We start from the raw sequence: 72089 nt of genomic DNA, 5'->3' as shown, positions 1-72089 counted from the left end.
CTATTTTATTTATTTTTTCAAAAAACCAACTCCTTGTTTCATTAATTTTCTGAATGATTCTTTTGTTTTCAATTTCATTGATCTCTGATTTGATTTTGGAGATTTCTTTTCTTCTACTGAGTTTAGGCTTAGATTGTTCTTCTTTTTCCAATTCCATAAGGTCTCTTGTGAGATTGTTGATGTGCTCTCTGTCTGTTTTTCGAATGTAGGCATCTAAAGCGATGAATTTTCCTCTCAAAACTGCTTTTGCAGTATCCCACAGGTTTTGGTAGCTTGTGTCTTCATTGTTGTTATGCTTAAGGAAGTTAGTGATTTCCTGTTTGATTTCTTCCTGCACCCATCTGTTATTCAACAGAAGATTGTTTAATTTCCATGCCTTTGGATGGGGTCGAGCATTTTTTTTAGAGTTGAGTTCCACCTTTAGTGCCTTATGGTCTGAAAAGATACAAGGTAAAATTTCAATTCTTTTGATTCTGTTGATATTTGTTTTGTGTCCCAGGATATGATCAATTTTGGAGAATGTTCCATGGGGTGATGAGAAGAATGTATATTCTTTATCTTTGGGGTGGAGTGTTCTATATGCGTCTATCAAGCATAATTGTTCTAGGGTCTCATTTAAATCTCTTATATCTTTGTTTAATTTCTGTTTAGAGGATCTGTCCAGCTCTGTAAGAGGTGTGTTAAAGTCCCCTGTTATGATGGTATTATCAGATATCATATTGCTCAGACTGAGTAAGGTCTGTTTCAAGAATCTGGGAGCATTTAAATTTGGTGCATAGATATTTAGAATTGAAATGTCTTCTTGTTGTAGTTTTCCCTTGACCAATATAAAGTGACCATCTTTGTGTTTTTTGACTTTAGTTGCTTTAAATCCACATGTATCTGAAAATAAGATTGCAACTCCTCTTTTCTTCTGAATTCCATTTGCCTGAAAAATTGTCTTCCAACCCTTGACTCGGAGCTTTAATTTGTCTTTTGAAGCCAGGTGTGTTTCTTGCAGACAGCAAATGGATGGCTTGTGTTTTTTAATCCAGTCAGCCAATCTATGTCTCTTCAGTGGGGAATTCAAGCCATTAACATTTATGGAGATAATTGATAAGTGTGGTAGTATTCTATTCGTCTTATTTGGTGAGAGTCCATTGCTTAGTTTTATCTTTTGCATCAGTGTGGAGGTTAGGTTCTGTCCTTTGATTTCTGAGTTCTTACTTTGCTGCTGATCCATTGTGGTGGTCAGTGTGCAGAACAGGTTGAAGTATTCCCTGTAGAGCTGGTCTTGTTGTGGTGAATTTCCTCAATGTTTGTATATCCGTAAATGATTTGATTTCTCCATCAATTTTGAAGCTTAGCTTAGCAGGGTACAGAATTCTGGGCTGAAAATTGTTCTGTTTAAGTAGATTAAAGGTAGATGACCATTGTCTTCTTGCTTGGAAAGTTTCATTAGAGAAGTCTGAGGTCACTCTAATGGATTTGCCCCTGTAGGTCAACTGGCGCTTACTCCTGGCAGCTTGCAGAATCTTTTCTTTTGTCTTGACTTTGGACAGGTTCATCACAATGTGTCTTGGAGAAGCTCGGTTAGAGTTGAGGCGACCTGGGGTCCGATATCCCTCTGAAAGCAGTGTGTCAGAATCTTTGGTGATGTTTGGGAAATTTTCTTTTATAATATTCTCTAGTATGGCTTCCATTCCTCTGGGGCATTCTTCTTCTCCTTCTGGAATTCCTATAACTCGTATGTTGGAACGTTTCATAAAGTCCCATAATTCTGACAGTGAACGTTCTGCTTTCTCTCTCTTCTTTTCTGCCTCTTTTACTATCTGAGTTATCTCAAAAACTTTGTCTTCTACCTCTGAAATTCTTTCTTCTGCATGGTCTAACCTGTTGCTGATACTTTCCATTGCATCTTTAAGTTCCCTGATTGACTGTTTCATTTCCTTCAGCTCTGCTATATCCTTTTTATATTCTTCATATCGTTCATCTCTGATTTGATTCTGTTTTTGGATTTCCTTTTGGTTATTTTCCACTTTATTAGCAGTTTCCTTCATTGTTTCCATCATTTCTTTCATTGTTTTCAACATGTGTATTCTAAATTCCCTTTCTGTCATTCCTAACATTTCTGTATAGGTGGAATCCTCTGCAGTAGCTACCTCATGGTCCCTTGGCGGGGTTGTTCTGGACTGGTTCTTCATGTTGCCTGGAGTTTTCTGCTGATTCTTCCTCATGAGTGATTTCTTTTATCTGTTTCCTTGCCCTAATTTTCCTTTCACTTCCTCTTGCTCTTTAAGTTCTTGTGCCTGTGGACTAAGGGTTACAGGACCAGAAAGGTGAGAAGGTTTAAGAGCAAAAAAGGGATGAAAGAAAGGAGGACCGAGTGATAAGAAAAAAAAGAAAGATAGAGAAAGGAGAGGGGGTAGGGATAAGGAATATTGACAAAAAGAAGAGAGGCACAGAAAGAGGGAGACAGGGCAATATAGGTGTACAGTAGGGTACTTTGACACAACCTTTAAAAACCCCACCTTCTGGGGGTTGGGTGCCCAGTTGGGTGGTTCCCTTGAGGTCAGCAGCTCTTTGCTAACCTGGTCAGACACAGTACCCCACCTCCACCAAGTAGAGAGGAAAGACAAAAATGCTATAAATCAAACTAAAACAAGCAAACAGAAAACTTTATGGCGATAAAATTGGGTGAAAAACCAAGTGATAGCGGTAGAAACACTAGCAGAAATGAAGTTGTAGTTATTAAAAAAGGCAGCAATGGGAAATTATAATTAAACTAGAAAAATTGAGAAAGAAAAAGGGATCTGTATGGAAAAGATTGAAATTAAGAAACAAAAGAACATCAACAACGTCAAAATAAACAAACAAAAAAACCCAACCAAACAAAAAAAAAAGAAAAAAAAATACACAACCAAAAACAAAGCAGTTTGTATATGTTGTTGAATATTGTCTGGGCAACACGTGGTCTTTTGGGGTATGAGATGTTAGTCACAGTTCTGATACGACTGGAGGCTGCTGATTTCTCAAACCCCAGCAGGTAGACACCCTAAATCTCTCTTCAGCCCACTTAAAAGGCACTTTGAACTTGTAAACTTGCTGAGCAGAAGCTTTCCCAGCTTTCTCGCTGGAATCACTGCTGAAGTGGCTATCCACTTACTCAGTGTGCCAAAACCGGTCTCACTCTGCCCCTGAGGGTTAGGGCTGCAAGGCGGCTCAGACCCCACCCTTAGGCTACTTGGTTGCTGGGTTACCAGCTCCCACCCGTTTCTAGCTCTGCTACCCTGAGGGCGGAGCTTGCCGGGGCAGATCACTGACAATGGATCCGTGTGACCCACCGCCAAACACTATTAGCTCCGTCTGGCTCAGCGGCTCAGACTGGGGCCCTAGACAACGGCCAAAGTTCTCCGCACTCCCACTCAGGCCTTCCCCAAGGCAGTTCAACTCAGTGCCAAGTCCAAGGACATCAAAAGAGTTCACAGGTAAGGCCTTTCTGGTTTGCAGTCTCGCTGCTACTGAACTTACAGTTGTGGGCGGGTTTAGACGGGTTGAACACACGCGACCACTTGCCGGTTTTCCACTGTTTTAGTCCTCCTCTTGGGGTCCAGAAGTCTCTCGCTGACTCCCTGTATCCTCATAGGAGTGATGATAGGCAGTTCCCACCAGCCAGAGATGCCTGGAGTCCTATCTCCCCAGACTCACGGTGCCCAGATGCAAGGAAGCTGTTACTCAGCTGCCATCACAGGCGGTCAGGCCAAACAGAGCAGAAATTTAAGAAATAATAGATAAAATATTTTTTAAGGCCCATGAATAGGAAAACATTTTACAAAGGATCCATATTTATTAAGCATAATGGAAACTGCTAAACTGGGTTGTGTTAAAATTAAGAACTTCTAGGCATTCAAAGACATCAAAGACTCAATAAAAGCAAACTATGTAGTGAAAAAATGTATTTTTTTCAAAATATGAAAGGGGTACAAATCTTTTTGGTTATATGGATAGTTTTGTAATGTTTGAGTCTTGGCTACAGGTGTACCCATTACTCAAATAGTTTTCATATTACACATTAGGCTGGTTTGTTCCTTTCCCTTCCCCTGATAGTTTATTTTTACTGAGTTTTACTTACCTTAACAGCATTTGCTGTTCAGTTAGTTTCATTGTAATAGTGGGTACATGTGGTGTTTGTTTTTCTCTTCATATTTACTTAATCCACTTATGAAATGATGGGGACTTGGATCAATTCCACATCTTTGCAACTATTAGTTGTGCTCAAATAAACACTAGTGCAGGTGTCTTTTGATGATAAATCTTCTTTTCCTTTGGGTAGATACCCAGTAGCGGTATTGCTGGGTTGAATGGTAGGTCTGATTTTAGTTCCCCTGAATCTTGACTCAAACAATTCCTTATTGGATATTTAATTTTAGGAGACTTGTTAGAAAAACATCAAGATGATGGAGGGGATGGTCTTATAGCTTTAATGACATAATAAATTGTTATAATTTTTGGTCAAACTTGGACTGTTGGAAAGCTGAAAAAGAAGAAAATAAACCTTGTTAAAGGAGGCCTTTTCAGTCAACAGGAGGCAACCTGAGATAGTTGAAATTCAAAAATATATAACCTGAAATTCTAATTTTTCTGGCCCTAGCCAATCAACAAAAATGAAGGCAGAAATACGAGAAACACAGTTATTAATTTCCTATTACTGCTATTATGAATTACCACAAATTAAGTGGTTTAAAAACTGCACAAATTGGCTCGGCACCCTTAGCTCGATGATTAGGGTGCCAGCCATTATATACAGGTGCTGGCAGGTTCGAACGCGGCCTGGGCCTGCTACACAACAATGACAACTACAACAAAAAATAGCCAGGCATTGTGCCAGGTGCCTGTAGTCCCAGCTACCTGGGAGGCTGAGGCAGAGAATTGCTTAAGCCCAAGAGTTTGAGGTGGCTGTGAGCTGTGACGCCATGATACTATATTGAGGGTGACATAGTGAGACTTTGTCTAAAAAAAAAAAAAAAGAAAGAAAAGAAAAAAAGAAACTGCACAAATGGGCTCTCATTCATTTATGGAGGTTAGAAGTCTAAATCAAGGTGTTGGCAGGGTCAGGTTCCACTTGGAGGCTCCAGAGGAGAATCTGTTTGCCTGCCTCTTTCACCGTCTAGTACAGAGGCGGCTCACAATTGAGCCCTCAGGCTCCCTTCCTTGAATCACTACATCTGGGTTCCCTGTCACATTTCCAACTACTTTCTTTGACCTTTTTTGCTTTCCTCTTGTCAGAATCCTTGCGATCATCGTGGATCAAATCCAATATTCCAAAATAATCACCACATCTCAAGATCCTTAATTTAATTACATCTGCAAAATTTCTTTCAGCAAATAAGGTAATAATTCACAAGTCCTTGGAATTAGAATGTGGACATTTTGGGGAGTGCTTTATACACTGCTGGTGTGGGCTGCAAATTATTACAACTTCTATAGAGAAGAGTATGGAGATTCCTCAAAGAAATAAATGCAGACTTACATTCAACTCAGCAATCCTAGTCCTGGATATCTACCCCAAGGAAAAGAAGTCATTTTGTCAAAAAGACACCTGAACTTGAACATTTATTGCAGGACAACTCACATTCTCAAAGATGTGAAATCAACCTAAGTGCCCATCAACTCTTGAACAGATTAATAAAATGTGGTACATTTTGTATATACTATGGACTAATACTCACTCATAAAAAGGAATGAAATACCATCTTTTGCAGCAACCTGAATGGACCATTTTTCAGGATGGAAGAGCAAACACCACATGTGTTCTCTAATAATTAGAAACTAATCAATGAACAAATACAGGCACAAAGAGATGCAAAGGTCATTGGAAGTCAAGAACTAAGGAAGGAGGAGGAACAAAGGGGCTAAAAAGTAGGTACAATAAACAGTACACCGGTGATGGGCACACTACAAAACCCTACTCGTACCTTCTTTCTAAAATTTATTCATGTAATAAAAACATTTGCACCTCTTTATATTTTGAAATTTTAAAAAAGAGGACAATACAAAAATAAAGAAATAATATCCCATAAAAACTAAGCTGTAGATATGTATCAGGTGTAGGAGGTTGCTGTAAAGTAATAGAAACCTGGGAGCTGTAAAGACAATGACCCTGAACTCCTTCAACTTTTCTGTGTCCCTGAATTGAGGTTTGGGGACCTTGAAGATGATGTGAGCATTTCTTTATTTCTGTTTGTGTATTGCTTGGCGTAAGTTCCACTTTCCGCCCTTAAAGATCTTACAATATTGTATGGTCGCACTTGTGCCCAAGCTTTGGTCTTAGTTTCTACATTCTCTCATCTGACTTCATTCAATATTTTCTCATCAGTAAGCTTATCGGTTGAACTTCTTGGGAGGGCCTCCTCCCAACTCTGGGCTCAGCAGCTGTAGTGTCTCAGGGGGAAGGCCTTGAAGCTGCCTCAGGCCCTCTGCTGCCCTCTTATGGCCACAATAATCTTTATTGCCAAAGTGATTAATTCCTGATCCCTGTGGGATCTCTGGCTCAAGGAAACAATCTGTACACAGGCCAGGGAAGCCACTTAGCTTCATCTATAAAGCCAACTTTTATCTGTAAGCTTACTAGGTGCGTGACCTTGACCAAATTCCTTAATCTCTCTGTGTTTATTTTTTCTAGTCTATAAAATGGGGATAATAATAGCACCTACCTCACAGGGCTGTTACCAAGATTAAATGTGTTACTATTTGTGATGTAATTACAAGAATACCTTCATGTAATAAGTGCTATATGAGTATTTGTTAAAGAAATTAAAAACAAACAAACAAACAAATAATTAGTGTACTAGATAGAGAAGAGCTGAGGATATTGAGGGAGGGAGTTCTGGGATATGTTAGAAATATCTTCCAAGGTCATGGAAAAGGGGTTATACCAAAGGGCCATGAATGTTCTGTACCTGATGAAGACTCTAATGGGCTTAACCCTAGACACAGTTTTCAAGGTAATTTTATAATTACTCTCAGCCCTTTTTCCCTTAGAAAAGAACCAAAATGCATTGTCCTGGGGATAAAATTTATTCAAATACATACACACACATTTATTTATTTATTTATTTATTATTTACTTACTTAGGTACTACCTAGTTTAATGCAGATGCTACATCCTGGGGCCACTGGTAAGCAATTTGAAATGGCCCCTGCCCAGATGAAGCTTAGATTCTAGTGGGTGAAACAGGTATTACACTTATAATTGTGCAATTACTTGTTTAATTCCACTGTGAAGAGTACTCTAAGAGGCAAATATATTGTGTAACAGTCTCGTCCTAATCCTGTGGGTGTAGGAAATTGTCATTAAAGAAATATTTTGGTGTAGAAACTGAGATGTTAGAGGAGCTGGGTAAGGCCAGGGCTTGGTCTTGAGGAAGAGAAGAGCATTCCAAACAGAAAGAGCAGGCAGGCAGGGCAAAGGCTCTGGGACCAACCTATACCATGTGGGATCTAAAGAAGCAAAAGAATTAGTGTCTTTATTTAAAAAGGAAAAGGTGATTAGTATCAAGTGTGTTTCATCACTGCCCGTTTCCCCCTAGGCTGGCTGAGCTGGTGTTCGGTAATTTACCTGCATTATGCAATATCAATATGGAACATAGAGAATAATTCTATTGGGATAAGAGAAAATTGCATAGAGAAAAGAATATTAGGGTTTTAAAGGATCTGCTGGGCTTTAGTAGACACCAATAATCTAGAGTATAAGAAGCTATAGACTAAATAAATTACCCTAAACTTGGAAAATCTTTGGTCTTAGTCCATAGAATTTGTGTTTTATGTTCCTTTGCTTGCCTCCTGAAACACACCATGAAATCTGCTGTCAGAACCATTTAGAATAAACTTGTCCTGTTTATAGGTTTTTGATAAGCTGTTTTTATTCTTTAATAAATAAGAAACGATGTCATTGTCCCCTACAAAATAGCTGAGGTTTTTACTTGAACAAAATCTGTTTGGAAATGTTAAGCTGGTTACACAGAACTAATATGCCTCAAGGTGGTCATTCTCTCTGGATTAAAGCTGTGGAACAATTGTGGCTCCTGTTACAAGGAAAATTACAATGGGCCATTATGAAAAGGGACAAAAATCTCTATTCCCAGAGGGGGACTGACAAGCTGAAAGTCCCCCTCTACAGGCCAACACAAAAGCCTGATTGCCTCAGATTGTTTGTTTATGTAAATCAAAAGGGTGCCTTTAATTCTGCAGTGGGACTGCTAAGCAACAAAGAAGGCAGTGATTGGTTGGACTCTTGCTCTTGGACTACTGTCAAATCTGACAAATCCTATTGCCTTTGCTCTAAGCTCTGTCTGGACACCTTTAGCAAGGGAATCTTATTATTATGTTCCAAAGTGAATAATTTGGACTCAGAGGAGGAGTTAGAACTATAGGACTTGAACCCAAGAGAAGTTGCCTCATCAGGATCTGCTCACTTGGTTTCCCTAAAGCTCCCTCTAGATCGGACTCAACTGTTCATCATGACAGATGTTCCAGCGACTTTTAGTCAGGCTGAGTGTAATGGGGACAAACCACCTGAAAATGGTCAACAACCAATCACTAAAATCAATGAGGAATTGACTGATGGGAGTGGAGTACCACCACAATCCAGGATAGAATCCAATCCTGAAGATGTACCCACAGAAGGAAATCAGAAGGAAGCTGGAAAGTTACAAGGGAACATGCTGTTCAACTGGTCCAGGGATGACAAGAGTCTAAAAGGTAACATATTTTACATTTCTTGAATTTGCTTGTTTTGACTTATAAACTCACTCAGGGATTTTTTTTGAGGGGTGGGGCAATAAATTGTTATTTTAGGAACAAGCTAGGCACATAGAAAATGTACAAGGCCCTTTATTCTAATGGGGCTGCATAGCATATGGGCCAAATCTCTGCCCTGGTCAAAGCCAGGCTTGTCTGTTTGATACATCTGTGACCCTGGGCAGCCTTTTTTTGTCTCCTTACACTTGAGTTTTTTCACTAGAAGAAGGCAGAATACCAGTACCTACGTTTCTTGGGTTGTCAGAATGATTGCTAAGTGTTGGCTACATGTTAATTACTGTTACTTACTATTCTTATGAACAGCCCCACCATTGTTTGAACAAAAGAATTAAGAATTTTAAGATTTCCTTCTAAATATACCTGAAGATGTCTGAAGTTATAGTTCTATAAAAGAGAGATTATCAATCAATAAATTAAGTTAATCCTTATATAAATAAATAGAATCAGTAAGGAATGAATCTAAAGAATCAAAGCGTAATTTTTAGTGATCATATTTAAAATTAAGGAAATCTACTGGGAGTCTAAATTGATAATATATTAACCCTTGAACTATCTTGTATATTTCAAATGTTAAAATACTAATCTTGTGTTTTTCTCCTCAGAAAATACAGAAGAGAAGCTCTTTATTGTTCATAAGGCTGTCACAGATCTTTCTGTCCAAGAAACAAGTGCTGATGAAATGGCATTCAGAGAAGGTAACAGAAGCTACAGTTTTGTACATAAAATGCTTTGATTGAATACAGATGACAGTTTTTGCATGAGATGTTGTGTGAGTGTGGTGTTGAAAAGCAATCCAGGGAATGGCTTCAAATTTCAGAGCTGCTGCAGGCAGATAAGAGAGTCTTGACTTATCTGTGGGTTCCACCTTATAAAGCCTTCCCAACAATTCAGGACTGAGACTACTCGGATTGCTGTAGCTGATTGGCATCCCAATGTGGTACCTGCCGCTAAGTAAGTTAGTCCACTGAAACAACCTTTCGTTTTGATTTGGTGTCTCCAAATCTGTATGAGGCACCTTGTGAGATGGTCAATGTTTCAAACGTAGATTTATCCTAAAAGTCCACAATTGGCATACAGTTTAAAGTGATCTCATAAATCGATTTACTCTATAGGAAAATTCTAGGCCTCTGATGTAAGTGCGAAATTGTTAATTATTTCTTGTCAAAGAAAGCTCTCTGGGTGATAAAGTTAATTTTGATTGTGTCCTTTAAGAAAATTGGAGAATAAAAAGAACATTGAAATGACTATATTAAGTAATTTCAAGTAAACTCAGACTTAAGAGAAACTAAACCCCTTAGGGTTTTTTTCTAAGAACACATGTACATTTAAGCAGTTTCCAAATAAAGTGCAGAATTAAAAATCTATTAATTAATAATTCATTTCCTTGTCTTTCACAGCCTTAAACATCCTATCTAAATTGAAGTCAGCTTGTTAGACCCAACCAATGTAGCCTTCTAAGGACTTTAATAGGGAAAATATTTAGGATATTATTTGTTGAAATATTAGAACATCACATAAAATAGATACCAAGGAGGACATGGATATGATTGGCCATTTCCTATGTTTGCTATCTTTGCATGGATACCTCTAAGACTGTGTCTGCTAACCAGTGTAAAGGAGCTTAAAGAAATGTGTAGCAAGCACCTTTTTTTGTTAAGCTATTGCATTATTAGAAATAATTATAAGACTTAACATCCCACAATATGAACTAAATAACCTCTTTCCCCTCATCTTTCTGCTTACAGTATAATAAGCTCTTAGAGACAGGGATCTTCATTTTTCACTCAGAGTCTCTTTCAGATTTCTGATCAGGCGATCCATGGCAGACAACAGTTTTCTAGTGTCTGTCATTTTGATCAAATGCAGAATGAAAGCAGTCAATGTTTGTAAACTAGGTGGTCTCACTGGTTAAATTTTCCCTGAGTGAATCCGTTCATGTTTGATGGAGAGTAAGTGCTTCCTCCATTGTAGACAGGCACAGCTGTTGGTGTCTTTTATTTTCACAATGGCTAATAGCTGTAAGGTATTCAAAGAGAAGGCTCCTGGATTGAAAAATTCAAAGATGCTAAAAATAGCAAGGGAAAACTATAATTTAAATTCAAGGAGTCATTTCATGTAGGGCAATCTGTTGCCTGAGTCATAAATATGGACAAAATTATTAGTTTCCTTTGTTTTTGTGGAAAACAAAACACAGCTTAAGATTATAAAATGTACATTATAATGTATATTTTTATGTGTAATTTAAAGAACATTGGCTACTAACCAGTTGGATGGCAGTTGTGCAAACACCTATAACTAGTTAGGGGTGATAATCCATCTTTACTTCTATCCCTCCCTGTCAGTTGCAATCTATTCCCTAGAGTGAGAAAACAAAATAAAATAAACAAAAAACAAAAAAAAAGAAAGAAGGAAAAGAGAAATCCCTGGAAGAAAATGGACTTGTGAACATCTTCCAGAGAGAGTAGAACATTGTGGAGAGGAAGAACAAACAGGAACATTGCCTCTCATCTTATTTATAGATTCTTATGGTGTCAAAAGAAAATGATGAACTGAGGCCTGCCAAGGGACATATCCCAGACAACATTTCTGAGTCATGCACTTTACAGACTGAGACATCCACAGAAGCCCTTAAGGGGAGAAAGCTCAGAGAAGAACCTCTTATCTCTTATGATTAGTTCTTAGCATGCTCAGTAAGTCCTGGCTGTTTGAAAAGTGATGCTTGTAGTGAATTAAGCCTTTTAAAAGTCGCTCCATGGTACCAAATAAGATGGGTCGATTAGTTGTTATCAGGAACATATCTGGTAAATAAAAGGCAAATTGAGCATTATGTAGATAGAACCATAACATGATTTTCAAACCTTGGCTTTCTAGAAATCAGTGCCAGATATGTGAGCCCATTGTGTGTGTTTTGGTGGGCTCGGTGCATTAGTTAGGCCAGCACATGAGTTCTGACCATCTGTGGGCCCCTGTGCTTCCTACCATACCTGGTTATAGGTATAGGACTTTAGGATGACTCTGAGAAACGTGGCATCAGATATCGAGTGTGTGACTGTGTGACCAGACATGGGCAGTCATCATTTTTACTCTTAGAAGAAAGCTTTCTTTCTCTTGAAGTGTTTTTCTAATTTTCCTTAAGGTGTGTGTGTGTGTCTGTGGGTCTGTGTGTCTATATATATATGAGAAAAGTTCAAACATTTTATTTTACATATTCACATATCCAGTTGTGACAGAATTTTAGAAGGTGTGTCACAGGGAATGCCAGTCTCACTAAATACAGTACTCCGGAACAACAGCATTCCGTAGTCACATGAGGCTGGGTTGCTTACTTTTCTGGAGCTGTCCAGGATCATTAGCATTATAAAGTTTTGGATAAATTCTGAAGAAGCTTATTTAACTGCATGTAACGCAGTGTTTTCCAAACTTATTTGACTGTGTGGTCCTTTTGGTTGTGTAACCCACAAAATCGTATTCCATTAAAGACATATTAGGAAGTATTGTCAAGAAAAATAATTTGGAGACTAACAGCTGGGTATTTTTGAACCTCCATCTCAAACCAATTGGTTTTGCTACAGGGCGTCAGTGGGAGAAGATTCCTGTGAGCAGTAGCCACCAGGAGACAAGTAGACGGAGGGAAAGGATTGGCAAACAACCCATAGAAGAGAGAGAAGACGAAGGTCAGAAGAATGAAGCTTACCGGGCAACTGAAATAGAATGGTTGGGATTTCGGAAACCTGGCCAAGTTGGAATGTTGCGCTCCAAACATGATGAGGAGCAAAAGGTGAGGGATAAAGGAATGGATGATGATGATGAAGATGATGATGATGATGAAGAAGATGAAGTTCGAGTGACAGAATTTAAGAAAATACATGAAGAGGGTTCTTCATTTCAAGAGGAAGACGAGGCAAGTGAGGACTCCCCGCTGAGCAGCGCCAGTCCCCAGCTGACACCCGATGAGCAGCCAAGCCTAGGAAAGAAGAGTGATATCTCCAGGAATGCTTATTCACGATACAACACAATTTCCTACCGGAAAATCCGGAAGGGGAACACCAAGCAAAGAATTGATGAATTTGAGTCGATGATGCATTTATAAACTAACTGGAACTGAGAAGGTCTCACTCGCACTAAAGCAAAAGCTAATTCTGTCGTCCTGATACGCATGTTCTTATGCTTTATTGGAGTTACTCCCTTGAAAGGTGTGGAAGCTTAGTTCTTTTTTTACTATAGAATAAGGTGGAAATAACCCTAGACAAAATTCTGGCTGATAACCTCACATCAAAAAGCATTAGATTCATTCTTGGGCATTTGCTTTTAAAAACTCCACTAATATAGCAGGTGTGATAAGCAGCAGCCAGCCAGCCTCCTGGGTAATCTGGCACGGTTTGGCTGGGAGGGGTGTCATGGAGTAAAGTGACCATGAGAAATGACTCTGTTTCTTTTGGTGCATTTCTTCTTATGTCTTGGGGTGATAAAAAAATTTGAATTAAACTTCTCTTACTTTTAAACATGGTCGTACAGGCTCTGGCTGTAAAATTCCAAAATTCTTTACCTTTCTTATTATTACCAAAAAATATTTTAAGTGCTTTCCTTGGCATCTACAGAGTGAAAATTCATTAGGTCTCCTTCCTAGGTCCTACCACTCACTGAATCTCCTCCCCAGAGGGACTGAGTAATTGTCAGTCAGGAGAATTCTGTTTGCTTTATGCTTTCAAACTGAATTAAACCCATTGTGAGGTTGATACAAGGAGGGGCTAGAAGATGGGTGGGCGATAGACTAAAGAGTTACATTGGATAGTTTTATTTCTGTGACTGAAAATAAAATCGTGTCTAGCACAGTAAAAGTCATTAAAAATAAAAATGACAGCGTTAGCACAATTTTAAGAAAATGCCCCTCTTTATTACCACATTTTCTCTTATTAACAGTATCTCAGAATAATTTTCTTTCCTTGGAAACCTGAGACAACGCTAGTCATAACTGTACTAGTTACTATGAAAATGGAAATAATTATCTTAGAATATTTTCAAAGTAGAGCGTGAGCATGTATTTTTAGTGAGAAGCTCTGATAGTTGTTGGGAATATATAATTTACTGGACCTCAGCCCAAATCAAGATGCTTAAAATTGTACTTGTGGAGTTTCACTCAAACCAATGTGTCAAATAATGTATTGAATATTTATGAAAAGAGAATCTATATATATATTCTTAGATAGTTTGTTCCACAATTTTTCATTTCATGCTTCCGTATATATTACCCTAAACTTTCTGAAAGATTTTTTTGGCATTGCAAATAAAAAGACAATTCCTTATTGTCTGAATGTAAAACAGTCTTCATTGTACCATTCAACCCTTTGTTTATTTCTTTTTCATTTTGCGAAAAACCCTGGCTTAGTCCTTCTTACATTATTGCTTATTTATGTGTAACAAATCCCACAAATTCTAATAACAGCTTCTTTAATTCTTCCTGGTCATATAATATATTTCCATAGTATCACATACTATTCTTTAGTGTTTACAAGACTTAATTTTGAATTCAGGATTGAAGTATTCCTTTCATTCTTTCAAAAAAAAAATACTTTATATCCTGACCATATAAGACTTCAGTTACCCTGAATTCTTAGAACCTGTAGATTTCATTCGTGACAGTGTGAGTTTTCAGAAGAAAGTGAGGGAAATCAGGTCTTTATTGATAAAGTGAGGTAAAAGATTGAGGAGCCAGGAAAGTTTCCTGTTTAATTTAGATTTTCTGAATCTCCCTAGCTGGACAACATATTTGGTTTTCTGGATTACTGATGACTGCTGTAATTTTCTACTTAACTTCAAAGCACAGTATTGTGTTATCTGTCATGTAATAGGAGCATATTGTTAACCCGCCTTCAAAAGAGTTATTCCAACAAAGGAGATGAATTTCTGTAGGACCTGAGTGAGGTGAGTGGCCTGCAACTATCTAACATGGTAAAGCAACTGGCTCTTATAGGGCTCTAACCATATGTAGTAACTCTGGTCTGTTTAATTTTGTGCCTTCACCAGACAACTAACTATGGAAGTTTTTGTGAACAGAAACTATTTCAGGGTATGTTCAATTGGTAAATGCTTCATGTTCATGGATGAAGGAATGCAGTTCCAAAACAGCATGGGAGCTATCCTTTGGCTTTGGTGTCTACTGTCCTATACAGCCGTCTTTCACCAAGGCCACGGAGCTAAGTGACCTTAAGTACCGTGATGGTGATGGTTGATCATTTGAGTCTTTGTAACCTAGGAAAGATATCTGATTCAGATTGCATGGCGGATAGTTAACATATTTGAAACTTGTATGGAACATGATTAAGAACAAAAACTGGTAACTACATATAAAGGTTGATCTAAGGTTTTGTGATTTGGGGTTCAGGAGTGGTGAGGATTCTGGTACCTGATAGGAAGGAGAAATAATTTATTACATAAATGCTGATATTTGTCACATGACATTTTGTTTTCCTTTGTTGCTGGTTGAACAGGAATTAATAATAGCTTTACTTTCTGCCAATATAAAATTTACCTTTCATATAAACCTTCATTTGCAAACACAGATTTTGCCAATTTTTTCTTTTTCTACCTATTTATCTATATCTATATCTATCTATCTATCTACTTATCTGCAATTTAAATAAAGAACTGCTGTGTCTGACTTGCTCTCAACAAAAGTTTGAGTCTTTATTTCTAGTTTCTAGACTTCATTTTTTCACCTGCCTTTTAAAATTTGGAAAGAACTCTTACATATCAGCAGCTTTTAAGATTATCAAAAAATGCTTCTTCAGAAATCAAGAGAACATCTTATTTTAATTCATTTGCATTATTTATTTCAAAAAGATCTTAAAATGATTACATATGAAATAACAAAAAATTTCTAGTAAGGAAGTAAATAATTCACATGGAAAATTTCTTTTTTCGAATTCATTTTTTATTAAATCATAAACATAGATCATGTATACATTAATGCATTTGGGGGTACAGTGCACTGATTTTATATTAGATGTATCTTGAAAGGAATTGAGAGATTGTTTTAGATGCATCTTAACACACAAAAAAAATCTTTGTAGTCATTAAGTAATTTAAAATATACCGACAATTTATAATAATTACTTCCCATATTTACAGAGGGTAGTACTTTTGGTGTATTTACAAGTGGAGACTGGACTGGACATTTTCAGCTTTTCAAAGTGACAGGGAAGATATTTCAAATAAGTAATAACAGAGAATTATGGAAAAGGATGCAACACCAGAGCCTCGTAAAGAAGAACTGTCTTTGACCACATAACAAAGGCAACTACTTCCCTTAAAGCTTGATCTTCCATTGCTCTATAAAAACAAGGGGATTATAAAAAGACAATGTCCAAAATTATATTTGCCAATATTAAAATATCAGACACTAATATAAAGCAATAAATACAAAGATCAAAATGTGTATACAGCTCAGGAGGAACACCAGAGAAGACTGAGATGTACAATCAATACAAAAACAATGGCGTGGGGAGCTGCACTCACCCAGACACATGGCAAACTGCAAAAACAAACAATGACATCTAGGAACTGTCAGCTCGGGAGAATTTTGTAGAAGAATTTCCAAAGAAATTTGGATTTTTATCTAGAAATTTAGAGTTGCACATTTGATTCCTATTTATAATAACTTCAGTTGGTCAGAGCAGAAAAAAAAATACAAGCACTTAAAAATGTTTAACTCCAAAGTCCTTTATACACCATACTTTTAATTTTTTCTCCAACCCCCCCCAAAATGTTTTTGAGTAGTCAATAATAAAGTCCATTAACTTGATTTTTTCTATCTCTTGTTTTTGAGCTGATGTGTATAAAAGTGGCAAATTTGGGCAGATGTTTGAAGATTAAGTTGTCCATAATCCTAAAGTGAATAACATGTACCCTGGTAATTTCGAGAGTGATTACTCCCTTAAGTCTGGAAAACAGTATCCAGAGTGAAAATCCACTTGAGATACTTTTGTGTAGACACTAGATGCAAACAAAGCCATGCACTTAAAGAGTATTAAAAATATCCAAAAGTATTTCAAATTTTCTTTATGTTGCAAGTAGAAACTTCTGGTATTTCTTTCTCCTAATCCAAAGGATCAAATGTATATACAGCATATATAAAACAACACACATACACAGTACATTTACAAAAATTAATGTGATTGAATGGCTAGGGAAAGAATTACCTAAAATTTTAATTTCAACACCAAATATAAAGGCTTTATTTATACAGATATTTATGACCAATATCTGTAATCTGGCAAGTATCTATCAATTGTTAATAAAATAGAAGACTCCTGCTTTCAAATAAATGATTTGTTACTTATTGGATGGCAAAATGTCATCACTAGGAAGACAGCATATTAGAGGCTGCTCTATCTGCTGGAAAATGAGAATTTTCACGTGTTTTCTTTGTGTTTTTACAAAGCAAAGATTCACATAAATTCACAAAGGGATCCTAATTGAAATGGTGACTATTACTTGGCCCATTAGATTAAAAATGGAGGTATCAAATCCTCTTAGCACGATGGTACTTGTTCTTTCCTTTAGACACAGGCATTGCCAACACCTGAAATATCATCCTTTAGGCCTCATCAAGGGTATACAATACTTTACCTGGCTTATTTAAACCTGTCCATGGAATGGTTATTTGTTTAAAGAAACAAGTATTTTGTACGCTAGCTTTGCTTGGTGTTTCTTCTCTAATTTCGAGGCATTTTGGCTTGCAGCAGCAGTTGAGTGACCCATGCAAAAGCATGGTAGAGACAATTCACATGAGTGAAAGTTAAAAGTCATGGTTTATGTTTAAAAAAATTGAGCAATTTGTCAGCATTGTTTAAAGGTTGGGAGAGAAAAAGTTTGTAATATTATTCACAGAGAAACAACTGTCTTCAGGTCCATTTCTCCTTCTCTTATTTGGTCAAGAAGGTGGAAAAGAACAGGTCTTGCCTCAAGTTAGGAGACCGATCACAGCAGAACACATGAGGATAGCTTTACTGACACCTACACTTGGTTATTTAACACACAGAGAGGCCCAGCTTCTATTTCTGTGCATAGGACATCAAGAGAGACCAGAGAGGTGTGACTCCCTCTCATTCTGCTACAGTGGCATCTATGCAACCAAGAGATTTTCAATGAACTCACCTGACTTGACTGCCCTATTTAAAAAAGAAAATGATACCACTTTATCAGCTAAAATGATTACATAAGATTCTTTAGTTCATTAGATCAAATGTAAAAAATTGCATGGAATCAGTGTTTTGTAGCTGATTTATAAATAACTGCTGAACTTCAAGGCTTAAGATTTAATCTGGGGCTCCGTGACCATAGCACGATGGTTATGGTCTGAGCCACATACACCAAAGGTAGTGGGTTCGAACCTGGCCTGGGCTAGGTTGCTAAAAAACAATGACATCTGCAACAAAAAAATAGCTGGGCGTTGTGGTGGGTGCCTGTAGTCCCAGCTATTTGGGAGGCTGAGGCAAGAGAATCACTTAAGCCCAAGAGTTTGAGGTTGTTGTGAGTTGTGATGCTATAGCACTCTACCAAGGGTGACATAATGAGACTCTGTCTCAAAAAAAAAAAAAAAAAAAAGATTTAATTTGGTTTTAACAGGGTAATTTTATGTGACACCATAAGTAACAACTTAGAGAGATGTTTAATAAAGATGGTTAATAAACAAAAAAAAAGAAAGAAAGAAAGAAAATGAGAATGGTGTAGGGAAAGAAACTTGTTTTTGAGCCATATAGACTGTAAACTCGGTTCTCTCTTGCAAGTGCAACTATCTTGGACAAGGCTTTTGTGAGGAGAGTAGGGAGTCATTCTCCTCGCTGGCGACTCAGAGCCACCTCAGTGAGATGGGCACATCAGCCAGAGGGCAGCCCACACATAGTGAGGACTGAATGAGAATAAGTTTTTCTTTCTTTTCCTGTGACATTTTGTGATTTCTTTCTTTTTATACAAGATGATTGGACTTTCTTCTGAGTTATAATTGTTTTCCTGTGGTTTAAATACACAAGTTAAATTAGAGATATTAAATAAATAAAGATGGTGGTAATTGGTGTACTTCAAGCTCATTCTCTTACATAAGAGCCCCTTCAAAATCATTCTAAGGCATTTGTGAAATCAAGGTTGATTGGGAATACCAAATTTCCACACACCATACATGGCATCTTTGCCTGTCTACAGTTCCAAAGGTGATGCTGGGAGCAAAGTGTTTTAATGTCTTATAGGATATTTCCATATTCGTGTGGCCAAGCTAACATTGTGTTCTGATCCTGGCACGTGGTGTTTTGTAGCCTTGGGAATGATAGCCAATTAAATGTCAGCAAGTAGAATTGAGCAAATCTGATACTGATAAAACAAGGCTGGTCCAACAACAGGCATGCCATCCTACAGGAGAGCAGGGGCGAAGCCCTGGGTAACTGTGGAAAAGAGGAAGGGGGTGTGAAAACTGAACTCAGAAGCTCTTAGATGGCTTGATGAGTTCATTTCTTGGTCAAATAAGTCATGCCAAATATTATCAAGCCTACTTCATGTTCAAGGAAATAAAATACATGAACATTTTTCTCAGAAAAGGCAGTATCTGAAGTTAATTCAGGGAAGAATTTAAAGCCCCCAAGAATACAGCTCCCTATTAACAAATTCAGGGCTTATTAAAACCTTAGTGTGTCTCATCCAAAGGTTTACCCTCAGAAGTATCAGAAGATCTAGCAACATTTAGACCTTTATTCTAGTCTTCTAAAAAAATAAAATTTATACGATAATGCAAAAAACATTGGTAGTGGATTTTGCAATATGCTCAAGGTTAGGCCCCATACAAATTCCCAACAATGATTATTTCCTTGCTTCTTAGAGTAATTGAGCAAATACATGCTAAAGCAGTTTTTAAAAAATTCCACTGAAGAGCAAATATGTTACATTCAAAAACAATCTTTTGTTATACAGATAATATATATTTAAAGATAGCTTCGCATAGTAAGTGTGTCAAGGTAAAGTCAGGAAGAATGTATGCTGAACAGACTGGGGAAGGTTCTGTTGAAAGAAGTATTCAGCTGGTGGACCCAAAGGTGACTGTATCCAAAACACAACTCATCTGTTCTCTGAATAGAGTTGACTTCCTTGTGGAAACTGTTTTTTTTTTTTTTTTTTTTTTGAGAAATAAAAGAAAGTTCATAGACAGGAGGAGTAATCTTTCCACGTTTTTCAACTACAGAGGAATTACATGAGGCACTTAGCATATTCAGTGTGGTCAGTAACTCAATTAGTTTTCCGGCAACCTCCTTGTGGTTTTCCCTCCTATGGCTGTTTTGAAAATAATTACAGTCATGCTTCCTTTAATCATGGGGATACATTCTGAGAAATGTGTCAATAGGTGAATCCATGGTTGCATGAACTTCAGAATGTACTTAAACAAACCTAGCTGGTACAGCCCACTGTACCCCAAGGTTAAAAGTTATGTTACTGAACTGAATATTGTAGGCAATTGTAATAATGGTATTTATATCTAGACATATAAACGGAGAAAAGGCACAGTGAAAAAATACTGTATCATAATCTTATGGGCCCCCCGTCCTGTATGTGGTTGATCGTCGACCAAAACATCCTTCCGCAGAGCATCTCATCATTATGAAAGTCCCTATCTTACCTTCTAGTCATTCTCCCATCTCAGCTGCAGTTGTCAGATTATTTGAATAACACATATTAAATATGTCACAAATGTGTAGAAATGTTTCCCTTTGCCATTTTTAGTTAGACCTTTGATTTTGTGGACTTAGTTGGGAATTAAAATTAAATGTTAAACAGGAAGTCAGAACTAAACATACCCAGTTTCATCATCATCTCAACTGAATGGAGATTTTTAAAAAATATTTAAAGATTATTTAAGTATTTTTAAATAATTATTTAAAAATAATTAGAATAGAAAAATAATTAGAAAAATAACAAGATTATTTCATAGCTATCCTCCAGGGACCCAACCCTCGCAAAAATATCTGTGTACCTCTTTCTAAGGACACTCTGGAGCAGATCTGTTTAGGCCAGTGGCCTGAGGCAGTAGAATGAGCCCTGTCTCTGGTGATCCAAATTCTAACCTTGATTCTTTGACTAACCAGCTTGGAATTTTTAGGCAGGTAATTTGTGTTCTGGGCATCAATTTTCCTATTTGAATGAATGGAAAGGATATCCTGATTTCTAGGCTCTTTTCTGGCAGGCCTAAGTATTAGTATACTTAAAAGTTGAGGCTGCATTTGGATCAAAGCAATATTTAACTTTTCTTCAAATTTGTCAGTATTACCCCTGGGTCCGCACTGAAGGCTTTATTTTTTATTTAACTCCATAAAATGACCAGGCTCCCTTTCTTCTCTGGGCAAATTTAGGGCAATTTTTTTCTTGCCTGTCTCCCTAAGAGTTGTTTACCTTTCTTCCCCTTTCACTATGTTTTCTTTATTTTTACTTTGAAATCTCATTTTTAGTGCACTTCATTCCTGTGAATGCTGCTAATTCTAAAGTAGTATGTTATTATTTTCATATAAAAGAAGCTTTCAGCAGCTCCATTTCTGCTTTACTTGTTTTAACTCCTCTCACCTGGCCTTGCATTAGAGTGAGTTCAATGTTTAAATGTATTTTTGGTTTCTACAGGGTGTTGTGAGCCACCTGCGTTTTTGCTGCCCCCCCTTTTTTATTATTATTATTTTGTAATATTCTTCTAAGTCTTGGCAGTTGTTGGTATGATCAACTTTCCAAAGTGTAGTTTAAAGGCATAAAATGGGCTGAAATAATGTCCATACCTAGAAGTGAATAAGCACTTGGAGGCCTTTTCTTCATCATTTAAAAGTTTCTCGATGGACTCAGACTGGGAAAACACACTGTGTAGCAATCTGGATTGAAATGTGCTGGCAAGTAAGGCCATCAATTGTAGGTCAATACTATTTCAAACTGTTAGGTAAACACACACGGCATCTGGAGGGGTTTCACTAAGGTAATATCTGTGGGCATCGGAACTCGTCTAGTGATAAGCAGTCAAGAAGTGTTTGTTTAATTAAAAAAACCCCAGCAAATAAAGTACCAGGTTCTCAATGATCATACCTACTTCTGGGCCAAAAGATCTGGTCATTACCAAGTCCAGGCACCATAAGTATCATTGTATTTCCCCGAGTACTTTTGTCTTCATTTGTGGTTACCAGTTAGCTTGTGTGGGGAAACTTGCAGAATGAGTTCCAGCACTGAGGGGGAAGCAGGCAAGTCCAAAGGCCACACTGTGCTGAACAAGGACCCCAGTTCCATGTTGGACTGTTTCCCTGAGTTATCTTTTGGTGTTTCAAATATTGTGATTTATACAAAAATATTCCATTCAAATCCTATTAAAATCGAAAATTTAAACTACCACTGAGAAATACAGTCACCAAGTTCACTGGTGTTTTCACAGTATTTAATGGATTTACTTGGGGAAAAAATTAGTTCCACTTCAGGTTTCATAATAGTTTTCAAATTTCCACTTCTGGTATGGTTTCACTGGGTCACAAGCAGCGACTTTCAGGGTCTTCTCAGAAAAACTGCCTTCCAAGCAGGACAACTGATGATGGTTTTCAAAAACAATGTGATTCACCTGGAGAGAAAGGATCTGGGAATGAGCTACAGATTGTATAGGACAACTGAGACATAAAGAAATGAAAACCAACAAAAAATTAAAGGAAATTATATTTTTGATATTTGAAAGAATGCTTCTGGATTAAATTAATAACATAAACCCAGACTTTGGAAAAGATAGAAATTTGTCTCTGTTTCAAACTAAGTTATCACACTTCTCCAAGTTATAAGCCTTATAATTTTTCAGGAGGCAGAAAAAGAATGATCTGATCATATGGCTGATAACTATATTATCTAAAGGGAAATAATTCCAGATAACGTTTATTATACCTGATGAATAACGGCTACCTCATTGATGGTAAAGTAAAAAACACCATGAGAAAAAGGGAGGGACCATATTGTGCTATGTAAAATGCACACCTTTGTTTTTGGCACAAACTTTCAGGAAAATGTCCCTTGAGAAAGTGGCTGCCTCCCAGCTGGAAGAGACACATCTGGTAGGGCTAGTGTTTCCCTGGCAAATATAAAGGTCACATGGCCCTCCCACGGCAGCCATCTGCTCTATGGAGTCTGCCCCTTCGCTCTCCCAGGAGCCCTTCTCTCCCCACCACTTCTGGGGCCATAGCTGAGATGGCCGCAGGTGTGGCCAGGAGAATACGAGCTTCTAGGGCCACTTGAGCTAGAAGAAAAGGCCTCCAAGTGCTTATTCACTTCTAGTTATGGACATTATTTCAGGCCATTTTATGCCAAAAGCACTGCTACGAAGATATTATCACCCTTGTAGGACTTTGGAAATGTGATGCTTGAGTATGCTCAAGCTTTTGTAAAGGAGCTTGCCTTACAGAAAAACCATTCCGGATTTTCTACACTATTCTGCCAGCAGATTGTAAGGAGGTAACCAAATAACTTGGTTCCAACCTAAAGACATTTGATGTGGGAACCAGTTGGTGGAGAAGCATTCCATGCCCCTAATTCTAGAAGCCACCTCTCAGACTATTTCCTTTAAGCTTGACAAAAATCCAGAATATCTGGGGAGGGCTGACCTAGATAAGTGTATAGAATTTTAACAATTCATTGGTATCCAGGGCTCTAACTCACTATTACACTCCCCCCCTCCATAAAGCTTATACCCCCTAATTCTTTCTAAAAGGAGAGACTTGCTCCTGTTATTCATAGTTTCATTCTCTGCTTCTGTTGTTCTTTATAACTTATATACCTTTGTGGACCTAAGAGGTTTGGTGTGAAGACCCAACTGGAAGAAGAAGAAAACTGGTCACTAAGCCATTCATCTGCACGACACCGGGCAGCCTCCAAATGGGAGCCCCGCACAGGAGAAGCTGCGTAGCATGTCACACCTCATAGATGCAAATGAGGTAGGGAAAGGCTTTCTAGTTTTTGCCATCTAATTTAATTATTTTCTTTACCAAACCAGCTTACTGTTTAGGGGAATCTGCTCCTAGATACTGTCTCATCAGTCTGAAATCTCTTCCATAATCCCCTTCTGGAACTAACGGATGTGCTTTAGTTGTCATCCTCTCTCTCTGTCTCTTTCTATCTTTCTCTGCTTCTTTCTCTCCCTCTTTCCTCCTTCCACACAGGGTTAAGGAAGGAGAAGGTAATGTGTAATGTGCAATTTTTTAATAGAGTTTTACAGATCTCATCAACACTATGTCAAATAAACTTAGCAGTTTATATGCTCGTAATTCCTAATTTTTCTGGATAATTCAAGAATAACTATTGTAATTAAAGAGAAAAAGAACTATCCAGAAGGAATTGAAAAGTAGGAGAATATCTAATGGGAGGAAAATTGGAGAATGAATTGTTTAGGGCCTGATTTTAGCTCTGAGTAGGAAGAAACCATGTTGGGAAGAGAATTGTCACTGGCTGTGACATCGAAAAGAACAGATGCACCCTAAAGAAAAGAATGTGCTGTCTTTGGGGCCAGCCCTGAGCTAAATGATGGGCTCTGTGTACCCAATACAGACAGTGGGTTTGGTGGCTGCCTGCTGCTCAGATGATAATAAACTTAAGGTAGCAATTCTGAGATTTTCCTGCCACACCAAGATTCTAAACCAAGATCTTACTCCAACACTTATGAGTTGGTATCCTTTTAAAGTACAATTGCAAAAACCCAAGAGGACTTTGGGAACAAATCTAGTAGAACAGGGGGTCTTCTAGTAAATGTTAACAACTGGACTTCTGCAAAACTATCCCGTGATCCAATAGCATCTGCCGATTTCTTGGGCGAAATTTTCCATCATGGCTGATTTTGAGCTCCCAAGTATTTCTGAACTCAAATTTAGCAAGAAATGCACTCCATCAGCCCCTACAAACTGGTAAGAGTTGGCTCCAGGAGAACCTCTGAGGGTACAGGGCTCTGGGAACCATCGGGGATGAGAAAAAGTTTCCTCATTGAGAAAAAGTTTCCTTGTCGAGAAAAAGTTTCCTTTTCTGAAAAAAAGGCAGAATGGGGAATCAGTGTATTATAAACTGCGAGCTTGCTGGAAGCATGCTGCCTCTTGTTTTCTCCATGTACTCTCCTTATACACTTTTCTGATCACCAGTGAGAACCGGTTCTCGCCTGCAAGCCGTATTCTTTGGCATTGTTGATGGAAGCAAATGATAGCAGTGTCGCCATAAGAATCTGGTGACTTCTATTTGAAGTAACTCACTTGAAATACATTTTGAAAAAGCAAGAAAGGACTTGACAATTGGTGAAAATAATCTGTTTATCTGTCTGGGTGAACTTTTACATCGCCCCCACTGCGACAAACACATTTAAAACTTCCAACTGGCCAAGCTGGCAATAAGGGCGGCATGCCCCATTTGAATTCAAAGTTAAATTTATGGTAAAGAAGACATATAAATGAAGACTATAAATATTTTGCTTACCAGTTCTGGATGAAAGACTGATGTTGATTTATGCAGCCACTTTAGCCCTTTGTTTCTGTTATCGCAAGGATGCAGCTTTAGGACTCCTTTCTCAGGCGTGGGGGCCAAGCACCAGTCTCCCTGCTTAATAAGTCTTAACCAGGTGTAATTAAATTGTTGAAGCTATGAGGGGATTGAATAAAGAGAAGGTCATTTCAGGCAACAAACACGTAGGCAAGGCTTTATCAAACATTTTTGTTAGTGATGATTAATACAGGCTTTCTATGTGACATTTTATATTCAAGTCCTGGTATTACCACTTTTCATTCTGATAGGATAGGCATTTTTCTCATTTTAAGGTGGATAGCAGTTGTACCTATCTCAGCGTTTTGGGGCAATGACTGTCAAGTTCTTAGTACACTGTAAGCCCTTGAGAAATGTTAGTTGTAATAATAAAATTATAATATTTAGTACAATTAATACATATCTGTAATGGATATCATTTCAGGTGTCCTAAATTATAGAAAACCCTGGTGATTAAAGTACTGGAATGTTCAAATGACTTCATTGATTAAGGTTCTAAGTCATGGGTGACTACAGGGAGATCCCAACCACAGCCTTGGATTTCTTTGGTGGAAATTATTATCTGTCCTTATTTAAAACTATCTAGACAATTATATTCCTTTTGTACTTCTATTGTAGGAAAGGTTAATATCATTCTTTGCTAATAACACATTGAATCATCATGTGGCCTCCAAGTTTGCAGGAAGTGCTGTTGAAGACGTCCAATTTTATAAAGTTACCAGTATCTCAAACAAATACCAAATAAGGTACTGAACCCATGTTTGCAATACTTAAAACTATTTTCTTTGGTGGTTTACAACCTAGTATTATCTGCCTGGTCAATTTAAGGTTCTGGATCTGTGAGAAACTACACATGTATTAACGTGTAGAAATGTATTTGGAAGAAAAACTCTGAATGCCTTTGCGTAAGAAATTTTTGGTTATATAATGGAAGTTGAACTCTGATGTGTAGGTTAAATTACAGTAATTGTGTTGGACCTCGACACTTGCAAGGTAGTCCCTGAATCAACATGACCGTCACTTGAGTTCTAGTTAGCCATGCTGACTCTCAGCCACATCACAGAACTCCTGACTCAGAATCTTCATTGCACAAACTCCCCACGTAATTCATTTGCATATGAAAATGTGAGAAGCATGGACGAATAGCATATTATAAGGAACTTATGTGCTGCTAAGGTAAGGTAGATATTACCTTGAAAAAGGACATCTCAACTGGCTTTAAAGTTGAAAACTAAGGATACTTTTTAGGTAAGGTGAAGGATAGGGCTTGATGTTTCAATCTAAGATTTTATTCCTTTTGAGCTTTTGGGGGATGAATGCTATAGTCACTGGCTTAGTATTAAGAGTCATTTATTCTGCCAAAAGCAAACCACAAGAGGCAGAAGCTAAAAATGAGGATTGAGATAAAAAAAGGAGATGGAGCTTTGTGGAAGGCAGAGGCTGTCTAATTCATACATTCGCCTCTCCCCTGGAAAGACTCAATGGTTATCAAAAGCAGAACTTTGGCTTTCAGTGAAATGCTTGTTACTTAGACACAAAAAGTCCCTACAATGATGAGTCCTGAAAGATTGAATCATTTAATATTTTCCTTTCATATAATTTGGACTAATTGTGATTTTGCTTCACAATTTGTGACTTTATTTCCTCTATGAATTGTTAATAAGTGAAAGTTATTTCTGGCAATTGATTTTTTGACACTTTTCATTTCCATCTGTCTTCTCTCTTTCCTAATTAAGAATGAGTTCCCTTAGCTTCAGGTTTACAATCTATAGCTGAAATACAGCAACAGAAATACATTTTTTTTCTAGTAGCAGCTCTTACTTAAGAGGTAGAGATGGTATGTGTTAAAAAATATAATCAATATCGCTAAGTCAAAACAAAGACTTGTCAAACCTACATTATCACTGCAAAAGCATGTCTCTACCAAAGAGGGTTCTGCACCTTTGGAGAGCTGCTTTCTACTCACTAACCAATGTTCCTGTGAGTTCTATCTGGCACTCGAACCAGATGACTGTTTCCAAAGAACATAGAACTGTTAGGAAACATATGTTGGAGAGGGAAGTGTGATCACTCAGAGCTTCCCTCCAGCATGGTGGAAGGAATCCCTGTTCTGGGCTCCCTGGCCTTTCTCCCTCTCCTAACCACAGCACTTGGAGGTGGAAGGAGTTTTGACATGGAGATTCTAACCATGGATCACGGATTATGTGATTTTCTTTACCCTTTCAGACATCAGAGAATGGGGAGAAAAGGTAGTGAAATCAAGAGTAAAATTGCTCCCCCAAAAGGATTATTTACAAATATGTTCTCTCTTTATTTTCTTTATATATTACATTTTCCTCATTTTGTACTTATTATTATTGCAGCCAACATGTAAGGAGCACTACATTTTGGGTATTGTTCTACCTGCTTACCTAATCCCAGCCTCATATCCGTTTTAGAGGTAGGCACTATCATTATCATTTACCCAAAGGTTAGAAAATTTGCAAAATTAACACTTTTACAAATGCTAGAGACAGGATGAATCCAATGGGTTGGTTTCAAGATCCATCCCTTACCTTTACTCTTTCAGTCACTGTCTTTGCTTTAGGATATATAGAAATCGAGAGATTAAGTCGGTATTTCTCTTGGGCACAGATGACTTTCTCAACAGGACAATGAATGTGTCATATCCTGTACCTGTCAACTACCAAGAGATAAAACCCAATTTCAGCATACCTTACTGCTCCCATCACAGTCTTCTAGAATGACCGTAGAGTTTTCAATGGCAATACATTTACCCAAGGCCACATTAATAAGCTAGGAAGCAAAATAGAAAATAGAAATCACAAAGACATATCTTAAAGGAGAACAAGACATGAAGACACATTTATAAAACACAGAATATAAAACCATAATAAGGTTAAGAGACAGTTAATAGCTTAGCCTTACTTCACACTGTATGATTTTATTGGTTGCCATCTCTAACAGAAACATAATGTAATCTTGCTAAAGTACAGCTTCAATCTGTCAATTAGGCCTGTGATTCAGTCACAGCTCCCACAAACAGAAGCTATTAATTAACCCTTGCCTGGAATGCTGAATAAGGAACGAGCAAAAAGTGGCATGAAAAGTAGTTATTTTCTTGTCCTAAGTTTATCTGATGCATATATTCAAAGTCTGAACAAATACTTGTAATTTAATCAAAATAAAAGCCCTGGGCTACGTTCCCTAGCTGACCCCTTCATGCTTTTTGACTGCTTGGTCACAGAATCATAGATAAATTGAGCCCTCCAAAGAATAGCAGATTCCCTGTCAGAATCTTCCTAATGTCTCCAGCAAGCTACAATTCATTATAGGAAAGTCATGAAAGCTAATACAGCACCGAGCATAAAGAAACTTTCTGGCAGGCCCCCAGGTTTTTAATGGATTTGCAGGGTCAAATATGGAGGTAGCTTTCTATAGGTCACCATTTAATATAGAAAAACGTTGATTTCTTTGTTCCCTTTGACACTGTGTATGGGGCTAATGAGACGGTGGGTTCATAGTGCAATTTAGGCCTTTCAGATTTCTAGATCAGTTATGCAAAGAGGAATCTGTATTACGTATCCCAGGAAAGCTTCCTGAGGTGGGAGGTGTCGAGGGCCTTTGTAGCCAGGGACACTATCTCTGTCTCTTCATGTCCTGTGGTGTCTAACAACGCGTTCTCACTCTGCTGACTCTGGGGTGCAGCCTTGATGTAGACAGTCGCCAGACTCCATCACCAGGTGCTTGGTGGGTTGGTGCTCACTTTTACCTCTAGAGCTTAGCTTGCAAGAAACTAAGGGCCATCTTGTGGATCACAAAATATATAAAAAATGAAGGTGACCAGGAAAACTGTAAATGTTGGTAAGAAAAGGACTTGCCTCCTCATAAAGATGGGAGAAAAATGAGGGCCTGGATGAGCCAGAGAGTTGGAATTGAGCTCTTCCACACAAAAGTGGGAAACTAAAGAGCTGGACCTTCAGCCAAACAGTGTACTAAGGAAACAGTTTACACATTAGCACAGAGAGAAAACAGGGAAGTTACATCCTGTCTGGGAATTTGAAACCTTACACCAACCTTCATTTGGGTTGAAGTGAAAATTTGTACTACTAGATTGGATAGGAACCCTCAAAGACCTTCAGTCGAAACAAACATGGAAAATAGTACCAGGCTGGTAACTCCTGATGCTCCTGGCATAGAAAACCACAAATTCTAGAAGTATGGATTCTCCACCAAAAATCCCCTAAGAAAGCTCTCTTTCTGATTAAAAATGACAAATGTGGAAGGGGACAATTCATCCTAGGTAAATGTGAAGTTAAATATATGAAACTAATGAAGAAAGACCTCACCAAAAATGCATTTTACATTGGATTAAACAGTTAGTGAATAGTCTGTAGTGAACAGTCTATAGTGTATCATGAGGCATGGAAGAATTCAACCACCATGAGCTTCAGGAAAGTGAGTAACCAGAAATGCATGAAGGTAGAATAATTCTGGAGTTTAAAGAAAGAAATTACCCCAATTGTTCTCCCCCTTCTTAGCAGAGGGAAATATAAGCTCCTGTACATACATCTGTGGATTATGCAGAAATAGTCTATCTTCAAACAAGTTTGGAACACTCCGGTTTTCAGTACAGCTGAACGGGATGGTCCTGCCCTCCAAGTTCTCAGAAACTTCAGAGTGTTAATGTTCAGCTTGCTGCTCACAATGTAATATGATTGTTTCCCAAATTTACCACACCAGGGAACATTATGGAAGCACAACTAACACTGTTCAGAACAGTGGAAAACCCCAGTGTAACTGATTTCTTTGTGTTTATTTTGTACAATCCTTTCTTCCAAGAACTAAAAAGCACTGGAAAGAAAAAGGAAACTTTTCTGTCTGTCCTTCTCCAATTTCATTTGAGGATGTTTTCCTTCTTTCTTACCAGAAATTATGGGGGAAACTACTTTTTAAAAAATAGAAATAATATATGGAGTGCTAAGGAATTGTTCTTTATTTTATTATGAATGGTTTTTAAATTTTTTCATTTTTATTAAAAAATTATACCCATGCTTTAACTGTCAACCATTTAATTCTTTAAAAAAATCAGATAGTATATACATTTTAAATTAGCCATACTAAATTATTTCATTTTCCAATTCAGAAAGTGGATATAGTCCAATTTACCATGGAATTCTTAAACATAAACTATAGACTGTTCACTAACAGTGCAATCCAATGTAAAATACATTTTTGGTGAGGTCTTTCTTCATTAGTTTCATATATTTTGACTCATTAAGAAATAATTTATTCTCATTAAAAAATACCCACAAAATTTCCACTGACTAAATGACTAAATAAATTTCAAAGGTTGAAAGAAGGGAAATGAAGGAACTAACCCAAAGAAATTGCAGAGTTTACTTTAATGGAGCTTTTCAAGACGATCTATCCAAAATAATGGTCTGTTAATCTTATTCTGCACTACTTGGTAAAAGGTCCTAATTTTTTAAAAAATGGTTATAATGCTCTCTACTGGTAGCTCCAGAAGGGAGCAAATATATCTTTATTCAAGTTTGTCTAAAGAAAGCAAAACATAGTGAGGAAAATAGAAGAAATTAATTTTTTAAAAGTACTTAAAATGTTTGCTAGATTTTTGTATATTATAGTTCAAGCATCAGCAGAAGGCTGTTTCATAAGGAGAGTGTTTCAAAAATTCGTGGGAGCTCTTTTATCCGAGTTAGCGTCATGATCGAACCAAAAGGTAGTTTTTTAGTGTCCTCTGGTGGTTAATGTTCAGTAGTGCTCTTGCTGAGATTCTGCCTTGTCAAGACAGGAAAAAATTACTAATGGTGAGAATTACTTCTTTCTTTTTTTCTTGCTCAGGGACTTGACTTAATAATTATAAATTTATTTTACAGATATATTTAATTTTTTTATTTGAATAGTATATATAAATCCAAGGTGTTTGATAAAGTATCAGGTTGGGCCACCTCAAGTAGCTGCTATTCTATTTGGGCTTATAAAAATGACAATTTTATAATATATTATGTTACATAATAAACAGGTCACATAAACTTATTTATCAGTTGAGTTTTATGAAAACAAAGCAAATTTTAGACTGATTTCCTCTCTGTCAAATCCTTCCTAGACTTCCCTAATACTGTCAAAGGGAATGGCTTTTCTAAGTCTTTGTTTTCAGGCGATTTGCCAGACAGAGGGAGTGGTTGGTTTTGTATAATCCACATCCTTGGGAGAACTAAGAAAACCTGAGCTAACAGGGTAGTCTTACTAAGGGCCAAGTTTGGGAATGTCTTGAATAAAGAAAAAGGAAACTCTGAAAGAAAACAAAATTAGGAATATTTTATATTTATATATTAGGAAACAAAGAATATTTATATCTTAGGAATCAAAGAATATTTATAAGTAAAAATTAAGTCAGAAATGAACAAGATTAGAAATAAACATGACTGTGGAGGAGCCCTAGGCAAAAAATTGACTAATCATCCTTAAACATGTTCTATGGTAAATGCTTCAAGTCTTACCGCCCTCTTCACCTGAAGCTTCATCCCCACAGTGGATTTGAACTGGCCTTCCTCCAGCATCTCCTCTTTCTATATTTTTCCTTAGACTTGTACTCAATCTAACCTATCCAGTTTAGTTTCTTCCCTTTAATACCTTCTCTCATGTCCTGGAATTTTATTTTCTGTTTTGTAAAAATTTATGTTGTTTTTAATCCCTCTTTGACATCTTTACAAACCCTAATTTAATCTTGTCATCCCCTTGCTTAACCTTCCAATTACTTCTCATTACATTTAGAGGAAGGAAGGAAGGAAGGAAGGTTGGAAGGTCCTTACTTTGCTTACTAGAACCTGTGCGATCTGACTCCTGCCCTCCTCTCCCACTCTTCCCCTTCATACCCTGACATCAACATTCATCTTCTTTCCAGTTCCTGAATGCCTTAAACTTTCACCTGTCTCGGAGTTTTGCTCCACCTGGAGCCTCTGCCTAGCACTGTCTTCCTTAGAGCTTGGCAGACACTTGGTGTTTCAGGCCTCAGTTGCAAAGTCCCCTCCTCAGAGGGGATTTCTTGACAACTCTGAGGAGTCACCATTGTGACAGTTTCCTAAATGAGAGCTTTAATATTTCGTGTTTACCCTTTACTTGATTATTTGTTTATTTTCTTTCTTCTCTACTTAACCTTAAGCTACATAAAGAAGGAATCAAATGTACTATCTTCATCACCCTGTGATCCAAATCTGAAATACTGCCTGGTGTATTGATACTCAATAGGTGTTTGTTGAATTAATCAATAAACATGACCTCAAGTTTATCTATATTTGTCAACCATGCTTTGTCCCACTGGCATATGTTGTTGGCCTTTATACATATTTATAATGTGATAATTCATCCTTTTCTACATGTTTTGGAAAGAGTTTTGTGTTTTGTGTTTATGGAGTGAGATTTTAAGTTGCCACTTAACTTACCACACCGCTGGCTCTCACAATGGGAGCCTTTAAGTCTGGGAAGACATTCTCTAAGTACCACTTGAAACTTTTGCATTTCAGTTTCTTTCGCAGTTCCCTTTGCTGAGTGAGGTTGCCGACATCTAAGCCTTGGTCTATGAGGTGGTCCCCGTGGCCGTAGAACAGCTCCTTGTACTCATCCAGCCAGACCTCAGCGACGCGCACCAAGTTCCGCTCCACTGTCTTCATCCGGTCTTTGGGGAAGGAATAGGGGTTGTCATTTCTGAATATGTGGCCCACTCGGGAACATGGGACGATCTCAATCTCACCACCACACATCCACACCTGCAACAATTTGGTGGTAAGCATCAGTTATCAAATGATTGTCCACCAGTCACGGGCAGTTAACAATGACAACACACTACCTGGTGACTTTGTTCCTCTGCCTGAAGTAGTGATCTCAACTTTGAACACACTTTTGCCTTAGAAAATCAGACTTAACAGCTTTACACCCTTTTGAGTATTTCCGTGGACCATTGTAAGATCGGTAAAATACTCGTATAATGTTTTCCTTTGCTAACCTTCAGTAGAAACATTTTTCTTTCCTAAAAAAATCATCACAGAATCTCAGTGTACAAAATACATGAGTTCTCTGTTGGTTGAATCAGTGAAAAATGATCAATGTCCATTTGTTTACTTTCCCCTTCTCTCATCTTGGGGAGATCCAGAAAGTGTATGGAGCATAACTTAAAAATCATTCTTCTTGATCAGAAACTCCAAAGTTATACCCCTTTTAATATAGACTGCCCAATCTTATAGGAAAGCATTTGCTTTTTGGATATTTTCTACTATTGCTGTTGCTAAGCTTTTCTTAAGTGTTAATTAAACATTCTATAAATGATCGTATAATGTTTCCAAAGGAGCTAGGGGATACAAGTGGCCCTTGGTGGCCTGTTCTAGAAGTACTAATTTGTATTTCTGTCATTTATGTTCTCCAAAATGATCCACTGTGGAATGATTCCATCCCTTACAGTATAGTGGAGAGATGTTCCAGGAGAGTTATTTTGTATCAATATGAATTCCACAACATTTATGCTGAATGGTAGATGTCATTACCCCCATATTTAAAAGCAGAAATGGTGTGAAATATTAGGGCACTCTAATAATACAAATCATGACAGGAATTGATTTTTTTTATATTCAATCTGGGATATGAAAAAATTAATCCAGAGACTCTAAAATTTCTGTAAAATTTTCTCAGTGGTAGTCACATTTGTGATTATATTAGTAAAAATGAAACAATTTAGAAAATATAAACTCTTAATTGTAAAGAAAACTCAAGAAACACTTGATAATACCTTGAAAGAGAGCTCCATATTTTCTCCACCCCAAACATCAAGACCAGGGTCATATGTTCCAAGTTCAAAAAAGTAATTTTTATCAATAGAAAATAACCCACCAGCCATGACAGGACACCTACAAACAGAAAAATTTGTTTTTAAAACTTGCACATCATGAAAATTTATCTTTCGGTTATTTTATCTTTAATCTTTTCAGAAAGTTTATCTTACTCATTTGTATTGAAGGTAGAGGCACTTCAAAAATGCTACCATGTGTAGGGAAGTCTTGAGATAGAGTCACAAATAGTATGTAAGTGACAAGTTCCCTGGTTTATGGTGGCAGAGCTTGATTCAGGCCAGCAAAAAATGCAACACAGAATCAGGATTCTTTTTTAAGTCAAAGTCTCACTTCTGTGGTGTCATTACAGCTCATTGCAACCTCAAACTCTTGGGCTCAAACAATCCTCCTGTCTCAGCTTCTCAAGTAAGTGGGACTACAGGTATGTGCCACCATGCCTTGCTAATTTTTTGGGGGGGCAATGGTCTCATTTTTGCTCAGGCTTGTCTCAAACCTCAAAAGATCCCTTCTTGGCCTGCCAGGGTACTAGGATTACAGGTGTGAGCTACTGTGCCCAGCCTAGGATTCTTATTTGTCCTTAACACTATAACGCAAATTCTTCAAGTTTGCTAGTTTTAACAACACTTATGTAGGCATTGCTGTAAGTATGATATGTGTATTATGCTAGACTTCACAAAAATCTCGTGGGTTTGTCCTGTTAGTAAGAATCTGCAACATGGAGAAGGTAAGAAATTTTCTCAGGGCCTAAGATGAGAATGGTTTACACCTTGGGTTCACACTGGGCAATTGGACTTGACTCTATCTTAACTCATTTGCTATTGCCTCTCAACCATGGACAAACTTGCTGACAATATTTTATGTGGTAAGCACTTTTAAAGTGCATTATGTATATTATCTGATTAAATTCTGAAAACAATCTAAGTAACAGCTACTTCTGTTATTCTTCATGTAAAAATAAGGAAACAAACACTTAGTGGTTAAGCAAACTTTTCAAGTTCCCACCGTTGGTAAGTAGCAGAGTTGAGATTCAAATCCAAACAGTCTGGCTCCAAAGCCTTCATTACCTTTGTTTCTCATAGGCGATAGAAACTGTTTTAGTTGGCAGATGGACAAGGCAGTAATCACTTCCCATGGTGGTCACCATTGGGCCAGCTGAAAGTGTTGTCTATGGAGAGCCTGCTTTGTGCTCAGCAATCTCAAGGGCAAGGTCATTCCTGCTCCACACCGCTGTGCCTCTTCCATCATTTATGGAGTACATGTCTTTTCTGTAGCCCAGCTTTCCTTCCCAGACTACTCAAAATGCATTTTCTTCCTAAATTATGTTCAATAGAGTCTGAACTCAACCACTATATTAACCCTCAAAGTGGGAGTCTGAAAAATGCAAAGAAGTTCTTTAGGTGTAGGATTGGGACAAGAGTGTTCAGTTCAGGCAGATCTGGGTTTGAATCTCAAATTCAAATTCTCCCTGGCAAAATTACTTAACTCTTTTAAATCTCCATTTCTTCATCTCCATAAAGTAAATACTACCATCTCCCTCTCAGGGTCACGGAGGGAGGTAAATGCCTGGCACACAGAGCTTAGTAAGTGACAGAACCCCCCACTTTACTACCTGGAGGTATCAATTCTGAAGGCAGCAGATCTGGCAAGGGAGGAGGTGTGATTTACCAAGGGGGAAGTCCAGGGAAAACATGCTGCAGTGCGCAGTCTGGGCGTGGCTTCCTCTTGGGGCCTGCTTGCCTGTGTCTGCTCAAGTTTTCTCCCCAGCAAGGAGCATTCAGGACACCTGCTGCTCTAACTGTGGCTGGTTGAGTACCTGTCCAGGAGCCCCTGATGCTGGGGAAGAAATAGGAAGCTCCTAGTTTGGTTTCCCATTTTGGGTTCAGGTCTAAGACATATTCTTCAACCCAGTTTATCCAGTAGTGAAGTCCAAATTTTAATTCACTTACACTTTCTGTGTCTGCTTCTTAATACACAGAATTTGGCATCTTTCCCATGGAGTGGGTAGGATTAGACTGTAAAAGAAAATCCTAACCCCAGCTATTACGATGATATTTCTATTACTGTTAGGACGATATTTCTATTACTATTACTTACTTTTAATTTTTAACTTGTGTTTACTTTCATATTGGGTGTATTTATACCACATTTATGCAGCATGTTCAACTAGTTTGTGTTTCTTACATATAAATACTAGGAAACAAGATAGTATTAGTCAATTTTTCTGGGTTCAGGGATGAATAAGGTGCCATTGACTATTTAAAAATAAGTTTTGGAAGCGGGAAACTAAGTTCTCAAGAAAACTATTTGCTTTGGTAATATTTTGACTAGAATTATAATTCTTGATGTGTATAGAGTGATAGGATATAGCTCTTTTGTAGAATTGATTTTTTGGTACTTTTACAAAAGATAAATGACTGCTTTCTAGTCTTAACTTTCACACACTTACCTTATTATATCAGTTTCTTTAATTTTGTTTTTTGCAACGACATCTGGAGGAATTGTTTTCCAACCAAAGTTCATGGGCCACACAAAGATGCCTCTTTGAAAGTTGTCCACTGTCATGTAACTAATTCAGGAATAAAAACAAAAGTGCTACCTGAGAGTAGGTACATCTTTATATATTTCATCAGCTTGGCTCCATGATGTACTTAAATGAATGAAACAAGTGCTTAAGCAGATAGTTTTAGGTCATCACCTTTTAATGATAGTTAAGAAAAGTTTCTGAATGTAATTTGCATTAGTAAATAATTGGTCGGATTGCTAACATTTAGCTTATTCACTTCTTTTAATAAGGTCCTGGCCATTTTTTGAGGAAAAATATAACTTAGAAGCACATATGTTCCCCACACACATACAAAAAAACTGAATGATGAAAATAAACATTTTGGAAAGTCACCTAAACATTGAGGAGGAAAAACTAGATAATATTAGGATTTATTGATATTTAGAGTTAAGAATTTGTAATAAGCAAATAGACTACTGGGTTAACAGGCTCTCGTCCCAAGATATTTACCGTATATAGTAGAACCTCTGTGGTCGACCACCTCCTTAAGTTGACCTAATTTTCATAGACCAGACATGTACCAAATGTAGGCATCAGTACAAAAGACCTCGTTCCTTACATTGACACTCCTGTATTTTGACCAGTTTGTTACTGTCCCTGGAGTGATCATCTTCAGAGGTTCTACTTTATTTACATTTATTTACGTGAAAAAAAAAATTTTAAATATACATATTTGGGGTATAACAGAACTTTGTGCTACTTATGGCTAAAGGCATGCTTAGAAGTATTTTGTGGAATGTGGAGATATTACCTCATATCTTTATCATTGATGACTTCAATTACTGGACAGGCCACCTTCTGTCTGCTTAAATAAACTCTTTCCAGAAGAGGTTCCAACCAACCGACATTACATTCCACATGAGAATCCAAAAATGTCAACACATCACCTAGAGAGCCAAAAAGAAAGAAAAAAAATGAAAAAATACAACATATTGGTAGTTCATCTTCAGAGGTATTAAAGGATTGGCCCCAAAATGTGGTTGTAAAGTCAATTTTCTCACTGAATTCTTGGTCCTTATAATTTTACTACCATAATGAAATGCAACTAAAATAGATGGAATATTTATTCCTAGGAGTCTTGTGGGGCAAGCATAATTCATATTTGAAAGAATTTGACATGCCACTTAGCATGAGTAACAAGAATCCAAAGAGAACAGTTTGTACCAAAGACAGTTGTAGAAGTCCTTTTTAAGAGTGTAGGTTCCACTAAGTCTGGGGGTGCAGGATCTGGGATTCTGTGTTTCAGAACACCAGAGAGACTTTGAGATCATAAATATGACCTTCGGAATGATGAAGAGGAAAAATCACCTAATAGAACTAAAATGAAATTAAAGAGGAGAAACCAGCAAGACCAGAGGAGACGGGGAATGGGGAGTTGTTGTTTCATGGGTCCAGAGTTTTTTGCAAGACTAAGAGAATTCTGAAGAATGCAGAGAAATACAAATGTACTTACTACTGAACTGCACACTTAAAAAATGGTTAAGATAATAAATTGTATATATTTACCACAACTCAAAAAAAAAGTTACAGGAGAGGAAAAAACAAAAACAAAAGGAAACTTTGAGGACAGAAGTATTTATTAAGACTTCTTTTTATTCCTGTTAGTTGTGAAGTTGTGAGAAGTAACATGCTCTCTCTCTCCAGGGACACCTCAGTAGTATTTACGTTGCCCCAGGTGATCTTTCATAAGTGATGTGTGTGTGTGCGCGCATCTCTGTGTGTGTGTGTGTGTGTGTGTGAGATAATAACATGAGGAATCAGCTCTGGACCCAATCCTGTGTGCAAACCTCCAGGCTAACCATAGATAACTATAAAGGCATTACTTGGCAGGCCTCCTGTCCTCCCACCCAGACATGCTGCCCAGCCATCTCCCTCCAGTCTCTGAAGGGAGTACAGTCAAGGACTCAGGTGCTCTCTCTCCTCCACCTGCCCGTCCTGCAGTTATGTGCACCTGCAATCCTAGCCCAGGTTCCTCCATTCAAAGCCTCTCTCGGGCCAAAGCCTCTGCTAAGACCACCTTGTTGGAGGTGGACCCTGCCTTGAAGACTTTTTCCTTCACTCTGACTCAGTGTCTCATGCTTTTCTACTCCTAGCCTTCTCTTCCCCCCACTCTGGGTCCTGTGGCAACAAAAATAGAGAATCGTTTTGTGCTGGGCTCCTTGGGCAGTCAAGAAGATGATCCTCCTGTCTGCTCTGCTCTGCTCCACTACCCAGTAACAATCCATGGGGAAAAATATGGAACACTGAAGGATCCAGCACTTTCTACTCTTCAGCCTCTTATGGCTACTGCTGCAGTAAATGATCAAGACTTGACTACAACTTTCATTTTTGTTTATTGTTATAATTGACTGCTCTAATTCCCAGCTGCTCAGTTCAGCTCTTCACAAACCTATGACATCAGTTATTACCTATTAAATGCTCATTCTATGCTAGACTCTTTTCTAACCACTAAGTATTATGCTTTAGTTAGTCCTTACAACAAATCTGCAGTCCAGGACTCATTTTTTAATCTCATTTCAGAGGCAAGGAAACTGAAAGAACAAAAATTTATAACTTATGTAATGTTTCACAGCTATTAAGTGGCATCATGATATTAGAAAGCAGATTACTTATTTCATAGATTATTTTCTTAAAAAAATGCCAGAAAGAAGCAGAGCTTTGAGTATGGGAAAGAACAAGATCAGAATAATTAATCTGGATGATAGATTGTAATCACTGAAATCTGTAAGCTACTTCTTAATTAATATAATTTAGGATTGTAGTAATTGGTCAACAATGTAGGTCTTGTAGTAGAGTATAGGTCTTGGTTGGGACTGGTCTTGAAAAGTCTTTATAACAGAACCATCTGTGCTAAGCAGAAGCCCCGTCTAGTCTCCTGTTCTATCAGGAAATAGCAGATACATCTCCTGATCATGTTAGGGGTCCTATTTTTAGGGCATTATGGATTGTTTGATAATGAAAGTTTATTGTTCTCTGCTATTGTCTGCATGTATGTGTCAACCCCAAATTTGCATGTGGAACCCTAATTACCATGGTTAGTATTAAGAGGTAGAGTCTTTGGGACATGGTTAGACCATGAGGGCAGAGTGCTCATAAATGGGATTATTTCCCTTATAAAAGAGGCTGGAGGGAGATTGTGAGCCCCTTTTGCCCTTCTAACATGTGAAGACCAAAGTACCATCTTTGCAGTGGAGAGCAAGCCCTCATTAGACACACTGTATCTGCTGGTGTCTTGATCTTGAACTTCACGGCCTCCAAAGTTGTGAGCAATACATGATTGCTGTTTATAAGCTACCCAGTCTGAGGTATTTTATTACAGTATCCCAGTGGACTGAGATATCCCATAAGGGTGTCCTCTTGCACAGCCCTCTCTTGACATGAGGTATATGGGGGCATTTGTGAATGGCTTGCTAAGGTCTTCTTGGATAGTGCCAAAGACAGTTTCCTTTCTCTTACCTCTCCTACCTGTGTTTCATTCAGATTCAGAGTTTAAAGAGTAGTCTTTACTACACCATCTACCCCTGTCCCCATGTCAGGCTTATAGGGTAAAAGGACCCTAGATTAACTTCCTAAGTCCCCAGTGGCAGCAGGATGACATTCCCAGCCTACATTCACTTCCCACCTGGCCCAGATCCTTACAAAAATTCTCATTCATTTGTTGCCAGGACCTGAGGGAAGCAGCATCTGCTCAAAACGTAGTCTGGAATTTTACATTGTTTTATTTTGGGGAAGAAGAGAATCTTTGTATGTGTACATGCCATTGCTCTACTTTCAGATGTCTGATTTTAAAATAAAAGCTGAGAACTGTGTTAGGTAAGAAAATAAGGAGCTGTCTGTGTAACTGACTCTTGGTGGAATTTCTAATTGTGGTGCTATTGTCTATGGACATTGTACACATAGTTCCTGATCCTGAGAGGCTGAGGGGCATGGTGAGAGGAGCAGAAGTTACATACAACTGCTTTTAACCCAGCTCTGCTTTTCCTAGCCACCTGGGGTAACTTCTTACTTAACTTCCTCAACTTTACATTACAGGGACATTTCTAAGATCTACATAATACCTGAATTATTTTTAAAATGGCTGATATTTACTGTTTTCTGATAAATATTAAATCTCAGTCAGAATAATCAGCTAAACCTTTTAAAAAGTTAATTGATGCATCATTATTATACTATTTATGGGATACACAGTGATACATGCAATGTGTAGTGATCAAATCAGGGTAATTAGCATGTTCGTCAACTCCAACATTTATCATTTTTCTGTGCTGGGAACATTCAAAATCCTCTTTTCTTTCTATTTGAAAATATAGGATAAATCACTGTTAACTTTAGTGCTATGGAACACTAGTGCTAGGAAGAGGCTGGAGGAGGGGTTTCAGGAGAGATTTGTCAAAAGATACAAAATTTCGGCCCAGTCTTGATTGCTACCTGATAATATTTTCTGTTTCTTAAAAGTAGGTCCCAGTAATACTGGATCATTTACAGATGAGTTTCATTGGACTTCAAGAAAAAAAATATTGGAGCCAACAGAAAGGTACTCAATGTACCAAACAGCTTTGGCTCCTGGTTGAGCATGGACTCCCCAACTTATATTAGTCATTAGATGTAGAATATTGCTGCCAGTACCAATTAGTGTTGGAGTGTTATGTTCAAGTTTCCTTGAGGGACATGGGCCTGGTTTGCCATTTAATTTCACATAATGACTTATAAGGAACGCTACAAAACCTACCTGTTTTACTTGCAACAGCCGTAGTTGCAGAAGTGTACAGAAGGATGTCCAGTGCTGCTTTTGGAGTTGGCCAAGAGTTAGATGTCACTTATTATCCAGTTACTTAACATTAGCTGACTGATTCTTTGGAATGCTCATAGGAAATGTTAAGAATTTTGCTAAAGACTCTGTTGTGGAGGAAATGAGAATCCGATCTTTACTTTGACTCTCAGTAGTGCAGGTACCCAACTGCAGACTCCTCTTGGAAGGGCAATATCTCATTTGGCATCTTCAAAGCTAGTAATGGATCCAGGTAATCTGCTTGTTTCCTCGTATTTCACTTACTCCATTGCCTTCATATTTTAAACCTTTTTGTAGCAAATCATTCTCAGAGATCCATTGCCTTGAGACTGCTCATCAAAGTTTAAAGTCCTACTTGAGCCTCTCAAACCTTCTGAACCAGGAAATTGGTTGGATCTGATCTCCTTGACTGAATAGGTCAGATGAATAGCTTGACATGCCCTGGAACTTGAGTGCATACTGGGCATTTCTGAGGGTAACAAATATTGCTGTCTGGTCCCTTATTATTTTGTAGATGACTCTTTCAGAGAACCTGATAATACTCTGGGACCAAAATGGGCAATTTGACTCCTATTTCAGCCTGTCTTTGGATTCCCGATCTCATCCTTGCCTGTTGCTTCTCTTGTCTTTGACCAGTAAAAGGTAGAAATCTTTAGGAAAGATAGCTGCCAAAGTCTGTCCTATTGTATCTTTAATCTCTTTTGGCTAAAGCATTCTAGAACAAATTTCTGCCTGGTGTCTTTGTTGATTGCTGATTTACAGGGACTCTTGGGCCCTGAGCAGTCTCCAGCCTGTCTCCACTAGTGAGGGCTGTGGAACACCAAGGAGGGATTTGTGAGGACTCAGCCAGCCCTGCCTAGTGCCAATCCCTGAATTACATACTTGGCTAATGCAGACCCTGAATTCCCTTGATGCTCTTATTGGGGTCAGGTGCACCTCAGGGCAATTGGATGTATCTTTAATCAAGGCTGTTACTAACCCCACTGAGACACATATATATTCTTCTTCTTTCCAAATTCTCAAACATACAGGTATATATAATGGGCTTATATTTTATGTATCTATTTTTCCCTTACTTTCAGGTAGTCTATTTTTATTATAATTAACAAGGGACTAGGTCCACAAAACATTGGAAATTAGAAATAGAAGTTCTTTTTAGATAGTTTGAGGAGTACTTCTCCCCTAGGTACTTTTCCAGACTGAGTGTTGTAACCCCTTAGTGGATCATGAGTCAATTTAATGGGATTTGCCAAAATCTAAAAAAGAAATGCCATAGAAAAGAAGATATTAGAATCCATTGCACATGTTATTTGACGAAATGTTGTGGGATGAGACACAGTTGCTTGGGCCTCTTCAGCCATGGGAGTGCTCCATGTGCTCTTAGCCATAACTACGTATAGTGATGCTGTGTTATGTAACTGCTGCCTGGAACCTTGCCTCTATTGTCCATGGGTATAAGGATGTAGAGGACTTGTTGCTTGTACAGATCTGCCATGCTTGCTCCCTCTGCCACTGTGAGCTGAATAAAGCATCTCATACCTTCCCATTGTGTCCAAGTTTTTCTTCATCCTGTCCAAATCAGAATATTTGCACAATTGTCTACTGTGATTATCTGTGTGATTACACATGTACTGAATTGTAATGTAAAATTTATTTCTTAGCATGAGTCATTGTCAAAATGATTTGAAAGTTTCTGCACCAAAGCTGAGCTAATATTCTCAAGGGTGTTAATGAATGATTGAGAAACAAATTTGTTTGAATTTGCTAAATTCAAAGAAGTTATTTTATGAATGTAACTGAAAACTCTTGAGCAAGCAGTTGCAACTGCTTTTAATCAAGCTTTTAACACCCCTTCAGAAGACAGCCCCTCCCCAATGTCTAACAGTTTGGATTATTTTGAGGTCATTTCTAGCACACTTTGTGTATGGTGCAGAGAGAAATTTTTATAAGTAAAATATTTTTGGTTCTGTATTCATTTCTCCACACATGTCTAATTTTATTCTCAAATTTATATGGAGAAAGTCAGAACTTAACTGCAGTCCAAACCTGCTCCTCTGGAAGCTGTTCAGATTCTAATCTTAGGGTCTTTTATTATTTTTTAATTAATACAAATATTTGTACATATTTATGGAGTACATTTGATGTTTATTACATATATAGATTTTTTTTCCCAATTTTGGGTTAGTTTGAGGGTACGTGTGATTAAGTTACATCATTTGTGTTTGTAGGTTATATGTATAGACTGCTTAAAGATCAACTCAGGGTATTGGGTTGTCCTTCACCTAGAGTATTTATCATTCCTGTGTGTTTAGAGTATTTCACGTTCTCTCTTCTAGCTATTTTGAAATATTCAATACATTGTTGTTACTTACTCTACTATTGAACACCAGAACTTACTCCTTCTAATTGTATGTTTTGTACCCATTAACAAGCCTCTCATGCTCCCACTACCCCTCCAAGCCTCTGGTAACTGTGCTTCTATTACCTACCACCAGATCAACTATTTTTTTTTTTAGCTTCCACATGAGTGAGAATATGTGACATTTGTCTTCTTGCCTGCTCTATTTTGCTTAACATAGTGACATCTAGTTTCGTCCATATGCAAATGACATGATTCCATTCTTGTTTATGACTTTGATATTCTTTTATACTTCTGTGGTCTCAGTTATAGTGTCTTCTTATTTTTGAACTTGTCAGTTCGCATCTTCTTTTTTTGTTGCTTTGTCCAGCTACCAGTTTATCAGTTTTATTTAAAAAAAACAAAAACCTTTGCATTTTGTTGGTCCTTTGTATTTCGTTTAAATTTGTAATAAAGAGAAGTTTTTTTGGCTCATGGTTTTGGAGGGTGAGAAGCCTGAGATTATACATAATCTGTCCACTGTGTATCATAACATGGTGGAAGACATCATATGGTGACACACAAATACTGTGTGTGTATGTTTAGTCCGTATTTTATTTTTATGCTCTGATTTTAATTATTTCTTTCCTTCTACTAATTTTGAGTTTGGTTTGTTCTTGCTTTTCTAGCTCCTTAAAGTGCATCATTAGATTGTTTATCTGATGTAGGTGTTTATTGCTATAAACTTCTGTGTCAGCACTGCCTTAGCTGTATTCCATAGATTTAGGTATGTTGAGTGTTGATTTTCATTTGTTCCAATTCTTTTTTTTAATTTTTCTCCTTAATTTCTTCCCTGATCTAGTGGTCATTCAAGAAGATGTTATTTAATTCCATATATTTATACCATTTCTCAACTTTTTCTTGCTATTGATTTCTAGTTTTATTCTACTGTGGTCTGAGAAAATATTTAATATGATTTCAAATTTTTTTTTGAGACAGAGTCTCACTTTGTCACCCTCGGTAGAGTACCATGGTGTCACAGTTCACAGCAACCTCAAACTCCTGGGCTTAAGCAATTCTCTTGCCTCAGCCTCCCAAGTAGCTGAGACTGCAGGTGCCCACAACAGCGCCTGGCTATTTTTTGTTGTTGTTGTAGTTGTCATTGTTGTTTGGCAGGCCCAGGCTGGGTTGGAACCCACCAGCCCTGGTACATGTGGCTGGCACCCTAGCTGCTGAGCTACAGGCGCTGAGCCATGATTTCAATTTTTAAAAATTTGTTGAAACTTGTTTTGTGTCCTAACATATGGTCTATCCTGGACAATGTTCCATATGCTGATGAGTAAAATGTGCATTCTATGGCTGTTGGAGGAAACGTACTTTCAATGTCTGTTAATGTATTTGGTCTAATGTATATGTAGTAGTTTAAATCCAATGTTTCCTTGTTAATTTTCTGTCTAGAAGATCTGTCTAATGCTGAGAGTAGAGTGCTTAAGTTCTCAACTATTATAAAGGAGTCTATCTCTCCCTTTAGACCTAATCATATCTGCTTTATATACATATATATGGGTGCTTTTAGTGTTGGATGCATGCATGTTATAACTTCTTGCTGAATTGAATTCTTTATCATTATGTAATGACATTCTTGGTCTCTTTATTGCTTTTGACTTAAATGTATTTACTATAAGTACAGCTGCTTCTGCTCATTTTTGGTTTCTATTTGCATGGAATATCCTTTTCCTTCTCTTTACTTTTAGTTTATACGTGTTTTTACAGATGAATTTCCTGTAGGCAGCTTACACTCATGTTAGTGGCTACAGGTAGGAGAATTTGTCTTCAGTTTGTGTGAAAATGCACAATGGCTTCATTGCAAAGGCAATAAGTTTATTTTTATTTTTTTGAGACAGAGTTTCAAGCTGTCACCCAGGGTAGAGTGCCATGGAATAATAGCTCACAGCAATCTTCAACTCTTGGGTTTAAGTGATTCTCTTGCCTCAGCTTCCCAAGTAGCTGGGACTACAGGTGCCCACCACAATGCCCAGCTATGTTTTTGGTTGTAGTTGTCATTGTTGTTTGACAGGCCTAGGCTGGATTTGAACCCATTGGCTCTGGTGTACATGGCTGGCACCCTAGCCACTTGAGCTACAGGTGCTGAGCCTTTTTTTTTTTTTAAGGCTCACAGTTCTATGGCTATGGGTAGGGAATGGCAATGGTTCTTCAGAGTTGTGGAGATACAGGGGCTGCCAGGCAGAATGTAGTATGTTGGGGGCTGGGCTCTCAATATGGCACCTTGCTGTAGCTACTTAGGGCTCTGTGGATGCATAGAACCCAGTGTGAGCTCTCCCTCTGGAACAGTGCCTTCTTGTGATTTCTAGACAACTTCCTGTGTTAGTCTCAGGACATGTAAAGGAGTAGGGGCTTTCCCTTGGCTAGAATGCAGGAGTCTACAGCTGGAATGTGGATGACCAGGATCACTAACTTATCCTTCCTCCACATTGGGAAACCTCTTTCGTCCTTCTCCATTGGAGTCCAGCGTTCTCTCTTAATTGGCCCATCAAATAAGGCAAGGCAAGTCTGTCCTGTGGGCTCCGCATCCATAGTATATTATGAATCTGACCATTTTCTGTATCTACAACAGTACCTCCCTGGTGCTTGGACAACTATGATGGCCTCTTAACTGCTTCCCTGCTTCCTTTTCCATCTCCTTAATATCTACTCTCTACATAGTGCCCAGAGTGAGCTATCAAAATGTACACCAGACAATTTTACTCTTGTATTTAATGTCCTTTATTGATTTCACATTATATTATTAATATAACCCCTATATTCCTTAATCAATGCATAAAACTTTACAAAAGTTGATTTTTGCCTTTCTTCTCAAATGTATCTCCTACCACTCTTTTCCATGGTGGAATATACATCAGCCATAACAAATTTCTTTATCGTGAATATGCCAAGCTCAACTTTGCATTAAGAAATTTTAATTTCTTGTTCCATTTGCTTAGGAATATCCTTATCCAGATCTCAACTCAAAAGTTAACTTGAATTATGCCTTAGCTATCCAATGTTTGCATCATTCACAGATAATTATTTCCACAGGAAATTAACAGTAGAATGCCATTTATTTTTTTTCCAATGCAGTCTTTCCTATTAAGGATCTTAATTGTTACTGCAATGCCAATTTGGGTGTGATGTATTTATTGCTTATAAAGAAAAAAAATTTTCTTTATAAAGGGAAAAAAATTGTTAGCAAACAAATGGGATAAGAAGATAATGGGATAAGCTCCCAATTTGGGGTCAAAGAACTAAAACACAGGGGAGCAGATTATTCTCCATCTGTACATGCTTGAATCCAAACTGGTGGAGGCATTCAATTCCAGGGCTTATGGCTAAATGTCTAGAGGCAGCAAAGTACAGTAGCTAAGAGGACAGACTCTAGAGCTGGGGAGCTGTTACCAATTCTGACTTTATCACTGACTAGTTCGGAGAACTTGGGTTGGTCATAACTTCACTGCATATTCTCTTCTATATTGTCGTCTGCATAATGAGGAAGTGTTTGTCCATATTGCATAGAATTATTGTGAGGATTCAATCAGCACAGAAAGTATTTGGAATGGTACCTGTTATACATGTTGCAAGTCAACTATTATTACAGAACACACATCCTTCCATAGAAAAATATGATAATGAACCCAAATGTTTGATGTCATTTTTATAATACTCATTGATAGAACAGATTCATCACCCATTCATTCACTGAGTCACACACACTAAAACAAGGAGAGAAAAAGGTGACATATTACTCCTTAGGAAGACAGAAAGTGCTATAAGTGCTATAGGAAGAACAGGCATAGGTCAGAGAAGAGAGGTGTGGACTCAAGAATGAAAGGATTCTGAAATCTTCATATGCTGATGAGGTCTGGTAAAATAAAAAAGGACAGGCTTGACTAGTCTCCTAGTAGTCAAATTTGGGACAATTGAGCATCAAAAAGAACAATGGTGATAATATTCACCATTTAAAAAAATATATAAATCCATAGGATTAGAGATAAAAGGGGAAGAGGGAAGGAAGGAGGATAGGTAGGGAAAGATATTTCTTCATTATGATTGAACCTCGAATAAAAAAGGAAGATGAAATGATAGAAAAACAATTTTGCAGCCCTCAATATAATAAATGATTCATACAAGGTTCAGTAATGAATGCTATACCATTGGCTAAAATGTGAGGAAATGGAATATTCTCACAGAACAAAGTATTATCCCAAATTACTTCTTATTTCCAAAGGAAGGATCAAGCTCTCAACAACTTAGCCAAATTCTCAAAGGTATCACCAACAGTGGGATGTCCTGACATTTTGTACTTCTTGATGTGCAGCAATAAGTTCACATTCCTTATTACCTATGTAATAGAGTTATTTGTATTTCGATTCTTAATTATTATGAGTACATAGTTGTTTTACATCTTTATAGAGCTGTAGTACAAAGAATTTTATGTAACTGTCATGCCTCAAACTATTTATCTTGTAGGTAGCATGAAGAAACAGAAAATTTTAGAACATGGTCAACTGTACCAAAAAAATGGCCTGGATTATTATTTTTTTTTAACCAACACAATAGTACAGTGGAGTTGGCTACTCTAGATTGAGAGAGTAGGGAGTTCAAACAATCAAATGCAGCGCATGAAAGGAGATAATGAATTAAAAAACATTTTGGAAATAATGAGAAAATTTTTAAAGAGCATGTCATAGGTGATATTTAGGAATGAAAGTTATGCTTGGTTAAGAGACTGTCCCTATTCTTCAGCGATACCCACTAAAGTACTTATGGATACAGTGTCAAAATGTATGTAAATTCCTTTTCAAAAGTTCATGAAAAAAGCATATAGATATAAACGTGTTTGTATGTGGGTTTGAGGAAGTACATATTGCAAAAGGTTAATAATTGGTGAAATTAAGTAATGGACATATATAGATATCATTGTTCTTTTCTTTTAAATTTGCTGTATGTTTGAAACACATTTTAAATTAAGACAAAAATACTATCAACACAAACAATAAATAACTTCTTACCTGTTGCACTTTGTGCCCCTGCCAGCCTGGCTCTTATTAAGCCATGTCTCTCTTTGAGACGAAGAATCCGAACTTTTGGAAACTGAGACATGTATTTATCCAAATTATCTTTTAAGTAGTCTGTATCAGAATAAAGATAAACAAGAAAACACTGGAGTTAGCTAGGTCTGAATAGTATTAGAAGTAGTGCCTCCTAATGTCAAATGCCAGAATATATGATATTATTATCATCACTAGATGTTGTTTCTTGGGCCATAATTTTATGTTCTGATATCATTTTCTTGGAAGAATTTTGTCTGGGCTTCATACTTGAAGTTAATTTCTTAAACCTCAAACCCTTCTTTTTTAGTGTTGCAAAGTTATACAGTGAAGGACTACTTACCTTTTCTGAGAATTTGTCAAGGCTGGGGAAATTCTACCTCAAAATCAACGAAATTAAGGCTTCTGCATAACTCTTTCCCAAACTCCACCTCTTGCAAAGGTCCCTTTCCAAGGCCTAAAGAAGAGGCTGAGCAATGTGTACAGAATGTAAAATTTGCAAAAGAAAACTAGTGCCACGGTCGTGGCTTAGTCCACCATCATTTCCTCCTCAGCTCTCCCCCGTCTTATTGGAAGGCCATAGGGATTCAGCTAGAGAGACATTTTTGGGGTTTTATGGGTCATATTTGTATGGCTTGTGGTCATTTGTTTATATAATTAAGCTATTGACATCTATCCCAGGTATGGCTTCCAGGAATATTTTCTCAGCTCACTTTCTATGTTTGTGTTCATTTCCTTTAAGAAGACCCTAAAAACTGTATAAGCTTGAGGTCCCACAGAATCTGGCCCTGGCCCTTATACAGGGACTTTGATCAGCTTAGTAACTGGATACCATTTTCATTTATACTTCCAAGGCCACTTCTTTAGGTTTTCTGACAATTTTCCTAGGGCATCTCATTGCTGTTTGAGCTAAGCGTTATTACAGCAGGAACTCTGGAGCTAAATAAACTGCCCACATTGTTGCAGTCACAGACTGAGGCCAAGCTGTTCTATTAACATTGTCATCTCTTTGCCGTTTACTAAACTTTTCTAAAATGACTTATATTTTGGGAATTGGTAATGTAATTGTCACGGGATCTATGGGACCACGTACATAGGCAAATTATTTGACAATTCAAAGAATAAGGTTCTTCACTATAATAAAGAAAAACTAACATAAGGACCATGGTGGATTCTACTTTTGAACTCTGCTGGAACCACGTCTCTGTGGTCCCATCGATAATTTCTCTTCTCAACACTTAACTGAGCACATAATATGCTTAGGACTTCCATTTCTTTGTTTTCTATAGAGTCTCACTCTGATGATCAATATGAAGAGCATCTCATTAACTGTGGAGCATTTACTTATTAGATTTCCTAAAAAGTCATTTGTGCAATTGGACTCGGGACACTTCAAAGTGCCCATCTCCTAAGAACTATAGTTACAAAATCACTCCCACATGGTAGGGCAGCCACTGCTGAGAGGAAGCCTAAAACAGCTAGAGCCCTGGATGATACCCCATAGATGCTTAGACTTAAGCCTCTCAGGCTCTGCCTGAAACAATGACTTAGCATTTGTGAAATTTCATCAACTTACCCTACAGTTTTGTCATCCAAACTGCTGTTGCTTCATATCAAACTTGGCTTTTTAAGAGAGAGCCCCAGTGGTTTTCTTACCTTTGGTGCTGCAGTCATCCACCAGCAGAATCTCTTTGATGAGGTGTGGTGGGGAGCGATTGAGGACACTGTGAACAGACCTCAGGAGAGTGGACCACACTTCATCCACAAAACACATGATGACACTGGTTGTTGGAAGGTTACTGTGAACTAGTTGTTCTGTACACCTGGGCAAGGATATAAGAACAGCACAAGAGACATGCTAACAAGATCCACAGATGATTTTAAAAGTCACAGAGTGTGATTGTGTACATCTACATACACCCTCTGTCATTTCCCTATTTATCATCTATATTTATGTCATGGCATAGATATGTCAATAATGATTTTATAACCTTATAATGTACATTTTCTTGGGGAGGGATATATGCACAATGAAAGAGCAGAAGAATAACCAGTAACAATGGTTGCTGGAAAGGACTAGCAATGAAGGATATGAGAACTTCCAGTGGCGGCTTCATGCTGCAGTGGATGGGATTTGTAGGTGGTTAGAGTCGGTTTTGAATCTCATTACCAATATTTCTCAGATTTTAACCATCAACACCTTCCATAATCTCTCTGGGCCTGATCTACAAAATGAGGTAATCAATGGTTCTTATTCAATAGAGTTTTATAGCCTTGTGATAATGAACATAAAAAGCCTAGCATGGTTCCTGGTACTGGAATTTACTAAATAGTAAAATGATAGTTATTGTTATCATTATTAGATCATATATCAGAAGAGAGCATTCTGACTTATTTTATGTTACCAAGTAGTCATGATTGTCCTTCCAGCTGGCCAAATGCCAAGTGCCAAAGATAAATTCCTTCTCCCACTCTGCATGTGAATGTACTTATGGGACAATATGTATGCGTAAATAATTAAATTATTCTAAGCTTTCTTATGTATCTGGGGGTTCCTACTGAGGGTCTGCTACTGAGTTGATATCATTTTGTTGGCACAGAACTAAGAACCAGGCTATTGTGGGGATCAGTATTTAGATGGGTTACGGCTGGCCTGGGTTTTCCCATCTTCTGCAGATCACATCACTTCACGGCTGGCACATTCTTCCACCTTCTGCTTGTGTCACAGTGGTGCCCAGTGAAACATCCCAAAGCATATTTTCCATCCTGCTAATACAGCCACTGTCAATAATATAATCATTAACGTTAAGAGTGATCATAAATGTATGCTATAAGCCCTCTGAATTGCTTCACTTTAAACATCAAACCACTAGCATCTCTTTTCCTTTTTGTTGATGACTAATCAAAATCATGGAGAGACCAGTCCGTGATTCTACTGCTCATAAGTGGCAGAACTGGGATCTAACTCTGGTCTGGCCTGGCTCCAGAAGTAACCATCTGGAAAGTCCAAAGTCCACAAGAATAGAAGTAGCTGGCAATAGATATAGCATGTTGTGAGAGCTGGCACTTCTGCCACATAACATAGCGACACTACTTATTCTGTAAATAAGAAATAGATAAGAGTAAAAATCATAATAAAACAAACCATGATGGCATGGCACTTTATTCATAGTTGCCAAAGTACATAATCTTTAGTCAATCTTCATAACAACTGCTTGAGATACATATTATCATACACTTCTTTAAGAAGAGCAAACCGAAGCTTAAGAAGTTAAATGACTTATGCAACATTTTTCACCTAGAAAAAAAGTGTCTATGGGAAGGTGACAATTTTCATTGCACTCTGGTTTTTCTGCACTAAGAGTATGGGTTTTGGAATCAGGTGACTATGTGCTGAATATCAGTTACTCTAATTACCAGCTTGTAAAAGTTTTATAACTTCTATGAACCTCGATTTGACAACTACAAAGCAGAGATTAAAAATTTACTTGTTTTAAGATTAAATACAAACATTATATAAAACTCACCTAGGATATATCTGACACATAGCAGGTACTTAAGAATGGTAGGCAAATCCAAGCTATGTTCTGTAATTTCAATGGTTCTCCAATTATCATAATAATTGATAAAGCCTTAGAAAAACATACACATCTAATCCTCAGCCCCAGAAAATCAATTCAGAATGTTTACATAGGGCCTGAGAACTTGTGTTGAAATCAAATAAACTAACAAAACAAAAGAAACAAACCCAACACACAAAAGAATGACTCACAAGTCATTGGTAGGCCTGTTTGGGAACTTCAGCTTTAAGACAAAGTGGATTTATTGCTATTGTTTGTGGCTAATCATTAAAAAAAAAAAAAAAAGTGAGGGATGATGGGAACAAGTCCTAAATTTTCAAGCAAGACAAAATCAACACACTTCAGTTGGGAGTCTTTATGCAGTCATTGGAAATTTAATGTTAACATACAACGGCAGACTATCTAATCTTCTTCTGCACAAAGGATCCAGGCACTGGCATTTCAGAATCAAAGGAGATATTGCTGACTTCACTTACTGGCTTTATTAGTTTCCTGTGGCTGCTATAACAAATTATTGAAATTCTGCTTCATAGTCCTTTCTCAATTTATCTCCTCCTCTCACATTTGCTACGAACAGAAAGAAGATGCCAGGCCACACCTTCAACACCTTGCTTGGTATTTTCCTCAGCTAAATATCCAAGTCCTACTAATATTCACATGACCATACAACACAATTTAGCCGAGTTTGCTGCCACTGTATACAATGGAACACCTTTCCACGGATTCCCAACGATAATGTGTTCCATATGTCCTCTGAGCCCTCACAGGAAGCACTTATAACGCTCATATTTTTACCAACATTCTGTTTGAGCAGCACCTATATTCTCAAATATGATAGGAGCTTCCTCTACTGGGCACCCCATTTCTTTCTGAGCCCTCACCAGCTGTATCTTTATCAGCCATATTTTTACCAATAGTCTCTTTAAGACTATCCAGGCCTTTTCTATGGTGCTTCTCAAAATTCTTCCCGCTCTACCCATTATCTAATTCCTTGGATATTCCTTGGATAATACTTCCATATTTTTAAGTATTTGTTTCAGCAGCAACTTTGCTTCCTGATACCAAAATCTGTGGTAGTTTCCAGTGGTAACAAATTACCACAAACTTGCTGGCTCAGAAACATATTGTCTCACATTTCTGGAGACCTAAATTCTAAAATCAAGAGGCTAATGGGGCCATCCTCCCTCCAGAGGCTCCAGGAGAGATTCTGTTCTTCAGCTTCCTTGACTTGTGGCTGTCTCACTCTAATGTCTTCAATTTATACATTGAAAGCCATGAAAGTGTCCATTGGTGATACCAAATTATGAACTATAATATTGAAATTCAGTGTCAGAAAAGAATGATAATTAGAAAAAGAAAAGAAAATATATGAGTTAAGGAATTTCCTAGCATTAAAAAAAATTGTTTTCTTTGGTTGCATAATTGCCAACAATTCCAAAAATTAAAGGCCAATAAAAAGCCCTCTAAAATCAGATTCCAATTCTCAGAATCTGTGGTGGTAAACATCAAAGACAAGAGTGATGAGACTGAAGTTTTCCAAGGAGAGATTAAGTGGGGCTTGAGTACAATGAATTAAGGAGAAAAAGGTAGTGGAGGGAGAGGAGAGTATTTTGTAGACTATTTGGGGAGAAAACTTAGAAAAGAAAGAGAAATGAGAGTTGTTGGATATGGGGGAAATTTGTTATCCCTGTTTCCTCTCCTTCTCCTGAGTAGAAAGGGACAGACATATTTGTGGACTTCAGGAAAGGTACAGATAGGGGTTAGGGTTGAAAAAAAAAAAAGAGAGGTTGATAGGATTATCAACAAACAAGGTCTCCTTCTGTTAATCTACTTTATAGTGCATGACGAGTTCAGCTTCCTTCAGTCACTCTCCACTTTTAAATTTTTTGCTGCATGAGACACTACATTTTCCTGGTTTTACCCATCATTCACTTGCTTTCTTCCTTTCATTTCCTCCTCTTCTCTTTCCTTCTCCTCTTAATCTCAAAGCAGAAGAGTCATAGAGCTGGGTCCTGGGCTTTGTTTGCTTCTGTGTATTCTGTCACTATATGAGCTCATTGATGCCCACAGCTTGTGTGATAACATCTTCCAAATTTATGCCCAGGTCATATTGCTCCTCTGAATTTGACTGACACTGCCCTCCCCAGCTACTTGCCATCAGCCCTGCATGTCTTGCAGGCACCTCACACATAGGTGGATTTCACCCCACTCAACCCAGCCAGTTGCTGTTCATTGCCCCTCTTAATGGCATCACCACCCATTTTGCTGCAGGAATATAGATACCATTTTAGATTTTACCCTATTTCTGCCTGTAAATAAAACCAATTTGTCAACTTCTGTTCATCGTAGTACCCAAATATGTCTCAGCTCAACTTCTTTACATGTCCACAGTTGCCGCCCCTAGTTCTTTAGCTTATACTCTCTCTCTGTGGGATCATTAATGAAGCCTCCTAACAGGACTCTTTGCCACATCCACATCACCTTCCTCTTTAAAATACTTCAGTCAATTCCTATGGAGCAAAATTAAAAAAATGTACAAATTCTTTTCTAGAACCTAAGGGACCCCTGCCCAACGTTCCACCTATCATTCCACTATGGCCCCCATGACCCCTACCCCTGGCCACCTTGGTTTTCTTTCAGTTCCTTTTCTGATTACCTTTTCAAAATTTAGGAGAAATTCTATTCTGTTATTCTTTATTGCACTCATCTATGTTTTTGTCATAGCATTATTTATTAGTTTTATTCCCTTATCTTCTGCATCCAGAATTTACACAAGGCATTACAAGCCTCCCTGGCTGACTACAATGCCACAAATTTCTAGCACAGTTACACATAATAAATATTTGACTAATATGTATTGAATGAATAGAGATGGAATGGAGCTTAAATTTAGAGCTTAGTAAAAGAGATAGTTCCATTTGAGATAGGAAGAAAACAGTAACATATACAAGTTTATGCATATGGGATGAGAAGTTGAAAAATGATAACATATATAAGCTTATAAGTTTATGCACATTGGACGAGAAGTTGAAAAAAATTGTATCTTATATTGGAGGAAAAATTGTATCTCCAATATAAGCAAGGTGGCAATATAGCAAGGTAGGGGCTTGAGGATAATAGAGACTCTTTTTGACAGGCGGTATGGGTAAAGGGAAAGAGTGTTAAGAGTGTTATCAATTATACATAAAGGGGTTTTTGAGGGGTTTTGAGCACTTTTCTAAAGTTGGATATGTCAACATTTTGTCAAAATATAAGTGTATGATTTGTGTTACCAGGACCCGGCAGTTTGAATGAAGGAAGAGATAAAGTAAATTGTTGGGTTTTGTATTAACAAACCCCTACAAAACTAGGGGTCATCAGAGTAAATGAGGTAGAAAGAAAAACGGCAGAAGATTTAGAGGTCACTGGTATAAAGTGGTTAAATGTTACATCCTGGACTCTGGGCTGGAAAAAGTAAAGCTAAGAGAAGTTTAGTAGCCTGAGTGGAAGGGAGGGTACAGAAGAAAGTGGCTTCCTCTGACTTCCTCATTTCTAATTCAATACAATAACTAAGAAAATGCCATGAAGGCTACAGTTTGATGAGAATATTTCAGATTGTATGTGAAACCAGCACATTGTACCCCTTGATTGCACTAATGTACACAGCTATGATTTAACAATAAAAACAAAAAATAATTTCAAAAAATGTGAAGCACATTTCACAAATATTCTTTATAATATTTGACGCTGAAAAAATGAAGCAATTCTAAATGGCAAGGGACACCAACTAGCTTAGCTGTGAAATCCTGAGAGTTGCTTTGTGGTTAAAATTTAGTTGGCTTTCAAAGCGTCCAGTGAGAAATGGAAATGCGTTGGGAAAAGTTCCAGGCAGGCTCTGACAGATGACTTTTCCTATATTTTAAATCCAAGGTTTTTGCCCTACTTTGGAAGGAAGTTTTGAAAAGTTAGCCTTTTTGAAATTGAAGGTAGGAAAAGCTCAGAGATTTTGGGAAGCCACTTCTGTGTTCCCCAATGTGTCATGGTGCTTTAATTTCACCATTAGAAACCCATGTGAGCAGATCATGATGCATTCCACTAGATGCCCAGAAAAATAGTAATATCTTTGCAAATAGTTGATAAACATATATTTTAGATGTATTTAAGGAATAACACTGAGGAAGACCACATGGAAGATGTGTACAGACCACATTGGTATCTGAAAGGTAATATTTAAAGGGGAGAGATGAGAGGCACAGAAAGAGATGCGAGAGGTTTCCAATACAAAGTTTCTGAGAGTGCTGCCTTGAATCGGGTGACTGAGAAGTTGGGCTGCTTGAAAATTTGTAGGGGCCTGCTCTCCTGCGTCTCTAAACAGATTAGATTATCTTTCCAGGCATCTAACAAAACCAGTATGCTTGTTTTGTTCACTCTAGGCTTTCAGCATTAGTAACTCTTACACCCGTCTTCATGTGGATAGCTTCAAATTATCCTACACTGAAGCAAGTGAAAAGAATTCCTTTTCTTCCGTTTTTTTTTTTTTTTTGAAAACTTTGATTTCTGCTATATTATGGGAAGAGGAGTGCAGTTGAAGTCTAATTTAAATGTAAGATAGTTCTGGGTTTTTAAACCTTTTTGAGGCCTAAAAATCATATTTTTTACATGTCTATTTATTATACCTATTAGGTATTTGGAGACTATATGCTCCATGCTAGATTTAAAAATTAACCCAATCTATTTTGTTTGGGAGAAGCCTCCCTTAGGTTACTGTCACCAGTTGTTTCTAATATTTTTTGGCTGCAGACCATCAAGGCCAGTCAATTACCATTCCAGCACCTCAGTCTCTTTACTTTTTGGATGGAGATTACAATGCTTCATCACAGAATGCCTGTGAAGATTTGATGAGATCATGGATATGAAAGTACTTTGTATGTGTCATGGTGAAAAACCCTTCTGAGCACCTAATGCAAATACACACATTTTGACTGGGCACGCTGCCCTTTTCTGAGGCAGTCCTTTAATCTGAATCTATCAAGTGCTCAATCATTTATCAGGAGACTCAGAAAGTCATGTGTCCTACCCTCCTGGTTTCGGTGTGCTGAATGCTTAGCTACTAACCTGATTTGAATGTAGCCTATCAAATAAAGGAGGTTTTGAATCAGAAGATAGAGGGAATGATAACATTCTCTCCTTTCTATGAATTTTTCATTTTCTTCCAAGACAGTCAAAATGTTCTATGTGGGTCAAGTCTCAGTCTTCACAGGTTTGAACAGAAGGTCAAGGAGAATATTTTCTCAACTTCTATTTGCAATTCAATGACTGTCTTGATATGAGCCTTTTGGGGGCCTTCCCTCCCCAGGTTCTGGTATCTTCAGGAGCGCTGGGAAGAGAATGGAGCCTGGAGCTGAGGAGCTCTGGCTGGAGTTACAGTACTTTCTTTTCTTTGAGACCTTAGAATGATTGGAGCTTGTTTCCCTCTCACTGATAAGAGGGTGAGGTGATACAAAAATTTTACTTTTGTGTTTTGTTCTTTCTGGGGTACGCTGTCCTTGACATTTGGTCTGAATCACCTGGCTGCTTTATTTAGCACATTTAAGTCACACTCATCCCCTCTTCTCCTAAGGCCTTGACCAACTAAAGCTGTGGTTGCTGAGGTGGCTACAGCCATCAAAGCCACAGGACTCGGGCTCAGAAATATAAACCACCAGTATCAACATCCGCCACTTCAACAATAGTCTATTTTTGAGCAGGCAGCTGTCACAGTGAAATGGGATGGCAGGGAGAAGAACAGGAGGTTGTGTGCTGTAGCAGGAAGAATGCTGGTGGGGGGTGATGGCACCAGGCGGGTAGCTCTGTCTCTCCTCCCACATATGACCTTGGGCTAGGCACCGACTTCCCGGGACCTTCTCTGGGACATATGGGACTAGGTTAGCTCACTTGTGAATCTTCATCTAGTATCACCACTCTGCACTTTTCTCTGCAACTTAGGATGCGTTTCACTTAAATGCTTTCCCCTGGGTCAAGAGACGCCTGAGAAAAAGCAAATTAAATTGTTCTTTCTTTGGCTTTAAACCCTTTCATAGTTTCCCATTGACCCTTAGAAGGAACTTAACACAGCCCTAAGTGATCTGGACTCTACTTACTCTGTGGCCTCATTTACATCTTCATCACTGTCCCCAAACTCATTTCTCAATGGCTCTTTCTACTCTAACTCTCTCCCCTTTCAGGTCATGGCTCAACCATTTCTGCAGCCTCCTGGGCTGGGCTAGGCTTTCCCTTCCTTCCTCCAGGAGGCTCCTGTGCTTCTGCATAACATTTGCTCTGCATGCCTCAAAGGCCATGCTATCCTGCTTAGCAACAGCTCAGAGACTGTTGACTGTGGACGTTCACTCCGTTCACGGTACAGTTTTAAAGATTCACTTTTACTTCATGTTGAATAGGAAATGATTTCCTACCAATTATTTTTCTCTGACTAGGTATATGTCATGCAAAACTAATTCCCCTCACACAACTCTCACCTGTGTATAAGGGAGAAAGGGCTTCTAATTTCTGCCCCAGTCATGTGATTATAACAAAACAAATGAAGGAGGAGCTGTAGCTCATGTGAAGACCACTAGAATTAAAAGTTAGAAAATCTGGTTTGGTTTGGAATCTCGAATCTGTGATTAGCTTGGCAGGATGGCAGAGATGTCATTTGTTCTTCTCCAGCCTGACTTTGCTCATCTGTAAAATGAGAGATTCTAAATAGTATTTCTCACAATGAAGCTGTGAGGATCGGTTAGATTAAAAATACCCATGCGGACACGCGAAGCATACATACAAACACACAGACTCACACATCGCTGGCTGAAACGAAATGAGGGTGAAAAGTCCCCATTGCCTGGCATAGTGTGCTGGCTCCCAGCGGGCTGTGAGCAAATACCTCGGGCGAGGAAAGGAGCTGTGACACTCAGAATCAGCTGCCACAATTTGAAACCACAGGCCCTCCTGTATATCTCAGTTTTGTAATGGGTAACCCTGGCATGATGGTAGCAGCTACCTTGAGGAATTGTTCTGGGGGTCCAAAGAGAAGGTGAGTCATACGGTGTGTCCACTTCCCACATGTCCCAGATACACACATTTTAGAAGCAGGGCCCATTGAGAAGGGACTTGATTTTGAAAGAATATAGATGTTTTCCCAGGGGGATTCTACAACCAAAAAACCACTTTCATTTTAAAAGCAAACAACAAAACAGGGCTTCTAAACGTTTTCATTTTCTCTGGATTTTTCTGATTCTTGAGCAATCAAAGTTGTTTCCCTCTTGAAAGGCTCTGTCTGGAATGGATCAACAAGGAAAGGCCAACAGGAAGTTACTTTCTTGGACAAGAGGACCCAGGGTAAAAAAATTGGATATGATGAGGCTGCTGACTAGGCTGGATTAGTTAGATGTGTGAAAAAGCAGTGTAAATAGCTTCGAATTCCTACATCGACTAATTACTAGCTCCCAGGAGAATTCCTAGGTCTTTGATGGTACTTAGGAGGAAAAGTCGCTGATTTGCTTTACCACTTCTCAGTTTTATATTAATTAGGTACTGTTTAACTGTTTTCTTTGAATTAGGGGCATAACTATGTTTTCCTTTCTTCTCCTCTGATCATCTTTGTGTTTGTTATTCCCCTAGTTATGAGGAGAGTGTGATAAATAAAAGTATCCAAAGGCTCAGTAAGTATTTCTTCACCATATTTAATCTTTTCTATGTTATGGTTTAGCCTCTACCTTTTAAACAAAATTTTCCCTTTATTTCCTTCTCTTTTACATGATCTGCCATGAGAAATATAGCACTGTGCCCTAATACGCAAACACACAAACTCACAAAAACATGCACATATGCAGGTGAATGAACACACAACTATTCAAAAGGCATCACTGGCTGGCAATCCTAGCACTTTGGGAGACTGTGGTGGGAGGATTTCTTGAGCTCAGGCATTGGGGACCAGCCTGGGCAACATAGTGAAACCCAAAGATCTTGTCTCTACAAAAAAGTTAAAAATGAGCTAGGCATGATGGCGTGGGCTCTCAACTACTAAGGAGGCTGAGCCAGGAGAATCACTTGAACCTGGGAGTGTGAGGCTACTGTGAGCTACCACCAAGCCAGTGCACTCCAGCCTGGCTGACAGAGAACCTGCCTCAGAAAGGAATAAAAAAAAAAAAAAAAATGCACCACTGCATTGCTTTCAGAAATAACCCTTTGAAATCCATCATGTGAGATTTTTCTTTTCCTGATCCTGTTCTGTTAATTGCTCAGGGAGATCGCATAGCATCTCCAGTTAATTTTTGATAATAGTTTCCAATCATTATTAGTCACAAAAGCCCTCCTATTTCATCCATTAAAATATTCATCTCATGTAAAAATAAGACATTTGAATTTCATTTAACTTTAAAGTTGCTCTTTTTCCCCAGCCTGATAAAGTTGCCCGCGTCTGAAGTCCGGGAGGAAACCCGGTGAGTTTATTTTCTGTCTTCTAGCTTCTCCTTCTCCTCCTCCTTTTCCTCCTCTGCTCACCCATTAGTTCTGTTTTTTGACCCTACACCGATCAAAATTAAGGTCTGAGAACGTTTTCTTTTCCTCTCAATAATTTAGAATTGTTTGTGGCAAAGGCACTGTGATATCTTTTGGTTTTTCGTATGTGCCAAGAAAAACCTCTCTTTAGCTGTGTAGGAAGGAATCAGATTATTGGCTGACAGTCTCAGCTCTGGGTTAAAAGAATAAAGACCCATTTTAATTGCTTTCGTGAGGGGCTTGCCAGTGTTCTGGAGGAAAAGCAAAGCATTAAGTTAAGTAGTCGAGTACATTATGACAACACAGCAGTGGTAGATGAGCATGCCAGAATTCATATTCTACTTTAAAAGCTCAATGCTGGCAGCAAAAATTCCTTTGAGTCATTTTTCTCTAAATTCAGATTCAGGAAGTGCACTCTTAAAATAAGTTCATTTTTGGAGTTCCTTGTTAACTATAGCTGCAGGCCAAAAGATAGACTTCTCCAAGTAGACTTGCCCTGCATTTTCAGGGCCACGTGGTGTGTTGTGTGTGTGTAGGGGGCATGTGTGTGCGTGCTCGTGCGCATGTGCCTGTGTTGATTATGGATGATGGAAATAAACCTTAATAATTAAGAGCATGCTGGGCAAGAATTAGCTTTTTATTAAAAAATTAAGTATGAAACTTTAAAAAGACTATCAACAAAGCTTTTTACTTTAAGCATATTTTCTAGGCCAACATCATAGGCAAAAATGAAGTTGTTTAACTTATATGGAACATTCTCATAAACAAAGACATTTTCCTCCTTTAAAAGTGCAAATGTTAACATGTAAAACCCAAACTACAAAACTATGAACTAAAGAATCAACACAAATGAATAGATTATAGTGTTAAACAGGATGTATTCACCTTAAGCTGATTCTAATATATTCACAATGAAACATTAGGAGACTCATGCTTCATTTGTAAGAAGACTTACTGCAAGTCTCATTGAATTGCTACCTGTTATTTTTCAAAGTAGTGTCAGTTTTCAAAAATTATCAGGGAAACATGGCTTTTGAATCGTAATGAGGCAAACCTGTAACATGTGAGGGCACACCACTGCCATCACTTCTGAGAAGTACAAAATTGAGCTAAAGACAGAGCTTCTTTCAGAAGCTTATAATTTCGCTAAGGAGGCAAAAGAGAACACAGCTCCAGTAGAGATGAACATACAACAGAGAATGTTTCAGTAACAAGGAGTGCTGCACACATCAAGGGTCATTGGAATTTAGAGGTCACAGCCATGTCGTGGCCCAGGTGAAGGTAGGCTAGAGTTGGATTTTGAGAAACTGGATTGGAATGTATGGGAGGAAATGGTGAGGGCCATGGAAGATGACAATGGAGGGAGACAGTGAAGGAACCAGTTAACAAAACACCAATGGATGATAATGACCAAAATGTGTAGAGAAGAGTGAGTCTACCTTTCCTCATGCTGAGGGCCCAGTGTGGAGAATATACCATGTGCAGAGGGCCATTGCTGTAACTCAAGAAGGAAAAACATGGGCAGCTCTGCCAAGCACAGTCTAACGCTGGTGATAGAAAGGGCAAATGACATTTGATTACATATCCTGGGCACTCAGGAGGGTGGGAAGGGATACCAGGTTTGGAAAAGGGAGTCTGATTTTAGAACTAGAGTAGGAAAAGTTGGGAGCCTGGGAATCCTGCCTGTCTTTTCTGCTTTTTATGCTAACATCACCCTAGCACACCAGTTAATTCAACTTTAAGAAAATATTAACTACTAACTAGTTATCTTTACAGGAGGAAATTGAATTAAAACAAATCTGGCAAGTCTGTGATTTTTATCCATTTTTTGGTCAATCTATATTTAATGAGCAGTTATGATGCCTGTTGCTGTGTTAATTCAATTATAATGATGGATATTTGGGAAATGAAAAAGGCGGTAAGAAGATACTTGAAGGGTGCAATGGGCTGCTACTCTAGCTAATCTTGACAATTCTCTTGCATTCTTATAGTACGCGTTCTCTCTCTCACACACACAAATTTCCCCTTATGTTGACTTTTAAAATTCATTATCTTAAGCAAGTATATAATGTATTCTTGTGAGCCATCTCCAATACTTTTTGAGCAAGGCTGCAAATAAAATCAAAAGTAAAAAAAGAAATAAACTTCACTTCAAATCAGGACAACTCTCTGAATCAATTGTTTTTTATTTGTATTTTCTTCTAACCTTTATCCATATGAACACATAATTTGCAAATATTTATAGTTAGAATGTTCAGGTAAAAGAAAAAAGGTGACTTATTCACTTTCTAGGAAGAGCAGCACCAAAGGGCTGTAAATCTGCAAACACTTTGGAAGGCCCCTGTACAGGCTTCCTGGTGGGGGGACTGTCTCCTCCATCCTGTTGGTAGACAGGGCATCAGCCAGGCAGTTAGCTGAGAGTGCGCCTTTATTTAGCTAAGGTGGGTTGTGTGATAAGAGGGAGGGGGCCTGGCCACAAGCTCGCTGACTCATCCCCTCATGCACATTGAGTTTCTCCTGCAGTTGGGACAGCCTCCTTTGGAAGACAGAGCCTGACTGTAACTTTCCTGGGCTGCAGCCCTTAACTTCCATAGACCAAATTATAAAAACTAACAAGTGCTGGGAGCCACTGAGCCTTTAATAAATCACATAGATGACAATGTCATTATTACTTGCATGTGGACTCCCTACATTTGCCCTTTCAATGGTTTGGAACTAGAACTTGTGCTTCCGTGCAGAGTCTGATTCCTTCCCAGATTCCTCAGTCTGCTGGGTCACTAAGGCATGTTAAAATGAGGCTGCTGTAATAACTATTTCATTCCCTTGGATTCTGTGTTCAAAGCTAGCACAGATGATTCTTTGAGATACAGAAGTTCAGGTTAGAGCTGGTCCAATATAATTTTTAAGATTCCTTTATTTGGGGGGGGGGGTAACTGGCAAGAGATTGGTGATAGTACAACATAATTTTGAGCATGGATTGTAATCATTTTTCTACAATCCCTGGCTCAATGATCATAGAGAATTAACTTCCCAGGGCCTCTGTTTCCTCATCTTTAAGTATTTTTGCATTCTTCTCAAGGATATATCACCAGGATGAGGAATAGAATGACACAGTGCTTGGTCTAAGCAGGGAATTAGTTCATGCCTGATAGCCATTTGCCAATGGCTAAGAGATTGAAAACAGCCTCTCTGTAGCAACCATCATAATCAAGAGTCTCCTTTTACTAATATGAGAAAAAGTTCATCCTCCTTGTAACACTGACCACCTGCATCACAACAGAAGACAAACAAGGCCACTGTTTACATAACACATGTACTTTCAGCCTTGACTTTCCTTAATTCCAACTTCCAGGCAAACATTGCTCAGCTCAGGAAGTTGAGTTTCAAGGTACACTTGAGATTCTTTATCAATTAGTGGATAATGAACATACAACTACAAAGTACCCTCACTTACGAGTACATCAAAAAGAGCTAGGAGCTCAATTGTGTTTGAATCAGATCAAATATCTATGATTTGATGCTCTTTCTGATAATACAGTTATAGAAAATTATTCTTTAAAGAATTAGTTCATGAAGGCCCATTGGGAAGATTCAGAGCTGCATTACCTTGGCACAGTGACATAACTTCTGAGTGTCCTTTTTATTAATTTAAACCATAATGCCTGTCATCTCCTTTCTAGTGTATCATGAAGTTTATCTGTGTGTATGCTGTAAATTCTCTGTAAATGATGGGAGTCTACAAATATGAGTGATTGTTACTATGCTCTTGTACCTCCTGCAGGTGTTTACTAGTTATTGACTCATTGACTTTTTCCAATGTTATTCCTATGAAACTGAACTCCTGAAATGCCTACCATGTACACCTATAGAGAACATTAAATTTCAGGAAGCAAAGCCATGTCTTTTCTTGCTATTATGGTTGTCATTATGATTAGGCAAAATTCTGCTGGTGAACAAGTGCTCCCAGGGAGGCCTAGAAGACTGTATTTCTGTCCTTCTTTCCAAAATATAATCTTGAGAAACTTACTAACAATGAGAAGTTCCAAAATTGGGAATTCACTTCATCATCACTGTTAAAATGGAATTACACTTTAAGTTCTACCATTCATATATATTTTATTATGAATTGTATTTGCCCAATAATTCTAATAGGTTTTCAATAGGGGGAAGGAAACAGAACATGAGCCAATAGGGATGAGGGCCAAAGTCACAAAAGAATAAGTATAGGAAGAGGACAGAGTGTGTTGCTTATATCAGAACTTTTCTCTGTGTAGATGGTAGAATATTTGAATGGTATCTAATAATTAAAGTTGCTTTAACTTTCTAGGTGACCCCCAAACACACAAAATTATCTAGAAATAAATTCTCTCTACATTTGAGCCAAAATATAATACTTGGGATTGAAGATAGATAAGAGAACTGGATCTTACCCAGCTGGTCTTGTGTCTTCGATGGCTCTGTCCACTGGAATCAAATCGCTAAGGTAGACGTTGAAGTTTCCTTCTTTCCATCTTCTTTCTGCCTCCTTCTCCTTTCCCAGGGGGACAACAACAGGACGTCCAAATTGCCCTGGAGCTTTGGGGTCCCTTGAAGAAAGAGTCACATCAATTTTCGACACATGGTGCATTTCCCGGTCTTCAGATAAGAGGGCTTTTATGTGACTTCGGTTGTGTTCTGCAGGCTGATCCTTGGCAGTTAGATTAGTTCTTGCTGGCTCTCGCTCTCCAGCCAAAGCTTGGTTGGTATGAGACACTGTTACTCTCAGTAGAACAAGTGAAGAGAAAGAGGACTCGCTTCTATTCCTGGAAACTTGTTTCCTTTGGCTTTCCCCCAATACTTTCGGAAACATAGTTTTGGTTTTAGAATTGGGGTCCTCTTTGGGGTCTGTCTTTAGCTCTTCCTCCTTGGTTATAATCACAACATGGCTTTCAGAGAAATTGAATTTCTTCCCATGAGCCACTTTAGCGCCATCATCCACTGGCAAGCCTCCCAGCCATGTCTCATTAATAGATTGCTTCTTTAAATGATTTGAATTGACAATGAACTTGGAAAAAGGACTACCCTTATTGGCTTTGTGTTTATTTGCATTTCTTTCTTTGCTCTGAGTCTCAGTTTTATTTAGAGCTATGTCTTCCCCAGATTTTGGCACTGGTGGGCTGGCAGGGTGTGTCTTCTCATTCGCTACCTCCTGTGAGTGCTGCTTTGATCTGTTAGTACTAAGACCAATGGTCACGTCCAGGTCCTTTACAACTACTTGTTTTGATGTGTTACTATTGAGCCTGTGAGTCTTCAGTGCCTCTGGTTTTATACTGACAGGTCCTGTGTGTGCCAATATTTTGACCAATGGAGTGCCTCTTGTTGGTATGAATGGGGTTCCCTGAGCCCTCTGAGTTGTTGAGTGCTTTGGTATTACCTGGTGAGAGGAGATTTCAGGTTTTCTACCTCTCCTGTCTGTCTTCTGCTTGGTAGGAGTCACTGGGAGAGTCTGCAGATATGCAGGATGCCACAAAGGTGCAACCTTGCCCCTGCCCAGGGCATTCTGCACTTTCCTTTCCCTCTGGGTTTGGTCCAAGTCATCCTCAACCTTGTGCACGCTCTCCTCCGTCTTCCTCAAGTTCTCTTCCCTCTTCCCATGTGCTCTCAGGGGAGGCTTCATCTCTTTTATGCTACTGTAAAACATCTTCACTTGGTCTGGCTGCAGCCTGAATCCTACCTGCTCCCTCCTCTCCATGTCTGCCTTGAGGACCCGAGTGTTGATCTCACTGAATGAGAGGTGGAGAGCTGCCATGTCAAAGAGCAGCCAAATGACAGAAGCTACAAATATGAATGCCAAGACTCGCCCACTTCCTCGGAAAAACTTTCTGATCCTGTTCATGGTCCAAAGGCTTCCCATGCAGCCTGCCCTCCCGTGGAGCCTGCTTACCTGGAGTGGAGAGGGAGCTGAAGTAGCAGCACCAGCAACAGGAGACTTGCCAGAGGAACCCCCTCCCCTGAGCACAGCAGGAAACAGCGGTCCAAGGGGAGAGCTCTGCTCCTGCCGCTTGTCAGTCTCTGCCTGCGTGGCATTTCACAGCGGAGAATCTGTGCCTGCTTGGCTGGGCCTGGGTAAGCCCTGTAAACACTGGACCTAGGTCGCTCCAGGAGCAGTGGATTCCAGAGCCGGGACAGTTCAACATATCACTTGTCTGGTCTCTGTCAGCCCATGTCCACCTTCTTACAAGCCCCAGAAAAGGTGGGGGCCGGGTTGGGGCTGCTGTTTCTCTCCTCCCAGTTCTCGGTCTGCACACTGTAACTCAACACCACTTCTCATAAGGAAAACATTTCGAGCCATTACCCAGAAAACTTCATTCAGCCCTCACCTTCCGCGTTATGTGAGAGCCTTGTGTATTTTAAGGGCAATTAGACAGAGAGCTATCTGACTTGGAGAGCATGTGTTCCTGGTTTGTAACCCCACCTACCCCACTCCTGCTCATTAACCCTGTTGTACCCAGGTGTGCCCAATGCTTTGTCTGAACGATTAATCCTCAGCCCTAATTTTTCAGCTTTAAGACATAACAGCTTAGAGAAGGGGCCTGGCACATCTTTCTTACCAGAAGTGAATGTTTAGTTATTCACAGGCCTTCCTTATAGGAACAGCAACGTATTTCCTTATGAGTCAACTACTTTGTTTTCTGCTAGTCTATTTGTTATTATTATTAGATTTAGTAGACCTAATAATTTGTCATATTGCTATACAAGTTTCTAAACATTTTGTTATGGTTTACCCCAATTTTTGTTTGCGTCTGCTCAAAATTCATATGTTGAAACCTAATCACAAATGGATAGTATTAGGAGGTGGGGCATCTGAAGGTGATTAAACTGCGAGGGTGGAGCCTGCACACATGGAATTAGACTCCTTATAGAAGGCCCCTGAGTGGGGCCTTGCCTTTCCACCATGAGAGGACCCAGTGAGAAGACACCACCAATGAAGCAGGAAATGGCCCTCAGCAGACATCCATTCTGCTGGTACTTTCATCTCGGACTTCCCAGCCTCCAGAGCTGTGAGAGAGAAATTTCTGTTGTGTGTAAGTCATTCAATCTATGGCATTTTGTTAGAGCAACTCAAATTGGTTGAGACGCACTCCCAGTTTTAGCACTTATCTCATTATGGACCAGTACCTTTTGAGGAGTGCATCAGTACTTGCACTAGATTTTGGTTGATGCTGGTAGTCTGGTAGAACAGAGGTTCCCACCAGAGTTTTATATTAGAATTCCGTGAAGGAAGATCCCCCAAATTCCGATTGAGGGGGAGAAGGTAGAGATGACAGTCGATCTGGTATATTTTTTATAAGCCTTGCAGGTCTCTCTAATGTGCCCCTAAAGTTGAGAAACTTTGGTTTAGAATACAATGCTTAAACACGTCAGTTTGACTCAGCTAAAGGATACCCCGATAGCTGGTAAAGCATTGTATCTGTGAGGGTGTTTCCAGAAGAGGCTGGCACTAGAATTAGTGGATTGAATAGGGAAAATTCTCTTTCACCCCAAACAGGCACCTTCCAATATGTGCAGGTAGAACAAAAAGTCCGAGGAAAGGCAAATTTTCTCTTTCTTTTTGAAGATGAGACATCTCTCTCCTGCCCCTAAACATTAAAATGTCAAGTTCTCTGGCCTTTGCACTCTGAGATGTGCACCTGATGGCCCTGATTCTCAGGATTTCAGCCTCAACTCAGAGTTACACTAGCAACTTCCCCAACCCTCAGGCTAGAGGGGGAAAGGAGAGATTCTGAATTCCTTATACATTGTATTCTACAGCATTTGGCCTTTAAGTTTGTACTTTTCCAGGAGGAAGGGAACCCAGATAAATGCAGCTGTGGTAACACATCTCTTGAATCCACGATTCTCCTTTCTGCTTAGAGCCTGCTTCCTCTGAGTAGAATCTCCACATGGGTGGCGTCACTGTGCTCAGCTGCTGCCCCATGCATCCCTCCCTTGATTTATTTATCTCTCCTCCCAACATCTGTTGAGTATGTCCCATAGCTCAGGTTGTGTGTTGGGTATTGAGTGAAACTAAGTAAAGTTGCTAGTTCCTGCCCTTTAGGACCCCACAGTTTCTTGGTGCATGCAGAGAGATAGGCATGTAGTGTGTGTTATAATACATAATAAGTGATATGAGGGAAATGATATCCTGGAATCTGTGGGGACATAGCTTATTTTTAGGAAGCATGGATGATTTTTGAGAAAGCTGTTCTTAGATTTGAAGGATGAACAAGAACATAATTATCTTTGCTAATATTGTGGTCTGAGAAAAAAATCTTAGTTGGATGGTGCAAGGAAGATAGATTAGTAAAAGCATATAGTAGAAATGAAGATAAAGTGTGGCTTCTTGGGGAATCACCAGTTTTCGAGAATCACAATGTCTGGAAACACAAGCCTTACCGTTACTGGGTGTGTGTTTGTGTGTGTGTATACATCCAATATGTCTTAGTTACCTTGCTAAGCTATTTCCCTTGAGTATCTCACTCAATTTCCATAATAATTCAACAGAAAAGATAAAATTACAATACTCATTTTGTTTTTGTTTTATTTTTTTTTTGACACAGAGTCTCCCTCTGTTGCTCCAGGCTAGAGTGCCTTGGCGTTAGCCTAGCTTACAGCCACCTCAAACTCCTGGGCTCATGCAATCCTCCTACCTCAACCTACCGAATAGCTGAAACTACAGGTGCCTGCCACAATGCCTGGCTAATATTATGTTCATTTTGTAGTCAGGAAGTGAAAACTTGGAGAAGTAAAGCAACTTCCTATGGAGGCCTGAGGAACTGGATCTTGAACATGTGGTTATGTGACAGTAAGTTCATGCACTTAAATATCGCACAGTATCTCTGACTGCATGACCTTGAAGATTGGTTTGGTTAATTTTATGTGGTTACTGACCAGGAAAAAAAAAATGTCTGCTGCAGGTAAATGTGAAGATTAGAGAAAATAATCTAAAGTTCTTATTTTATTGAAAGTGTCCTATAAATGATAGCCATTACCATTAATATTATTGCTAATATTTGGCTGTGATTGGAGCGTGGGGTGCATGTGGGAGGCAATGTACCAGCTCTTCCTAAAAATCAAACAGAAGAATGTGACTAACATGATTCTGGCAATGGGGAGAGAAGCATATCTGAGTATTTGATTTTGTTTATAGCATTCTCGTTTCCTTTAATTATGGAGGCAGTCAATGACAATTATTCATGCATAGCTCTCTATATGCCCACGACATGAAGTAGGTGACATTGTCTCCACCCCAAAAGTTTTAAAACCCCCCTCAATAGAACACCATCAACAGAAAACATAGCACAACTATTTATGATCTACACTCTAAAATAAAGTGAGAATATTGTTAGTATCATGGATAAATAGCTTTCATTATAATTTTGTTTCAAACACGAACATAGAATGCTTTGAAAATATTTTACTCTACAAAATTCAAGTCTTGTTAACCACATTCCTGCCCCAAATGGCAGTGAGTAGAATTACTCACATGCCTGTTAGAAAAGTCAACATGTGTTACATCCTATGCTCAATAGCTTTAAAACACAGCTTGAAATATAAGCTTAGTTTTCCATATTTATTTAGTCAAAGAACAATGACTTCTTTCATTCTTTTTGGTTTGTCCTTACTAATCAAAACACAAATTATTTTCAACAGGAAAGTATTAACTCCAGCTTAATCTTCAGTCTATCTGACGTACAATCGAGAATGAGGCATTGAGTATACATGAGTAAAGAAATGGTGACCAAATCACCTAAACAAGGAGTAGCTCAATCCTCAGACCTGGCCTAAAGTAATGACTTGGCCATGGATAACTGTATAACCATAGATATGAAACATAAGAAAGAGGTTCTCTTCCCAGCCACCTCCCAATCTTTTTTCTTTTTTTTTTTTTTTAATTTGGCCGGGGCTGGGTTTGAACCCGCCACCTCCGGCATATGGGACCGGTGCCCTACCCGCTGAGCCACAGGCACCGCCCCCAATCTTTTTTCTTGGTGAATTTAAGAGAATCTGTGATGATGGAGGAAGTTGGTTATAAGCAAAACTACAGACTCAACCATGGTTCTTTAGGGACTCAGTGACAATTTCTGGTGCCTCCCAGAGCTATACATCTTTCCTCTTTTTCATCTCTTTTCTGGATACATTTCACATTCCACATCGCAGAACAATGACATCGTATGGGTAAAAGTAAATAGAAAACAGGAAAATTAAGAGATTATTTTTAGCAGAATTCAATGGATACACTGCCCAACAGATAACCTTTGTGGATAGGAAATCATGTCATCTTTAAATTTTAGTTTATTTGTTTCATTCTACCAGCAGGAAACTAAATATGTAAGTGGGTTGGATTATTTGAGGTACTTCATAGTTGGAGAAGTTGATACTGGCTTATCATTAGTGGAATGCAGGTAGCTTTATATGGTCAAGTTCTGGAAGAATGTGCACGTATTTAGTTGAGGAAGACAGTCTGAAAGTCTGAAGTTAAGAAATTTTCCTTGGGAAACTTTTGGAGGGACTATCTCACTTACACATATCAATATGACTCTAGTTGTGTAGGAAATAATTAAAAAATATATTTTAATTTCTTCTATAAAATGGGTACAATTATAGAATATCTGCCCTATACTTGGTTGCTTTAAGGACAGTATTAATAGCAACCATTTAATGAGAATGTACTGACTGTCTGCAACTAGATTAATCACTTGAATTTAATCTTCAACCTTTAATTTTCACAGAATAGAGCATAAACTGTTTGGCAGGATAGCTCTGCATGTAATCAGAGTGGAATCTGCATCCTTGCTCTAACCTTATGGCCAATCTCTGATGCTTAAACCTTCCTGATGGGAATATAAACTCTTAGGAAGTCTTAGTTTCCATTCTCTGGCTTTGCACGAAGAGTTATTTTCTCAGGGTATTTGAAATTTTCTTGATTACATGAGCATATTCTGAGTAATTAATTTCTGTTG

The 72089-nt window shown here is 38.4% G+C and overlaps 2 protein-coding genes across 4 annotated transcripts; one reads left to right on the top strand and one right to left on the bottom strand.

Moving 5' to 3' along the window:
• The first annotated feature begins 8327 nt into the window (after positions 1-8327).
• ERMN (ermin) lies at positions 8328-15457 on the top strand. The gene is made up of 3 exons (XM_053597428.1): positions 8328-8739; positions 9402-9494; positions 12372-15457. The coding sequence occupies exons 1-3, from the start codon at positions 8499-8501 to the stop codon at positions 12887-12889; spliced, it is 852 nt and encodes a 283-aa protein (XP_053453403.1). The 5' UTR covers positions 8328-8498; the 3' UTR covers positions 12890-15457.
• Positions 15458-22228: 6771 nt separating this feature from the next.
• Positions 22229-67474, bottom strand: GALNT5 (polypeptide N-acetylgalactosaminyltransferase 5). 3 transcript variants are annotated; one of them, XM_053597196.1, is made up of 11 exons: positions 67031-67468; positions 65538-65693; positions 50669-50835; positions 48974-49093; positions 37532-37667; positions 36664-36783; positions 34157-34274; positions 32820-33143; positions 28069-28149; positions 25291-25452; positions 22229-22417 (listed from the first exon to the last, which is right to left on the bottom strand). In XM_053597196.1, exons 1-11 carry the CDS (start codon positions 67171-67173, stop codon positions 22277-22279), a joined length of 1668 nt encoding a protein of 555 aa, XP_053453171.1. In that variant the 5' UTR covers positions 67174-67468; the 3' UTR covers positions 22229-22276. The 3 variants fall into 3 exon arrangements, with proteins under 3 accessions (XP_053453171.1, XP_053453170.1, XP_053453172.1); XM_053597195.1 differs by having other exon boundaries at positions 65538-67474; XM_053597197.1 differs by lacking the exon at positions 65538-65693.
• Positions 67475-72089: the final 4615 nt, after the last annotated feature.

The sequence above is a fragment of the Nycticebus coucang genome, chromosome 7, assembly GCF_027406575.1.
Source record: "Nycticebus coucang isolate mNycCou1 chromosome 7, mNycCou1.pri, whole genome shotgun sequence".
Classification (NCBI taxonomy): Eukaryota; Metazoa; Chordata; class Mammalia; order Primates; family Lorisidae; genus Nycticebus; species Nycticebus coucang.
The sequence above is the reverse complement of the archived record's forward strand: the minus strand, read 5'-3'. Positions and strand labels throughout refer to the sequence as shown.

Bases quoted from the DNA above. Each gene is read 5' to 3' on its own strand.
- GALNT5 (XM_053597195.1), bottom strand. From the start codon at position 67,000: ATGGGAAGCCTTTGGACCATGAACAGGATCAGAAAGTTTTTCCGAGGA. The intron at 50,836-65,537 runs GTAAGATCCAGT...ATCCTTGCCCAG, and splicing joins GAAGACACAAGACCAGCTGG to GTGTACAGAACAACTAGTTC. The intron at 25,453-28,068 runs GTATGCTGAAAT...ATCCCCTCATAG, and splicing joins ACTGTGATGGGAGCAGTAAG to CTTCAACAATTTAATTACAC.
- ERMN (XM_053597428.1), top strand. From the start codon at position 8,499: ATGACAGATGTTCCAGCGACTTTTAGTCAGGCTGAGTGTAATGGGGAC. The intron at 8,740-9,401 runs GTAACATATTTT...TTTTCTCCTCAG, and splicing joins GGATGACAAGAGTCTAAAAG to AAAATACAGAAGAGAAGCTC. The intron at 9,495-12,371 runs GTAACAGAAGCT...GTTTTGCTACAG, and splicing joins TGAAATGGCATTCAGAGAAG to GGCGTCAGTGGGAGAAGATT.